The 66233-nt window shown below is 40.8% G+C and overlaps 5 protein-coding genes across 6 annotated transcripts; 2 read left to right on the forward strand and 3 right to left on the reverse strand.

The window, feature by feature from the left end:
• Positions 1-14778: 14778 nt before the first annotated feature.
• On the reverse strand, positions 14779-16962 carry LOC131677314 (zinc finger protein 25-like). Its single transcript, XM_058957052.1, has 5 exons — positions 16938-16962; positions 16740-16758; positions 15171-16669; positions 15046-15107; positions 14779-14989 (listed from the first exon to the last, which is right to left on the reverse strand). Exons 3-5 carry the CDS (start codon positions 16661-16663, stop codon positions 14892-14894), a joined length of 1653 nt encoding a protein of 550 aa, XP_058813035.1. The 5' UTR covers positions 16664-16669; positions 16740-16758; positions 16938-16962; the 3' UTR covers positions 14779-14891.
• A 694-nt stretch (positions 16963-17656) lies between these two features.
• LOC131694784 (uncharacterized) lies at positions 17657-24069 on the reverse strand. Its single transcript, XM_058983291.1, has 2 exons — positions 17797-24069; positions 17657-17730 (listed from the first exon to the last, which is right to left on the reverse strand). Exon 1 carries the CDS (start codon positions 24067-24069, stop codon positions 18010-18012), a length of 6060 nt encoding a protein of 2019 aa, XP_058839274.1. The 3' UTR covers positions 17657-17730; positions 17797-18009.
• A 3064-nt stretch (positions 24070-27133) lies between these two features.
• Positions 27134-30347, forward strand: LOC131677315 (isoleucine--tRNA ligase, mitochondrial). Its single transcript, XM_058957053.1, has 4 exons — positions 27134-27404; positions 27468-29504; positions 29569-29806; positions 29871-30347. The coding sequence occupies exons 1-4, from the start codon at positions 27222-27224 to the stop codon at positions 30290-30292; spliced, it is 2880 nt and encodes a 959-aa protein (XP_058813036.1). The 5' UTR covers positions 27134-27221; the 3' UTR covers positions 30293-30347.
• Positions 30348-36553: 6206 nt separating this feature from the next.
• LOC131677316 (eukaryotic translation initiation factor 3 subunit D) lies at positions 36554-39044 on the reverse strand. Its single transcript, XM_058957054.1, has 4 exons — positions 38835-39044; positions 38626-38745; positions 38415-38562; positions 36554-38360 (listed from the first exon to the last, which is right to left on the reverse strand). Exons 1-4 carry the CDS (start codon positions 38911-38913, stop codon positions 36767-36769), a joined length of 1941 nt encoding a protein of 646 aa, XP_058813037.1. The 5' UTR covers positions 38914-39044; the 3' UTR covers positions 36554-36766.
• Positions 39045-41740: 2696 nt separating this feature from the next.
• Positions 41741-58610, forward strand: LOC131677317 (hamartin). 2 transcript variants are annotated; one of them, XM_058957055.1, is made up of 6 exons: positions 41741-42549; positions 53194-54516; positions 55778-57415; positions 57539-57696; positions 57763-57874; positions 57934-58610. In XM_058957055.1, the coding sequence occupies exons 1-6, from the start codon at positions 42456-42458 to the stop codon at positions 58233-58235; spliced, it is 3627 nt and encodes a 1208-aa protein (XP_058813038.1). In that variant the 5' UTR covers positions 41741-42455; the 3' UTR covers positions 58236-58610. The 2 variants fall into 2 exon arrangements, with proteins under 2 accessions (XP_058813038.1, XP_058813039.1); XM_058957056.1 differs by lacking the exon at positions 41741-42549 and adding an exon at positions 52957-53119.
• The last annotated feature ends 7623 nt before the right edge of the window (positions 58611-66233 follow it).

Genomic DNA, 66233 nt, shown 5'->3' on the forward strand with positions numbered 1-66233 from the left:
TTCCTTCTACAGAATTAACCTTCCCTCGATAACAGGTATTGAAGTTGTCGCTTGTCAAGTAACAACCAAAGGCAAAGATCTTTGCATAGCTTCCATATATATTCCCCCCAACACCGCGATTGGGCATCGCCGGCTACATGACATCATAGAATCCCTGCCTGCACCGCGACTAGTTTTAGGCGACTTTAACTCTCACGGTACGGAATGGGGTTGCCTTTATGATGATAACCGTTCCTCTTTAATTCACAATATTTGCGACAACTTCAACATGACAATTCTAAACACGGGTGAAATGACACGGATTCCTCCCCCACCATCGCGCCCAAGCGCATTAGATTTATCCCTTTGCTCGACCTCGCTAAAGTTAGAATGCGCGTGGAAGGTAATCCCTGATCCCCACGGTAGCGACCATCTGCCGATTGTAGTCTCAATCAATAACGGCTCAAGGCCATTGGAAACAATCAATATTTCGTATGACCTCACACGAAATATCGATTGGAAGAGCTATGCTGCCGCGATATCCGACAACATCGAATCTACTCAAGAACTTCCTCCGGAGGAAGAGTACAGCTTTTTGGCTGGCTTGATTCTCGACAGCGCGAATCAAGCTCAGACTAAGCCAGTACCCGGCGCGAACATACAAAAACGTTCTCCCAATCCCTGGTGGGATAAAGAGTGCTCAGACGTGTACGCAGAGAAGGCCGCCGCGTTTAAGACCTTCCGGAACGACGGGTTACCCGCTAGTTTTCGACAGTACGCGACGTTAGACAAGCGAATGAAGAGTTTGATGAAAGCCAAAAAACGCGGTTATTGGCGCCGGTTCGTCGACGGATTAACAGGGGAAACATCGATGAGCACTCTTTGGGGAACAGCCCGACGTATGCGAAATCGAAACAGTACTAATGAGAGCGTGGAATATTCAAACCGTTGGATATTCGATTTCGCCAAGAAGGTTTGTCCGGATTCCGCCCCGGCACAGAAGATCTACCGCGCCGCGTCCCGTCACGATAACGCGAACGAAACACCTTTTTCGATGGTGGAGTTCTCACTTGCTCTCTTGTCGTGTAACAATAAAGCTCCAGGGCCAGACAGAATCAAATTCAACTTGTTGAAGAATCTGCCAGACTCTGCCAAGAGACGCTTGTTGAACTTATTTAATAAGTTTCTCGAGGCTAACATTGTCCCACTCGATTGGAGACAAGTGAAGGTCATCGCCATCCAAAAACCAGGAAAACCAGCCTCCGACCACAATTCGTACCGTCCGATCGCAATGCTATCCTGTATCCGGAAGTTGTTCGAGAAAATGATCCTATCCCGCCTCGACAATTGGGTCGAAGCAAATGGCTTACTGTCAGATACACAATTTGGCTTTCGCAAAGGCAAAGGGACGAACGATTGTCTTGCGTTGCTCTCAACTGAAATTCAAATGGCCTATGCTAGCAAAGAGCAGATGGCATCAGTGTTCCTAGATATTAAGGGGGCTTTTGATTCAGTTTCGATCAACATTCTTTCAGAGAAGCTGCACCAGCATGGTCTTTCAGCGACTTTAAACAACTTTTTACTAAACTTGTTGTCGGAAAAGCACATGCATTTTTCGCATGGTGACTTATCGACATCACGATTTAGCTACATGGGCCTTCCCCAGGGCTCATGTCTAAGCCCCCTGTTATACAATTTCTATGTCAACGACATTGATGAATGTCTTGACAATTCCTGCACGTTAAGGCAACTTGCAGACGATGGCGTGGTGTCTGTTACGGGACCCAAAGCTGTCGATCTACAAGGACCATTACAGAATACCCTGGACAATTTGTCTGCTTGGGCTATTAAGCTGGGTATCGAATTCTCCACGGAGAAAACTGAGCTAGTTGTATTTTCAAGGAAGCGTGAACCAGCACAACTACAGCTTCTATTAATGGGTCAAACTATAGCTCAGGTCTTAACAGTAAAATATCTAGGGGTCTGGTTCGACTCGAAAAGTACTTGGGGATGCCATATTCGGTATCTGAAACAGAAATGCCAGCAAAGGATCAACTTTCTTCGTACAATAACCGGAACGTGGTGGGGTGCCCACCCAGGAGACCTAATTAGGTTGTATCAAACAACGATACTGTCGGTACTGGAATACGGATGCTTCTGCTTTCGATCCGCCGCGAACATACATTTCATCAAACTCGAAAGAATTCAGTATCGTTGTTTGCGTATCGCCTTAGGGTGCATGCAGTCGACCCATACGATGAGTCTCGAAGTCCTGTCGGGCGTTCTCCCGCTGAAAAATCGATTTTGGGAACTCTCATATCGATTGCTCATTCGATGCGATATCTTGAACCCGTTGGTGATAGAAAATTTCGAAAGGCTTGTTGAGCTCAATTCTCAGACCCGTTTTATGTCCCTGTACTTTGACTACATGGCGCAAAATATTAATCCTTCTTCTTACAATCCCAACCGTGTTCATTTCATAAATACTTCTGAATCTACTGTTTTCTTCGACACATCCATGAAAGATGAGATTATTGGAATTCCGGACCATATACGCCCACAAGTGGTTCCAAATATTTTTTATAATAAATTCCGAGAAGTCGACTGTTCTAAGATGTTTTATACTGACGGATCAAACCTCGAAGGGTCCACTGGCTTCGGTATTTTCAATCAAAAGTTCACCGCCTCCTACAAACTCAGTGACCCTGCTTCAGTTTACGCCGCAGAACTAGCTGCTATTCAGTATACCCTTGGAGTCATTGACACATTACCCGCAGACCATTACTTCATCGTCTCGGATAGTCTGAGTTCTATTGACGCTATTCGCTCGATGAAACATGGAAAGCATTCCTCGTATTTTTTGGGGAAAATACGGGAGCTACTGAGTGCTTTATCTGACAAATCTTTCCAGATTACCTTGGTGTGGGTCCCTTCTCATTGCTCCATTCCGGGCAATGAGAAGGCGGACTCCTTAGCTAAGGTGGGTGCCATTGAAGGTGACGTTTTTGAAAGACCAATTTGCTTCCACGAATTTTTCAGTATTACTCATCAGAGAACTCTCGAAAGTTGGCAAACCTCGTGGAGCAATGGGGAGCTAGGAAGGTGGCTACATTCGATAGTCCCTAAGGTATCGACGAAACCTTGGTTCAAGGGGATGGATGTGGGTCGTGACTTCATTCGTGTGATGTCCCGACTCATGGCGAACCATTACACGCTGGATGCACATCTCCGACGTATTGGGCTCGTGGAGAGTGGTATCTGCGCTTGTGGCGACGGTTATCACGATATAGAGCACATAGTCTGGGCGTGCACCGAGTACAGTTCCGCCAGGTCTCGGCTTATGGACACCCTCCGGGCCCGAGGAAGACCACCCAACGTCCCGGTTCGAGATGTGTTGGCAAGCCGCGATGTCCTCTATATGTCCCTTATATACACCTTCATAAAAACCATCAATATCCAACTTTAACTGCCCCTTTTTCCTTATCATTCTCAGAAACGCTCTCTTCCACCTGTACCATACACCCACGATGGTTTGATGCGACTCCAAGGCGACACAAAACATCCCTGTCGAATGAGGCAACAAACACGGGACCTAAAGCACGAACATCACACGCACAATTCGAAATGTAGCCGATCAACATCTGAGCCGCACTACGAAATCGTCTGGAGAAACCCCTGCCATCTCGAGAACGACCACCCGGCGTCCCAGTACATGATTCTTCCTGATGAAGACCACCCTGATTCTGTAATCCATCCGTTGATCTCCCGAAATCTGAAACTGAAACAATGTTCTCCCCCTGCCATGTTTGTCCACCCTACTTCCCCTGACTCTTATACACAGAAGTAACACCCCTTCCCCCCCCCCCCCCAAATATCTTCATGAAGCATTTAGCTCTTCTTGCCTTTTCTAGTTTTAACTATTATATTATATGATCTCGTTTAAAATGCCCAACTCTACTACCACATAAAATAACTCTAATTAATGTCTCCGAATCTTTACAAAATTTAATCACGCCCTCTAATTATTTCTACTTTTAAGATAGTCGTAAAAATTTTCCCCCTTAGTTAAACATTATTTGCTCCAATAATCTCATTGCTAAAAATGTCAAACCATATTGCCATAAAAACTAAATGACCCCTCTAATCTTACGAAAATTATACTACCCCCTTGTGTATATGTATAGCTATAAATTAGCCTTAGTTTAATTTCAAAAATCAATATGTAAGCCCCTAGTTTTAAGTAATTTAAAATGTGAAACAAAACAAAATTGGCACCTTTAAGCTAACGCAAACCTGCCTTATCAAATAAACGAATTGAAAAAAAAAAAAAAAAATCAGTGATAACCTCGTTCGAAACAGAAAATAACTTATGGACAGATGAAGTTTTCACACAGGATTTTTACGCTACATCCTAGCGACGGAGCATTCTGTTTTTGCCATAATGTCAACAAAAACAGCCACTGGCATACGAGGGTCGAGGCATACGAGGGCATACAGGTCGAGCGAAAAAAAGAAAACTTGCTGTCACTGCTGCTGGACTGGCAAGGACAGGAAAGATTAATTACTGCCTTCGAATCAAATCAGACACGCTGCCGGCTATCGCCCTCGTCGCCATCATTATCGGTTGGCCGGTTGAACTTCCGCCGAGTCATCTTTGGGTATAGCTTCGGCATTGGTTGCGTTGCATGATGTTAATGACTGTACTGTACCTACTGTACTGTAAATATCAAACAAAATCTTGGAGGTTAATCTATGTAGCTATAGTCGCATTTTCGAATTACTCCGGCCGGTATTAACCCAACACAAAATTCACCGATGATTGTCCTCCGACATCAACGTCAACATTATGTCGACCATGTTGTCGTTTGACGCTTTCCGATGGCCCTGTTTCTGACACATGGACTTTCCTGCTGAAAGGAGCTGATGATTGCTACGTCATTATAACTGACCTCCGTTTTTCTCACTTTTTTCCTAGGCCGTAAAATGTTACCCTTCTGTTACAGTGCAAGGCAGAGAAAAAGTCCATCTAACCTAATTCGACACTGTAAATGTCGAATCATGCTGACTAGCCAAACCAAAAAAGAGCTTTTACTACACCCAAACCGAAGGTTGAACATCGTACAACGTACTGCAGCGCTGGTATTTCCAGCATGTTCGACTAAATTCCAGCAAACAGAATCAAATAGCATATAAGTTTCTACAAGGAGTAGGTAGTTCCCAGGAGAAACGGGCTACAACATACTTCCGTTTGCACTATAGAAGCGAAGAAAACGCACTCATCCGTTCCTTCGAATGGAACGAGCCCAAGAACACGATGTTTACAAAACGTTGAAATTATACCACCAACATGCGGAAACAGACGATTAATGGTCCCCACGATAGCAATCGAAGAAATGTATGTACCAGCAGACCAGATTAAGGCAGCATAATACAGAAAGGCTCATGTTTTGAGGGACGCCACGCCAATCATCGATCAGCCGGTTTTGTCAGGGACATCAATCTTCCTAGTAACAAGGGACGGCAAGCTGAGCGTGGTAAAGCATGTTATCTAACGAGAAAGTGCTTACCATGTTCCTTTTTTTCGGAAAAGAGAAAAGCAATACAATCACCAATAAAGCTAGGAGCAGATAGGGCAGCAAATTGTGAATGTTATGAATACACTAGTGAGAGATTAGTGAAAATAAAAATAAAACGGTGGTACCGTGATTTTGTACTTTTCAAGCGACCTCGTATAGGTTCTAGATTTCATCAAATGCAACACAAAATAATATATGAAAAATGTTGTATATCCGCAAAATCTTGATTTATAGTAAAAAAACTATTTTTCTGGACTTTCGGCACTAAAACATTTTCTACGTTGCAATTTTTCAACCAATTTTCATGTTTTTGAGTTTTCAGGAAAGAAGAATAAATGACCTTTCCAACGGTACGCTATGCTATGTTCTTTTGTTAAAAATACTTTGCGGCTTTGGAACAACAATATTAAAACATATTTTGCGATTTTTTTCATGAAATTATAAAAATTGCTGAACATTCTTCTAGAGAAGCGTCTTTGTTTCAATAAAAATTCAGAGAGAGAATTAAACTCCGCATCTAACGACTTCTTTATCATTAAAATCGGTTAAAAATGGCTGAGTTATTAATTTTTTTCCAAATTACAAACATGCTCGCATGGACTCTTAAGGGTTAGTGCGGCATTGTGGCACACTATAATATACTATATTATGGTGCTAGAATTATATCTCCAGCTACTTTTTCCAACTTTAACTTCAAAGTTCACACACATACTTTCGAACGTATGCGTAATCGAGCATATTGCATATGGGACTGATCCCTTAAAAGTTCATACGAGCAAGTTTCCAATTTGAAAAAAATAAGCTCTGCAATTTTTCACTTGATTTTAATGATGAATAGGCCATGGGGTGCGAAATTAAATGTTCTCTCTAAATTTGTACAAAAACAAAAGTTTTAAAAAAATCTTGAGCAATTTTCATATTTTTCATAAAAAAAATCACAAAATAATGGTCAAATTTTTGTCCCAAAACCGCAAAGTATTTTTAACAAAAAATCATAACATATCATAACGTTGAAAAGGCCATTTCTCCTTTCCAGAACCCTCGAAAAATTTTCAAATTACCACATAGACATTTTTTCAACATGAGGTTTTTTTAATATGGAATTTCATAGTGATAAATCTATACCGTTTATTCAAAACGTAATATCTAACAAATGTAAACAAACTGAGTTTATTATGCCAAATAAAAGCTAAGCATTGACTCTTTATCGTCCACAAATAATAGAGAAAAATGATAACTCTTTATATGTTAATTTAATCTTAAGTCAAAATGTCACATATAGTATACCAAAGCTTTGCTAATATTTTGTAGATGTGATGTTTTGCGTTGTGATGTTTCTCCAAGTCGACTGTAGTTAGTATGTTTTTCCAACGCTAAACCTCATATCTATACTCTCGGTTGCAATACAGCACATGAAATATATCACAACTACAAGCCCGTCTCTCTAAACGTCACAGTAAAATGTGCCATCTACAAACGAAGTTGCCAAGACCACATATGTAAAAGAGCATAGGGGAGACTGAGGAGACTTGATCCCCGGGGAGACTTGATCCCATCATTGTAACTCAAAGGCGGATCAGAATACATTAATCGTATATACTAGAAAGTTGCGCAGTTTTATCTAAACATAAGTTTCTTTAACACAAAAAAGTTATTGGACATGTGTTACCGAATTTTTACCGATTCAAAGAAAAAAATCTCAGAAGAACTGAAGAAGATTTATTTTCTAAATTTTCAAACTTTTATACAATTGATAAAGTCACCCACTACATACTATACTTTTGCATACAGAATTACAGGAGAATGTCAATTATATGAATACGTTATGATTGAGCTGATTTTTTTGTTCAACTATACTTGTACTAAAGTTTGCTGAAATAGATGCTATGGGTTCACTTGATCCCTTCAAATTTGTGGAGATTTGATCCCCTTCGCCATGCTTCATACACACCACTGAAAATAACCAAATTCACACCAGAACAATTGAAGTCATTGTTGCCATAAAATAATAAAAAATACTGTCAAAAATGAACGCTTCATCGTACAGAAACTTAACTGTAATTGTTTACTACAGCATACGTAGCAAGCATGCATCCCACATTTGACGTTCCTCAACCATAATAACGACAGCTTTCAAATAATTGCACAGAGATATGGGGAATTCGTAAAAAAATCTTGTGAGAGATGCGTAATATGTAGTAACAAAAATAGTAATATGTAATCACAACAATTTAATCAATACCACAATACATTTATAACATTGAATGGGGTTAGGTACCTATTTTTGTCCTCTTAGGGAGGGTACCACATTATTTCATTATTAATTTTGTTATTTCAGCTTCTTTGATTTGTTAGTATGAGCCATTTTTTATTTTGATTATAGAGGTTTTAGCCTTAAGGTCATTCGCCTCTTATTAAGAGCCAATATAATAAAAAAATTGTCTTGAGAATGGTGAAAATCTTCTGTTTGAGCGCAGCAAAAACTCTAATCGAGTACCCCAATTGCACACCATTGGAGCCAATGCGTTGAGCAAAGATGGCAGACGCTGCTCTAACCAAAGGCTTCAGATGGGTAGGATGATAATAGAAAAGGGTAAAAATAGGCTTATTACCCTACATGCTCTTTTAAACACGTTTTCAAAAAATAATCAAGTGTCCCCAAATTAGGGATCGAGTCTCCACTAGTCAAAGAATTTTCCAGTTTTTTGTTGTTTTCCAAAAATGCTCATAGCTCATGTCCAGTATAATATTTCCATGTAATTTTTTTTATGATTATCAGTCAACCCTAGGAACAATATAAAACTACAAAAAATACATAGTTTTTGTATCATTCCACGGAGTAGGATTGAAAAATAAAAAAGGGGATCAAGTCTCCTCAGTCTCCCCTAATAGCAAAAGTGATCGGAAAAATGTAATAAAATAATAGTTATCAATTATCTCTCTATTATCTTCGCGAAAAACATGTAATATGCTTATACGATCCTGCAATGAGTAAATGCAGAGGTGATAGTAGAATTAATAGCCTTCTGTGTGCTTTAATTGTTAAATAAATTTGAAAGTTGCAAGGAAATGTTTGCACGCGATTTTCTCCGTTTGACGTTTCTGTTAGATATGATTAGAGCTTCCATCCCGGGAATTTATTTCCCGGGAATCCCGGGATTTTTGGATATCCCGGGATTCCCGATTCCCGGGAAATTGTGTTTTCTCATTCCCGGGATTCGGGAATCCCGGGAAAAAAGATTTTTAATTTATTCCAAAAGACTTAGGTTCTGCGAATGAAATTCTGTAGGAAATATCTTTATCGGCAAACATTTGGAGTGAGTAGTGAATTTTTAACAGTTCTTTTTATAATTGTTTCAAAACTTGGGATGGTTTGTAGTGATACCATACTTAACGCAAACGCTATTTAAAATATGGAATGTTTTCTGAACGTCTGCAGAAATATTTGGTCGGTTCATCGAATGCATATTTCGTCTTATTTGTTATACCGTAACTGTAAAATCTGTATGAATGATGTATGAAAAGAAATACATAACGTTGTATCTGTCCAATATCATGCGCATCCAAACTCTTTGAATGTCGCTTTCAAAGATTCAGACAGGATTTTTGAAAGTAATCCATATACTTGCCCCTAACAGAAAATCGATGGTAGGCTTCATCCATCGCTGCACAGTTCGTCCATTATCTGCTTGATTTTGATTCACACCTAATTCGAAATGATGCTGATCCTACTGTTACGGAAATGGATTCCATATACAGTAATGTTTCGATTATATCACTATGCGTTTATATCAATACTCGTTTATATCACCCTCGATTATATCACGGTTTTATCTCGATTATATCACGCTTTTTGAAAAACAGACAAGGCACACTACGTTTTGATCCAATTAAGCCACATGTTGTTTCCTGACACTTTTAGGATTTTTTTACAATTGATTTGCTTATTTGCATGTAGGGTAATGAGCCTATTATTAGGTTTCGGACTATTTCGGTAAGGGTTTATATATGATAAGGTTGGTCAAAAAACTTTTTTATTCCTTTATCTTAAAGTATAGATTCTTTAGAAAGTATCTGAAATTTTTATAGAGTTCTAAGTAGTAGAAGCAAATTTATAGCGCTGTTCATCTTGTTCCTTTAAGTGAATGGAGGGCGTAACGTGAATAATCTCGAAATCATGTTTTACCAATAGGTTGTTGCAATGACTAGGATTGCCGAAATATTTTTCGGCCGATTTCAATTTTAGTTTTAATTTCTTCGTAACATATTTCCCGTTTCCTTAAAGGACCGTCTGGTGTAGCAGGTAAACAAATCGACTTCTTTTTTAACTTGTTAGTTATCCGCAGGAAAATCTAACAAAATAATGAGAAAAACAAAATACGCAAGATATGGTAGGTATGCCAAGATATACATTTTCTCTTGAATCGATGTGAATACTTTTCTTTTGAAAGGATAACATCAACAATCGGAGATGGGACTATTTCCATGGATGTTAAAATAACGATAACTGAATCGTAGTCTCTTAGAATACACTCAGGCTTTTTTACGCGGGGGATACAGGCCGCGTAAATGAAAACCGCGTAAATTTCAAAATCCGCGTAAAAACCCCGTAAAAAATACCGCGCAAAAAAAACCGCATGAAATAACCTGAGTGTACACTGATTTTAATAGTCAAGATATTTGTCCAAAACCATAACGTACCAGATTTCTTCAAGTTTAGTTTTGGATGGTTCAACAATTTTAAGAAACGTAAAGTGAAGCTGTGTGGGGAAAAAATATCTACTGATGCCATACCGTTTCACCCAATGCGTTGAACAAAGATGGCAGACGCTGCTCTAACCAACGGCTTCAAAAGGGTAGTGTGATTATACAAGCATGGCAAAAATAGGCTCATTACCCTACTATGATTTATTCTTTTGACTAACTTTAACTTTTTAATACTTTTTGTTTATAGAAATACAAAAGTTAATGCTTGAATGTAATTTTTTGTTTTGTTTTGAATATATCACGCTTCAAATATATCACGCTAAAATACAGACCGACCGTGATATAATCGAAACATTACTGTATAGCATTTTCTCATTTGATCGGAAGTAACTGCACACTACCCTGAAGCAGCTCAATCTTTTCATTAAAATTACCAAAGAAGGTGCCTTGCATTAAATTGATCACATTCCATCGTACCAGAACAACGAATTCCAATTTTGGACAGTAACTCCAGCAGTTGCGTTTAGTATATCGTCTCAATCGTAATCGTAATTACCAAAATTTAGGTTATACCTTATACATATAGCCGAGAAAAAGTTGATGTGGCGTAAACTTATTGACGAGTTATCAAATGATTGAATGATGTGTAGGCCTCCAAAACATTTTCTGACAACTGCTTTAGGACAGATATACATGCAGTCAAATGGTTTGAAAACTTTTCAAATTATTCTTTTGTTTTGAAGAAAATCATTCACCTTTTGCTTTTTCTTCTGTATTCCCGGGATCCCGGGATTTCCCGGGAAATTTATTATTTATTTCCCGAATCCCGGGAAGCTGAAAACTGTCGAGAAATAGAAGCTCTAGATATGATGTAATGAAAAAATGCTCTAGAAATGTGTTTCGTGCACTCCCACCATACTATGGTCGACATAATCGGCCAACTGCGAGTGCACTATTCACCACACAATCGAAAAGTTAGAGCCACACCACGGGCTAACAGACATAACACTATAAGGAAATTCCTTATCGTGCCACCAATTTTGCCAGAACACTAGCTCCGCATTTTACAGACAGTCCTAACCACTTATTTCCCTTAGGCTAGGGAACAATTTTTCACTAGTGGTATATCCCCTGTATACTTGCACATATATTAAGATTTCTGACAGTTTACAACCACAGATGCAAAGTCAAACCAAAGAAGTTGGGTTTATTTTTGTCACCAAATATCTAACCTCAACCAATACGGAATGCTCTGACGATTTTTCATGGACACATTTTATAACCCAGGTACACCGATAAAGGTACACTGTCAGATTGACAGCATACTTTGATGAAATAGTACCAAACTAGCAACACAGCTTTTGGATGTTTGATAAACCACGGCACGAATTATTTTCAGTATATACCAAACGATATTGAACCACAAATCTTCATAGAAACGTAAACAAATGTCAACAAAAAAAATAAATATAAGAACAGCATTCTCTGACCGAATTCATCAAAATGTGTTGCCCTTTCTTATTAATTTTCAGTGTTTGTTAGTTGTCAAGCAAAATTCATGCATAGGGTTCATTACATCTAGTTTTCGGAGAGCCAAAAAATGAAGAACCTTTTTGTATGGGTCCTTGGCGCATTTAATTTGTATTTACCACAACCGCATTTTGGATTGCAAATTTTCTTGTTTTCCTCGCGAAATAATTCGGCACCATTTCTTTTTTAACGGGAGTAGAAAGATCAATAGTGACGCCATAACACCAGTGGCACGACTCAGAACAAAAGGTGGAGCAAGGTTAAAACTTTGACGTATCGGTTCAAATAGGACGTTTTTATGTAATTTTGGTACGTTGAATTCTTTTTGAAATTAAAACATATTAAAAATGAACATTTACTATTTATTAGGGTGTCTCAAAAATATATATGTATATTAATTTTCGCAGGTGTGTTTTAACCCTGTCAAGCCCAACTTTTATCTATTGCATGTAGGATTTCAGAACTAGTTTTCCTTGAAAAAAGTGGGACCAAGAAACGCCATTTTTCATAAAGATAGGCGCTTCCCTCGCAGTGCTAGAAGCTGCTCAGATTTTACCTTCCAATGCTCAATACAATTCTCCTAGAATATTTACAATAGTCCACTTGCGTGGAAAACGTAGCCAAAGGCACTCTAAATTGATAAGTTTTATCAGTTTTCAATAATATTGTAACATAACGAAGATATATGAAAAATTCATTTTTTGTCGTCAATTTATACTGTCCCTGGCAGCACTGCTCCATTGGAATCCAATCAGGCTAACTGCAAAAACTTCAGCTCTAGAGCCAATCCTTGTAACTGATATTGTGCTTTTCACCGAAGATTAGCATGCGACGGAATCAATTCAAAATAGCGAAAGAATTGAAAATATACCCTGTTGGCTCCATCCGCCCAGTTTAGAACAAACATCTAGCAATATATAGGCCCTGTTGGTCAGGTATCGGACGGTCATGAATTGACAGTTCATGGATTTATTCACCACTTCACTACCTGTTCAGCGAAAATCGGAAATTATTTATTACTATTTTTTGGTACCCATTTAATGAATTGTTTAGTGTGCCTTTTTGATTCCAAACTCGATTCCTTTGCATCCTCCTAAGTTTTTACTTGGTTCATGACTAATAGTCGCTCGAACACTTCATATAAAATCCAATTCAAATTACATTTTTGTAGCCTTGCGGAATTGAAAAGGTTAAATCTTAAAAATGGCGGTTTCGCAATCTTGTCGCTATCTTGTTTTTTCGCTATTTTTGCTAATTTCCAGTGATAACCACAATAGTACTCAAATGAAAGGAAATAGTCACAGTTATAAGCCTAACTTGTTTTTGTGAGCAAATCTTGCCTCAATCAAAAGTTATAGCTGTTTAAAAACGTTGTTGTCCACAAACAACATGGGCATGAATGGGTTAAGTTACTTAGATTGCCTATTTCATATCTTAAATAAACCCAAAACCCTTTTCTCGCGCATTTGGTTCATTTAAAAATAGTCTTATTATATTGGAATGGTATCGCAAATCCTTAAGATATATCAGTGCTGCACAAATTCGGACCAAAATAGCATCACCAAATGACTAGAACTCAACTGTGTTCACTCAATTTGACAGTTACTGCGTAAGTTAGCACGAAATAGTTCCAGAAACATTTTATGACATATTTAAATTGGTTGAAAATATTTACTGATTTTTAAACATTCTTAATTCCTTTACCATCTAAAAAACCATACTTTTCGCTCGGCTCCTTACTCTGTATCACTAGTAAAACCCTTGTAGATCATGATCTCTTTGAAGTTGTGCATGTGTTCGTGTTATTATTCTAGCTATAAACTGACTATTCAAATTCAATATCAGTATTAACCATGCGTTTACATTCACAGTTGTTTTAAATTTTGAGTGAATTTCGCAAGTTTTCGCAAAACTAGCATCTAGCATAGACTCATCACACTCATTCTAAAGAGAAAATTAGAAGCTTTCGATTGAATATACTGTTATAGCGGGCATTAACGGGCGTCGTTGTTGTTATCGTATTAGAAGTTCGAATTCAATAAAAAAAAATCATGACAAATAATTATCTAAACACTAACCAAACCAAGTGATATATTTTTGGCAATTTTACGATGTAGTTTTATCACACAAGATAATTTCAGTGGATTAATGCAATGCATAAAATCAACCGTTTCTTTGAAAAACGAAAATAACCGGGTGTAGTTCCTATGCTCAAAAAATGCAAAAAAAAAAACATTTGAGTTATGCCCTTCAAAAAGCTGTGAAAAATTCATTTTACATTCAAATCACCTAAAATCTCACAAAAAATGTCTCTGATGGCTCAGTTGACATGAGAAAAATGCTAGTGAGAATATCGCATAACCTTCACATACGGGCTCGTCCCACTGTGCATAATCGCATATGCGGCCACAGTCCCCACTAAAATATATACTTAAAATGACCGTTAAAGCGAGTGCAGAATTAATTTCGAGTGTCATGTCTGTTAGTCTGTGACCACAGTTCACGTGATTGGATGATAAGCGACCAAATCGACCACATGCAGTACGCTGTGACGGAAACACAGCGGCGGTGGACGAGAGTGTACGCGATCATTGCGAAGGATCGATATGACACCGTTGTCAACAAATTGACTCATCATAGGCAACAACATAGCGTATTTAAGGGAAGAGTCGTGGTTTAAAAGCACGGTAACAGACTGGCCACTTCCGAGATTCGTTCGTGGATCCATCAGTTGGTCGCCTAGATCGGGCGATATCACACCTATAGACGATTTTCTATGGGCCTATGTAAAGTTAAAAGTCTATATGGGGATAAGCCTGCAACGATGGAAGCATTGGAAGCCAACATTACTCGAGTAATTAAACAGATACCACTTGAAATGCTCGAATGCGTCTTAAAAAATTAACCTCTCGAATGGACCACCTCACGCGCTGCTATGGGTCAACATTTAAAAGAAAAATTTACAAACAATAAATGGCAAAGAATGTTCTTTCGAGCGAAAATATGGATTTCGCGATTTAATTCATTGTTTAATGTTGTTTGCTAGGTAATTTGAAAAAAAATGTAGATACCGATTGGAACCAAGCTACAAAAACGAATTTATCCTTTCCTACATCGGTGTGTAGCCTCATGCTCTGACCGCAAACGCTTTGTGATGAAGGTTTTTTCACAGTTTGAACATTTGTACGGTTTAATACCTGAGGAGCAGAATAAGAGTTAACGATCTGTTCATTGAGATCTTAAAGAAACTCACCCGTATGACTCATCTCATGTCGCTGTCGGTTACTATGATCAGCAAACGATTTGTCACAATATCTGTAAATAATTCAAGAAAGTAATAAAGTAAAACAGATTTAGTTGGCCAATTGCAACCCAAACCTGCACGGATATGGTCTAACCCCCGTATGGCTCCGCTTGTGCTGTTCCAACCTATACTTGACTCGAAAGGATTTTTTGCAGAGCTCACAGGGGTATGGCAACTGGCCCAAGTGTATCAATTCGTGATTCTGCAGATTTACTTTCCGCTGGAACGCCATTCCACAAACAGAACAAACGAACTGCCTGTCATTCGAGTGGACAATCGAGTGAGCCTTGAGCAGGGCAGCACTCGTGAAACGCTTCGGACACAGTTCACATTGGAATGGTTTTTCGTTCCTATGATTTCGTTCGTGAGCTGCCAGTGCCGCACCACCTCGTACTCCACAGCCGCAAATAGAGCACTGTTGGGGTGATTTTTTGTATTTCCGCACCTGATGCAGCCGGAGGGCATTTCTGTTGTCGAAACGTTTAAAACAAATCAGACACTCCAACGGTTTCTTTCTTTTCTCGGGCAGTGACGCTTCATATTTGTTCATCCGATGAGCCTCGTGAGCATGCGCTATCAACAGTTCGTCGGTTGGAAACGACAGACCACACGCTTGGGCGCAGCATATTCGACCTTTTCGGTAGTCCGGCAGTAACACGATCGGAGTGAAAACAGAAGACTGCAGAACTTCCTTCCGGGGGTGATTATGGGCGTGCTGACGTCGCCGCTTGGCATCAACGAAACGAGTAAGACATCGAACACATTCAAATATTTTTGTTGCACCGCTATGCCTTCTATGTAGTTCTAGTCCGTGCGGTGTCTTGTACCTTCGAAAGCAAACTTGACAAACATTAGATTTTGTCAGGTTGACGCTGGTCTTATGTCTCTCACAGTGTATTATCAGCTTTTCTTCAGTGGAAAATATTTGAAAGCAAAAACAGCAAAGAAAATCTCCTTCATTTCTGGCAAGGATTTTGAAAGTTTTCTGCTCCACTTCGTCTAGTTCTTCACTTACATCTTCGTTCAAATCAATCTTTACAGATCGTTCAACTTCATTCTGTCCGAGCGGAGACTCTGCTTGTTCTTCAATATCATCGAAACCGATAAACTCCTGCTCCGAGCAGTTATCAGGTGACGTTTCCAGTTCATCGTCAACCCGATCCTCTGTCCAATTCAAATCATTCTCAAGATACTCTTCTTCTACTACAGCTTCAACCTGTAACATTTCCAGTTTGTGCCGGGAATTTGGTGCTGAATCCTCGTCTTCTACTTTAACTTCAATTATGTTACTTTTAAAAATTTGCCTCAATAAACGGTCAGTTTGCCGAACCATTTTGATAAACTCGACAAAACGTTTAAGCTCTTCCACACAGCTGGCACAAATAAGTTCCGGTAGTCCGTCGTGTTCCTGTATCTGAACGGCAGTTAATTCGTCAATTACGCTTGCAATCGATACATCATCCTCCAGGCTGGAAGCTAGCGACGTTAGAGTATGCGATTCGCTACCGTTGGTCATACACGCACGACACATGGTTGAGAAATTCAGATCTTCAGTTTTTGCTGACATCCTTACCTGCGGGAGAAAAAGTTTTTAAAATAAAGTATTTTTTTCTGCAGGAAATCTGCACAAACAAAACACTAACCGCAAAAGCGTAAACAAGCAATAGGTTTGTTCCAGTACCAGGAGAAACTGGAAGTACTCCGGAGCAAACAGGGAGAAAATCGTTCCTGTATTATCTTCTTTTCTTTTTCATCTTCTGGTAGCAAATCGGAGTGAAAAGGAGCAAGAATTTTTTGCTCCGGAGCAACAGGGAGTGACTTCCGTGTACTGGAACAAACCTAATATTTTCCCCACTTTCCTTTGGCTGAGGCGGCTGGAGCTGATTGTTCTTTAATGTCACTACAGGGGTGTGAACATCAGTGTTGCCATTTTATACAAAGGGAAAATATTACTGAATCTACACGGATAAAAATACTAAAAAGCTTTTATTCAAAACGACATATCAATATTCATTCGTCAAAAGGGCGAAAGTGTTTTTTTGTAAACAAACTTGTTTCGCTCATTAGTCTGCTGCAGAGTGGAATTTCATGAAAAATATGCGTTAATGTAAATTTTTACCCTTCGTAGAAGTAATTTCAATTGTTTTCTGCATTGAAATTATAGTAAATTAAGAGAAACCATCAAAATAAAAGTTTGTTTGTACTGTAAGTTTGTTTGTACTGTAAAATAAGTGAAATATGCTATGGTGATGCCCCGTAAAAAACGAAAGAGAAAGTAAACAAAGAGAGTCGCTCATTGTAGATATAACTTTAAAAAAAAAAACGCTCAAGTTATTAGCGCATTTCCCCAAAATTCCACGCAGTTTTTCCTGATTGAAAGAACGGCCGCACTCCATGAAACGCCACGTGTTCCGGAGAACAAGAAGACGGGGCGCGTGAAGATCCGAAATCTGTTTAGCAGATCGCAAACAACAAATCACAATTTGTGATTTCGATTCAGCTTTTAGCTGCAATTATATTTGTTTAGATAAAGGTAATGCAGTTATACAATAAAGACTTACATAAATCGGTATTCGTTCAATTGCATACGCTATCTCCCGCTTTTAGTGCAAACTAACTCTATCGTACGCGAATCTAGGTTAGGATAAATTTCCAATTAGCTTATATTTTAATTATTGCAATTGAATCAAATTTACTTACAGTAGTGTTTCGCAGTAGTTCTAAGATAGGTTAAGTTTTACACTAGATATTAAGTTTTAACTAGTTAATAAGTTTTACACTAGCCAATAAATTTTAGGGTTTAGGTTTAGAAATAGAAATTCTTCCGCACGCTGTTAATCTTTTCCTTTTTCTCATTCTGACACTTCTTCCTCTCTACACTCTAAATCTTTCCTCTCTCTAAATGTGTAAATCCTACTCGTGTATGTCCGTGCTCCCAGTTCCGACCATGTCCGTACTGCCAGTTCCAACAATGTACGTGCTGCCAGTTCCAACATTGTCCGTGCTGCCAGTTCCAACATCCTCCCCCCCGTAACACTGGCCACCAGGTTCAGTTTTACGATCCACCTCCAAGACAGCCAACCTCGAGACAGGTCTACGCACAACCCCCCTCGCAGTTTGTACAATCGCTTGACGAATCTTCCCATCCGCTCCTTTGATGACTAACTGCACGCGACCTCGTTCCCAGCCGTTTCTTCTGTCTCCGTCCACGATGTACACCAAGTCTCCTTCGGCGACAGGCTTTACATCCCCGAACCACTTCGTGCGCTTCGTGAGGGTCGGAAGATATTCCCGAGTCCACCTTTTCCAGAAGACGTCTAGTTGAAACTGAATCTGATTCCAGGAGGTCCGCAAGGCTGCCGATGAATCCGTTGGTTCAACCGTTGGCTGACGAACACCGCTTGAGCTCCCCAACAGAAAGTGGTTCGGAGTAATGGCTTCACTTTCTTCGGAAGTCAATGGCAAATACGTCAAGGGACGAGTGTTTACGATCGCCTCCGCTTCTACGACTAACGTCTCCAAAGCTTCGTCGTCCAGCTTACGACAGTTGTTGTAGGCCGTCTCCATCGCGGTTTTGATAGAGCGCACCATTCTTTCCCACGATCCACCCATGTGAGGGGTCGCGGGTGGTATGAATAACCATTTTGTGCTCGTATTGGTGAAGGTTGCTGCAAGCTCTCCTTGTATTTCTTGCATTTGTTCCCTCAACAGTCGGCTAGCACCCTGGAAGTTGGTGCCGTTGTCGCTGTGTATCTCTGCCGGCGAACCCCGTCGACAAACGAAACGCCGTACGCACTTCACGCACGAGTCGGTGCTGAGGCTATGCGCTACTTCTACATGAACGGCTCTAATGGTCAGGCATGTAAACACAGCGATCCAACGCTTTGCGTTGCTTCTCCCGATTTTCACGAGTAGCGGTCCGAAGAAATCGAGGCCCACATAAGTGAACGGTTTAGTGAATGCGGCCATGCGTGCTGCCGGTAATGGAGCCATCTGCGGAGTTTGCGGCTTGACCTTATTTATTTTGCACCATTGACAAGCTGTTGCTTGCTGCTTCACTGCTACTCTCAATCTCGGTACATAATACTTTTGGCGTATTTCATTTGTCACGGTTTCGTGGTTACCATGACGAAACTTACGGTGGTAGTCGTCCACCAATAGTGTGGTAAACCTATGATTTCGTGGGAGTATGACCGGAAACTTCGCATCTAGGTCGATATTAGGGGCTTTCCCAATGCGTCCGCCGATCCGGAGCACCCCATAATCATCCACGATCGGAGACAACTGGTAAATTCTGCTGCTCTTGTCCAGAGGTTCCCACTGCTCAGCTGATTTCTGTTGATTTCGCGCTGTTATCGCCATTTCATCGGGAAATGCCTGCCATTGCACCATCCGTATCAATGAGCGTTCTGCCGATTTGAGCTCCTCCGAACTGAATCTTCCATTTACCGCATTCTCGCTGAGTCGCTTCCGTTTCAGGTTCCCCAGAAATCTATGCACGTGGCCGATGGTCCTCACCGCCCGAGAAAGCTTTGAAAATCGATCCAAATCGATTATCAGCGTTGGCAGGATAATTCCGCGGTGCGCATAGCAAGGGCGCAACTCTTCTTCCGTGTCCACGGAACGAATTCTTTGAACAGGCCAACTTGTCTCCGGTTCGCACAAGAATTCTGGACTTTTGAACCACATACTGTCCGTTGTCAATTTTGGGCCTTTACCCCACTTGGTTGCGGCATCAGCAGGGTTAAATTTCGAGGGCACCCATCGCCAGTCACCGGCATCCGTTGTGGTAAGTAACTCTCCAATACGACAGGCCACGAACTGCTTATACCTGCGATGATCCGCTCGAAGCCACGACAGCACAGTAGCCGAATCGGTCCACAAGTACCTTCGCGCTATGGTGAGACTATGAGCTTCTTCCACGAATTTCATCAACCGCGATCCCAAAACAGCTGCTTGCAATTCCATCCTGGGCACTGAGAGGGGCTTCAACGGAGCTACTTTCGCCTTCGCAGCGACCAACGCACATTCGCCTATACCGTGAGGATTCACTACTCGAAAATAAGCAGCTGCGGAGTAAGCTACCTCGCTAGCATCCACAAAAACGTGCAGCTGTAGTCCATCATAGTGTTCTAGGGTCGCTTCGTGGAAGTAACACCTGGGTATGCGCACTACGCTAACTTCGCTGAAGAGTCTTGTCCATTTCAGCCAACGCTCAAAGATACTATCGCTGACCACATCATCCCACTCGATTCCCGATCGCCAGACGTCTTGCAGAAGCATCTTACCATGGATATGGAAGAAACTCATAAGTCCCAGTGGGTCAAAGAAACCCATTAGGCATTTCAGCATCTGTCTTTTAGTTGGACGTTGGTTGCCTTCCACCAAGTTCTGGATCTCGTTCGTCATCGTTGTAGAGAAGTGAAGTTCATCTGCTTCCGTACTCCACAGTAGTCCTAGCACGCGCTCGAATCCACCGCCTTGAACGATGGTCTTCGTTTCAGCTGATTTGGTTTCGCCTAAGCCATTTAGCACTTCTGCACTGTTCGAATGCCAGCTTCTCAGTTCGAAGCCTCCTTCATCGTGTATCATGCGCATTTCTCGACTGACGCGCAAGGCTTCTTCAGCGCTCTCAAAACTCTCCAAGCAGTCGTCCACATAATGGTTTTCAACTATGCCCTCCACGGCGCGAGGATATTGTTCCCGAAACTCTTCAGCGTTTTTGTTTTTCACGAATTGCGCTGATGCGGGTGAGCACGTTGATCCAAACGTCGCCACATCCATCAAGAAGATCTCCGGACGGTGTGAAGGATCCGAACGCCAGAGGAATCGCTGAGAGTGGCGATCTTCTTTGCGTATGGAGATTTGATGGAACATCTCTTTGATGTCTGCGGTAACTCCAACTTTGAACTGGCGGAAACGTAACAGGACCGCTGGTAACGAAGTCAGTTGATCGGGACCTTTCAGAAGCGCCGTATTGAGAGAAATTCCACTGACCTTTGCCGCTGCATCCCAAATTATTCGCACTTTGTCTGGCTTCCGAGGATTCGTCACCAGTCCTAGTGGCAGATACCAGACTCGTTTCAGGTCCGCATTGAGTAGTTCCTCCTTTGAAGCGAGATGGGTGTAGCCTTTTGTTTGGTATGCAGTCAACTGCTCCTGAACGATCTCCTTAAGCTTCGGTTCTCGTGACAGTTTCTTCTCCAGGCATTCCAGTCGGCTTATAGCCATATTGTAGCTATCAGGGAACTCAATATGGTCATACTTCCATAGCAGCCCCGTTTCGAAGCGTTTGCCAATACGAGTTGTCGTTTGTTCTAGGATACGATGGGCACGCTTCTCTTCTTCTGACACAAGCACGGTCACCGCCTTAGCCGCGACATCCTCTAGCGCGAAATAATCTCTCACTGTGTTATGCAGCTCTTGAGTTACAGTGCAACCGCATGAATGACAGTTCACTGTATGTGTTGTTCCCTCACCCATCTTTCCGCCGTAGACGCACCAGCCCAATCTGGTTTTGACAGCAACGGGTTCGTAACGTAGGCCTTCTTTAGTTCGTAGTGGAACAATCAGATTCAAGTTATTTACTCCTATCAACAGTCTGGGTGTAGCATCTTCATAGCTGGCAATCGGAAGTCCTTGGAGATGACGATACTGGTTGACCAAGCGTTCAAATGATACTGTTTGTTTTGGAAGAGACAACTCCTTCACTGTACGTGCATCTTCTACCTCGTACTCCTTATTTCCGTTCACCGCCGAGATCGTCAGAGAAATTTGTTTTGATGCTGATTCCATCCTCGTCACGTTTCCGGTCCACATCAGACACAAAGGCTTCGTAATCCCGTTGGCGCCGAGCTCGTTTGCAAGTTTATCTTCGACAAGCGTCAGTGACGATCCTTCGTCGAGAAAAGCGAACGTGTTAATGGTAGCTTTACTCCCGCGTAACACCACAGGCACAATACGAAACAGGATGACTTGTTCGAGTACTCTATGCGTGAAGTTTCCCGCTGAATGTTGAAGTTGGCCGTTCAAGACTTGATTGTTTCGTGCTGCGTGCAGTAGAGGATGATGACGATACTCGCAACCCTGGATGCCACACGAGCCCTTGCTGCGACAGCTACGTTTCCCGTGGGCATTCAAGCAGTTTCGGCAAAGTCCGTTCGTATTCACGTACCTCCAACGTTCTTCCATAGGCAGCGCTTTGAACATTCCACAATCCTGAATGCGGTGACCAGGTTTTCTACACGAATAGCACAACCTATCCGGAACAACGGCGGCTACTGGATTAGCAGCGTGTGTGTTAATCGATCCTCTAGTTCTTTGATTCGTTTTCTCCGGCGGCTTGTTCACTTTTGTCATTGTCACTCTACCCACAGAAGTCATCACACTGGACATGAAACTGGCGAAAGTTTTCAAATTGACTTCTCGGCAGTTTTTCAGATGTGCACCCCATTCCATTTTAACGTGAGCGGGAAGCTTCCCGATAAGCTCCGTCAACAAGGACGGATTCGATAAATGTTCACGTTGACCGGCAGCTTCCAAGTGGTCGCAAAGAGTTCGTACCACCATACCAAAATCGATAAGGGATTCCAATTTTTCGGATTTCGGTGCAGCGACAGAACGAACCTTTTCAAGAAGTACGTCGATTAAAAGCTCAGGCCTACCAAAGAGAAAATGCAGGTCCTCCAACACGTGGGGAACACACTCAGGTAGAACCAAACGACTCTGGACAGCTTCGTATGCAGTACCTTTCAAGCAGCGTTGTAAACGTGTTAAATTTTCGGCACTCGAATATCCACAAGCAAGCGTAGTTGTCATAAAGCTGCTTATGAATACGGGCCAGTCGGTTGGGTTGCCCGAAAAGGGGGGTAATTCTTTCGTCATCACCTGTCGGGCTGCTAACTGCGAGGGGGTTGGAACAAATGTAGACATATTCAAAAGCCCTTGAGGAACTGGGACTGTTCCAAACGAAGGGTTCGGTTGTACCTGCTCTATACACACATTCCTCGTTAGATTCTTTGGGAATACAGCATCACTCTTTTGGTTCATTAGTAATGCCGAGGGAATTTGAATGTTCCCGAACTGCTCGGTTAATTGAGCAATATTATCCTCGCAACACAGTTGGGCTTTCACTTTATTTTTACTATGTGGTGGCTTACCTGGTACTACGGGGGGTAAAGGGTTACCTGCGGGGTTGTGGGTAACGCTTACTACGGCTTGCTCAACGTTGGTTCCCTTGGGGATTGCACCGGTATCCACCAGTTGGATTTGCTTATAATTACCGGCACCTGGAACGGAGTAGCCGTATTGGCCAGCTGGATTTACTGCTGACAATGACGTACGCTGAAGTACGTTTGGTAACGAAGGATGCCTCAGCGGACTCTGGACTTGTCCTACCTGTGGCATCACTGTCCTACCGGGGTAGCAACTGTCTTTCGTGTTCCCCTCGAACTGGGATGTTTGCTGCGGCATTGACAGCGAGGCTGTTTCTAGATTGGTTGAGAATCTAACGGCACCTTCTGCTTGTTCAGCGCATTCTTCCATCCACTGACGCACCTGGTCGATACTCTGCCGCTTGCTTATCCGGCTGCGGTCCGTGTGTTCTTCCTCACATTCCAGTTGGGCCTTTCTAAGTTGGAACATTTGTGACAGATGTCGTTTTTCCGCTTCCAACATTTGTTTTTCCAAGGCTCGTTTCGCTTCAAGCTCCTCTAGTTGTAGCGCTAATCGAGCGGCTCGAGTGGCTGACGATACCGTACGGATGCTTACGTTATCTGGGGTGCATTTACGACACGACCACGGACGGCCTTCAACCGACTCCGATACACCAGCGCACGACATATGCCACCACGCGTCGCATTTGTCACACTGCACAAAATTATCCGCACTATCCGGACGGTCGCAATTCGCACAGCTCGAAGCAACGCCTCCGGTTGGCGTCTGTGGGGTCTCGTTATTACCACTTGTTGCCATATTATCGATCCGTTGGTCGATTTATCTAAAAGTTTTGTTCCGGAGAACAAGAAGACGGGGCGCGTGAAGATCCGAAATCTGTTTAGCAGATCGCAAACAACAAATCACAATTTGTGATTTCGATTCAGCTTTTAGCTGCAATTATATTTGTTTAGATAAAGGTAATGCAGTTATACAATAAAGACTTACATAAATCGGTATTCGTTCAATTGCATACGCTATCTCCCGCTTTTAGTGCAATGCTAACTCTATCGTACGCGAATCTAGGTTAGGATAAATTTCCAATTAGCTTATATTTTAATTATTGCAATTGAATCAAATTTACTTACGGTAGTGTTTCGCAGTAGTTCTAAGATAGGTTAAGTTTTACACTAGATATTAAGTTTTAACTAGTTAATAAGTTTTACACTAGCCAATAAATTTTAGGGTTTAGGTTTAGAAATAGAAATTCTTCCGCACGCTGTTAATCTTTTCCTTTTTCTCATTCTGACACTTCTTCCTCTCTACACTCTAAATCTTTCCTCTCTCTAAATGTGTAAATCCTACTCGTGTATGTCCGTGCTCCCAGTTCCGACCATGTCCGTACTGCCAGTTCCAACAATGTACGTGCTGCCAGTTCCAACATTGTCCGTGCTGCCAGTTCCAACACCACGCTTAGTCCATCTGTCATTATATCGTGATTTTGCATAGCGAAGGGCTGAATGATAACACATGTTGTTCCAAAAAATAGCCCTGCGTTATGCAACGCTTTGCGCAGGTTGATTATACCAGTTGCAAGTGGTGCCAAATACACCACGTTCAGTATAATTCAAAAATTCTTTTTAGATTACAGAATTGATCAAATTGGTTAAATGGGTTAAACTAATCAATCAAATCCTGTATTAAAAACTGTCCTTACGTTTAAACCAAAATGGGATGGTTTCCACAACATTACTTAATTTGAAGCGCAAATAGCAAATATAAGTGCTAATTGGGTCATTAAATGAGAAAAAAAAGTCGTTTTTTATTACTTACATCGATAAAGCTGATTTTCGTGATTGCAACAATATTTTTTTCCAACTCAGGAAACGTGAAAATAATATTAAAATTTAAAATAAAGAAATATGTTGACAGTCTGGATTTGACACTATAGGAAGGGTTTGACATATCGAATTTCACGACAAATGATGCCCTGTCAGAAAAAAATAAGGCATGTTTTCTCGGTTTTTCCACCGGGTTATTTTTATTTGACATAAACACCATACATTGCATATAGTTTTTTTTCATTTTGGGTGTTGTCCTGATAGGCCAGATGTAAACAACCGCTGTTTTCCTATGTATGGTTGCCAAGTTTACATTAGATTTATTTTAAAAAACAAAAAAAACGTTTTTACGTATTACAACGAAATTTTTTTTGAAATCATGTTATATTATGTATATTGGACCTAAAATTTATCGAATGGAACGGAAAACTATATATAGCTTAATGACCCAATTAAACCAAAAATTTACTGGCAACCTTGCAATGGCATTTAGGAAGCAGTTGGTGCGGCGTGTACGTTTCGGTGAATGTCTCAATATTATATGCATTTTAGCAATCTGTGTTTGATCTTTGAAATGTATAACGATTTAGGTTTTGCCATGCATTCTAGTACATTAATATTTGCTGCGCATAGCTATTCGGTGTTATTGTTTGTTGCCTTGAAAGTTGGATTTTGGCAGCCCAACGTATAACCACAGACTAACAGACATAACACTCAAAAACAAAGCTTCGCCCGCTTTAACGGTCATTTTAAATATATTTGTAGTTGGGACTGTGGCCACATTTGAAATTATGGCGCCACTGGCATATGAACAAGCATATGGGGGATAGACCACTAGTGAAAAATTGTTCCCAAACCTGAGGGGTAACCCACCAGTAAATGAGTGATTGGGACTGTGAATAAAAGGTGGAGCTAGTGTTCTGGAAAAATTGTCGGATCGATGTTTTTTGAGGGAATTCCCTCATAGTGTTATGTCTGTTAGTCCGTGGTATAACCTCTTAAAATCAACCAGTTTTACTCTAATCGGAATCGTAACTAAAAGATAGATAAATTTGAATACCATTGATTTGAATACAGTTTTTTTTAGAATTTCATAATCTATTTCACGTTTAAAGTTCTGCAAAAAAAAATTAAACTGTGGTCCGCCAGCTTTATTATTTTGAGAAAATTCTAATCAACCTCTTCACAAACACAGTAAAATGCAAAAAAAAAATGTTAAATTATAAAAAAATCCAAAATAAAATTTTGGGATTTTGTTCGGCAAGGCGAAACTATGTATCGGTAGGTGTTAATAGTAGAGCACTCTAGTTAGAGTGTGGCCAAGAGGCCATGAAGTATCCAAACGAACATGGAATTTGACGTATACACAATAGAAATTCGTCAAATTTCATGTTCGTTTGGATACATCATGGCCTCTTGGCCACACTCTAACTCCCAGTTAAACTCATTCCGGAACCGGTTCGGATTTCTGAATGGAGTCATTATGGATTCCAAATGAAATGCAACAACCGATTCCGACTCAGAACCGGTTGTTGCATTTGATTTGGAATCCATACTGACTCCATTCAGGATTCCGAATCAAATTCCGAATGGTTTGACCGGGCTAGAGCGCTCTAGTTAATAATGCTTAATATACAGATCATTCTGTATAAATGGCAGCACTGCGAATATACACGGTTAAATAAAACAACCTGCAGAAAAAGTTCTTTTAACTTACTTTTGAGTTGTGCGTCGCTTTCGCACTTATTAGTGTTGTCAAAAACAAAACGAGAGATTCGACTCAGTCGAGGTCTTCCGTGGAGGAACGTACTTTTGAGTTGTTTGGGGTATACTCAAAATTAGGTAAATTCAACTTAAATTTGAGTATAAAAAACCTATCAATGAGTTGTAATTTTTGCCGTGGTTAAATGGAAACTACCTTCAACACGGTTTACCTAATTTTAAGTTCCCCCACGATACCACGAGATTGAGTCAAAGGAACTCAATTTTGGGTAGTTTTTTGTTTCCGTGTAGAAACAGATGTGACATTTCGCACCCCGAGTAAAAAATAATTGAAAAATATCCAAAAATGTTTTGAAATATTTTATAACAGGATAGTGCTGTTTTGAGTTTTGTGGTTTTTTGAGTAGGATGTTACCAACTCGTCCTAGATTAACCACTCGCAAACTACTCCAAGTGTTCCGATGTTTATCAACCAAAAGTATTCCCAAGGATGAAGTCAAATTCACTCACACAATCAATTTGCCGAAGACTAAATTTCCAGCCCGGTTGAGCGCTGAAAAGCGTTTGGAAGTGCAGGATAGGTTGCGAAAGGTATCGACGTGATTAAGTTCAGTGACCTAGGTTTTAGTATAAACTTCGTTCGTATTGTTTTAGACCAGTTTCAGTGAATTGTATCGTTGGCAGCGGGAAAATTTATCAATCGAGCAGGAATTCACACTACACGATGGTCCTCCGTATGCCAACGGGGACCTACACATGGGCCATGCGGTTAATAAAATACTAAAAGATTTGATTCTGAAACATAAAATTGCATCCGGTACAAAGGTCCATTACGTTCCTGGATGGGACTGTCATGGGTTACCGATAGAGCTGAAAGCACTTGATGCCTACCACAAAAAATGTACAGACAAGGTGAAGCAATTGGATCCACTGAAGATTCGCTCATTGGCTAGGACTTTTGCACAGGAAACGATCGGTAAGCAGAGGACCGAATTTGAGCAATGGGGCGTGACGGCTGACTGGACAGAAAAGCGGTCCTGGTATCGAACTTTGGATTCGAGTTACATAACAGCTCAGCTTAAGTTGTTCGCGGAGCTGTTCGAGAAAGGTCTCATTTATAGAGATTTGAAACCGGTTTATTGGTCCCCCTCGTCGAAGTCTGCCCTAGCGGAAGCTGAACTCGAATATGACGAAACTCACAAAAGTCCTTCCCTATATTTGCTGATGAATGTAAATCGGGTGGACGGATGCTCAGAAATTCAAACAAGACTGCAGTCGGGCGAAAAAATTGCTGCAGTTATTTGGACAACGACCCCTTGGACGCTGCCAGCAAATCAAGCAATCTGTTTTAATCCAAATTTGGAGTACAGTTTGGTCGAAGCCGAAGGCATGGAAGAATTGCTGTTGATTGGTTCCGAGTTGGTTTCCTACGTTTCGGCTCAAGCTAGCATTAATTTGAAAAAGGTGTTGGATATTTCGGGGATGCAACTAGAATCGGCAAGGTACGACCATCCAATCAATGGAGAGAGTTTACCCTTCTTAGCAGCAGCACACGTAAAAGCCGAGAAGGGTACGGGTTTGGTGCATACCGCTCCAGCCCACGGACCAGATGACTTTCTGATATTTCTCACACACAAGATTCCTATCAAATCTTTGATTGACGAGTCCGGCTGCTACAACGATCTCAGTCCGGATTTTTTGAAGGGAAAGTTTGCACTTACAGATGGTAACCAATTGGTTTTAAATCGTCTGCAAAGAGTTACATTGGTTTGTGGAAGCATTGAGCATTCCTATCCGATCGATTGGCGTACCAAGGAACCAGTCCTGTTGAGGGCTAGCGAGCAATGGTTTATCAACACCGATCGGCTCAAAGAATCAGCACTGGAAGCTGTTGAAGAGGTGAGCATTTTTCCTCGAACTTCAGCGGAAGTTAGCAAAAAGGTTCTTCGTGGGCAACTGCAGAAACGTGCCTATTGGTGCATATCGAGGCAACGATCTTGGGGTGTACCGATTCCGGTGGTTTACGATCGCCGATCTATGAAACCGATCGTTCACTCGGGAATTATCGAAAATCTTATTTATAAACTAGAACAAACCGGAGGTATTGATTTCTGGTGGACCTCGAAAATGCACGAGCTTGTCCCGCAGCATGTGCTCACCGAACTGAATCTTTCGGCTGAGGATTTAGTTAAAGGCAGTGACATTCTGGATATTTGGTTTGATTCAGGAATCTCGTGGCTTAGTGTGTTGGGTAGAAATCGAACGGCAGATCTCTATCTGGAAGGACTGGATCAGTTCACAGGATGGTTTCAGTCTTCCCTGTTGACGAGTGTAGCTGCCCGCGGTCAGAGTCCCTATCGGGCCATTTTCGTGCATGGGTTTGCTGTTGACGAAAATGGTTCGAAAATGTCCAAATCACTTGGCAACATCATTTCGCCGAAGGAAATCGTTAAACAGTATGGGTGCGACGCGCTTCGATGGTGGGTAGCAGCTCATGCGATCCAAAATACCTCAATTCCAGTGAGCCACAAACTGCTCACTGCTTCTGCAGAGAATGTGCAGAAAATTCGTGGCATCATGAGGTATTTACTGGGGGTTATTTCTACAAGGGGACAGGTCAAATCTGATGCGTCCTGTTTGAACCACATGGATCGGTATTATTTACAACAATTGCAAAAATTGCATGATACGGTAAGTGAAGGTAAATATTAAACACTGCAAGATTTTTTACAAGCGCATTATCGTTTTTTATCAGATTTTCACACTGTACGATTCGTACCAATACAACAAAGCATCCGCCATCATTTTAACATTTTGCACCTCGACACTATCTGGTTTCTATCTGCACCTGATCAAGGATCGCCTTTACTGTGGACTAGATGAGCAGTACCACAGTCTTCAAGCTATTCTCGCTCAAACATTTAACATATTGTGTAAAGTTCTGTGGCCAATTACACCGTTTCTGGTGGAAGAGAGTTGGTCCTACCATAAAGGTAACTCCGAATTTTAATTATCCTTATTCTCCAAAAAAAAACCTTATTCTAAATCTCCCGACAGCTGAGGAACCGTTTTATAAATCATGCCATCAATTGAAACCAGCAATTGAATTCGCCAACTGCGCTACCACACCAGCCATAGTTGAGCAAGCCCTAGATTTGAAACGACACATCTTCCAGCAGCAACACATGGAAATTAATGCGTGGCTTCTAACGGTGGACATCTCGTTACCGAAGAGTTCACTACTACTACTGCAGAAGCTACACCCTACGTTGAATCGACCATGCAGTGATTCTGAGCTTACAGAAATTTTGCAAGTTGGAGCGGTTTGCTTACGAGAATCATCCGACGATGGTATGGCTATCAAAATCGACAAGTTGGACAGTCAGCTATGCCCCCGCTGCAGGCGTTTCGTATTGGATACAGAGCATAGTTCTATTTGCCAACGATGTGAGACGGTACTAAAGGCAAAGTCTTTGTGATAATTAAAAATGTACATAGAAAGGAAATATAATAAATTGTAAGAAGTTAATTTAAGCATCGATAAATTGATATTATGTCCCATGTTATGTAAAGCATTTCCCAAATCGTTGACTACGAATATTCTCGATTTCTCTTCAAAACCCCTCGGCTCCTCCAGTATAATCCATCATTAATGTTCTCTACATACATTAGACCGTTTAGTTCCTCTGCGTACTTAAGTTATTTAGCTCCAAAATTCTCAGATAGTTCCTAGCGGTTATACTCTACTCCGATTGTGAATTCCCGGCGGCGAAGCGATGTTGTACTGGTGGAGCGTAACGTCCCGACTACCGCAACCGATGCAGATACTTTCCGAAGCAGAAACCGTGATGTGATGTGGCGAACGCTCTAGGAATCCTAAACAAAAGTCCTCCGATAATTCATGTGCCCATAAAAAAAGTTCGGGGTTATCATGACAAAATTACAGATATGCCAAGACTCACGCGTTGAAAACGGCCTATGATGGAAACAAAACATGGAATTGAACTGCAAGTCTCTTAGTTTCATGTGAATCAACCTAATCCTGCACGGGTTACAAACTTGACATTTCTAGGTATGCTTTGCGCACTGTAAGAACTTTGATTGGAGGGACAGAATGTGTAGAAAAGCGCGTATCGCGCACCTACATTCTACCAGAGCGACGACACATCAATAAAGCTGGGAGTCGGTGTTACAGTGCGGCACAAAGCTAACGCAAGACCAAGAAGCAGGCGATCAGCGATGGGATGACTGTAGTGAGGATCAATGACCCTTTCTTCAACTACAGCATCATAAACGTACACTGGCCATGAAGCGCAAGGATAAGTTTTTGTTTCACTGCTGGAGCGCGTCTATGATAGCAAATTGACACAAAAACCTGTCATTAGCTCCCGAAAAATTTATTGCAATGGCGTAGTAGCTAGGGGTGTTCGTTAAAATGTACCTAATATTTTAATAGAATTTTCGAAGTTCTTACGGAACAAATTATGTTCTGAGAATATTTTTTAAGACTCTTGTAGTGAAAATTGTCGGCAGTCCTCGGCATCTACCGGTAGGCCCAGTGAGCTAGGCTAGGCCACCACCGGGGACTACATCGAGGTGGTAGCGGGGAAGCGGGTAGCTAAATGGATCACAAAAGCAAGCGTCGATATCGGCAGAATTCACAGTCTCGGAGTAGGGTACACTCACTACCGGAGACTATCCGAGTATATTGTTACAAAGTAGGGCATCGGTGCCGTGAGAAATCCCATCACCGCTCGAAGAAACGAGTTTCGGTAACAGGAGAAATTCCGCCGCCAGGGACCTCTCAGTCGGAGTAAGATAAGTAAACCGCCGGGGACTATCCGAGTAGATCGCGAAAAAGCTGGGAGCTAAATGGCTCACGAAACCGGAGCTAAATGGCTCACAAAATTAGAAGCTAAGTGGCTTGCGGTAATTTACCGATGGGGAACGTCCGAGTTAAGTGGCTAAAGGACTCAAGTACACAGAGCATTTAAATGACGTAATAGATGCAGAGAACGACGAAAAGCAAGAGATAGGACGGGAACTAAATGGATGGATCAGGCGAGCGAGTCAATATGAAAGCATAACAAGCTGCTACAAAGTTCTACTTTTATGTAGTTCCGCTTCCGTGGTGAACAGAAGTAGTAATAATGTGTTAAGTGGTTAAGCACGTAAGTGAATCTCACACAGTGCTAAAACACTACTGGCAGTCGAAGCACAGACTAACAGACATAACAGTATGAGGGAATTCCCTCAAAAAACATCGATCCGACAATTTTTCCAGAACACTAGCTCCACCTTTTATTCACAGTCCCAAACACTTATTTACTGATGGTGGGTTACCCCTCAGTTTTGGGAACAATTTTTCACTAGTGGTCTATCCCCCACATACTTGTTCATATGTCAGTGGCGCCATAATTTCAAATGTGGCCACAGTCCCAACTACAAATATATTTAAAATGACCGTTAAAGCGGGCGAAGCATTGTTTTCGAGTGTTATGTCTGTTAGTCTGTGGTCGAAGTGCGACGTTGCAATTAGTGCACAGCCGTATAGCGTATCGCCCGATAACGGTAACAATGTGGTGGACAGTGCAGGGATTGCGGAAATCCAAGTGATTGACGGTTTCCCTGTCCAAGAGGTGATGGATGTACTTTTGTGCTTCCTCAAGGTGGACACCAGAGCAGCAATGCAATCAGATGCTGGTCGCACGAACCGACTCGTTAGTCGGACGAACGCCGGTTGTTATAGGAGGAAACTTTAACGTTTGAGCCGTGGGAGGGGTAGCAAGCAGACCAACGCAAGAGGTTGCAGTTTGATGAAGGCCCTGACGAAGCTGGATGTAAGGTTGTGCTACGATGACTCCGCTAGCACATTCCGTAAAGACGATCACTGATCCATCATCGATGTAACATTCTGCAGTTTGTCGCTGACGGATTGCTAACTAGTTCACACATAACGACCACCAGGCGATCCACTACGCCATTGGTTGGTGAAACTGTATTGTAACGCGGCAGATTTCGACAAGGACACTTCGTGCAGACAGCACCGCCTAAATTCTTAATGCTATCGGAAGCACTAACGAGGGTATTTGACGTAACAATGCCGAGATACTTGGAACCGAGGAGCATCCAGCGTTTAATGTATTGGGGGAATGAAAGGCTCATCACGCTTTGTGCTGCCTGCCTAAAAGCCAGAAGACGTGTTCAGAGAGCAAGATGAGATGTAGTCAGAGAAGAGTGAATGGTAATATTCCGGCCGACCAGTGCCGCTTTTAACTGTGAGATAGTACTGAGTCGATTGGCTATAAGGAGCTGTACAGAGAAGTAGACGCCAACTCCTGGGGCAATGCTAGCCGTGCCGTGTTGGTCAAGCTCAAGGATCCAACGATGCCAGCTGAAAGGTACGCTAACAAATTGAAGACCATCGTGGAGGATTTCTCACCGAAGCACCACCCAAATGCATGGCAGCTTACACCATATGTGACAATCGGGCCTCCAATAACGGGTTCTTTACGGTGGCAAAAAGACCCGTAGCGAAGTTCCCGGTCCAGACGGTATGTCCAACGTGGCCCTGAAGACCGCGATCCTGGTGTTTCCGGACATGTTCAAGACAGTGCTATAGGAATGTCTGATCGAATCGATGAACGATCCAGAATATGGAAAATCCAGAAGAGAAAACAAGGGAAACCACCAGGAGATCCAGCATTGTATCGGCCAATATGTCTGCTTGATACTCTTGGTGAACTTCTGGAAAGGGTCATCCTAAATAGGCTGGTGAAATACGCTGAAAATGAGTTATAGCAGAGGTAGTTTGGATTCCGAAAAGGGATTTGAACGCTAGATCGATGTGAAGAACGTATTCAAAAGAGCCAGCTGAGCACAGATGCAACTGGCTTACCACAAGAGGGAGTTAGTGCTATAAAGAAATTTAACAATGCGTGCGCTGAAGCCGCTGGGTGCGATGGTAGACGATCGGTTAAATTTTAATAGCCGCGTCGACTATTTGGGTAAGAAAGCAGTGAGGACAATTAACGCATTGGCGAGGATTATGCCGAACATCGAAGGAGCAAGATGTAGCAAGCGGAACCGGACGAATTTAACTAATGACTGTTCGTGTTGAGAGCGACGATACCATTGGAAGCGGTATGCGCCATTGCCGGAATGATCTCCATCTGCATCACTATGATCATGTGGAATAGCGGAGGAATACACGAAATGTAAAGAGATTTGCTTGAGCGGACTTGTCGGGGAACTCTCCGTCGGTGTAATCTAAGTCCATCGCCGGAGAATAAATGAGCAGTGTGATGGGAAGTACTGGTTTCGGATCGTCGGGGCGCCAGCGTATCGGAAGTTACACCCCACCCGGAATCACTGGACCGACCTCGGCATCCTACTAGTTTGTCCGCGGATGAGGAAATTAGCAAGAAAACAGTGGACATCATGCTGCAAGGCCTATAGGTCTACAGGAGACACTCTGAAAACTCCTAGAAAGAATAATCCTTAACAGAGGCTGACCAAATGCACGGAGAGTGAGCGCGGTCTGTGGAAGTTATTTTGGACAGTGCTCGAGAGTGTTGAAGCGAAGAGGAAATCGATACTGTTCTGTGGTAAACGAAATGTGAAGAATGCGGGAAGCCATCGCCGCAGCGCTGCACAGATTGAAAATCTCCGACTATCGATATCACAGCTCGAAAAGTTAGTTCCAGGGCAGAGCGCTGCTGTGCGAGACGAGTGAAGGTCAGAAGTAAATGCATATCACAGCAGGCGTTCCTCAGAGATTCATTCTCGGGTCAACTCTCTGGAACGGGATGTACGATGAAGTATTTACACAGTGGCTTCTCAGAAAAGTAAAAATCGTGGGTTTCGCTCATGACGTGTCACTAACGGTGAAGGGTGAGACACTTGACGGCGTTAATAGACGTGATCGTGAGATGGATGAACGAGGTCAAGCTCTAGATAATTCACCACAAGACGGAGATTGTAATTGGTCAGCAACTGCAAAGTGGTTCAGTGGATGCAGTTCGACGTCAGAGGATACGTGGTTGCATCGAAACATGCACTGAAGCAATCGGGGGTGTTGATCGACGACCGGGAGTGATAATTCATCAACCATGGACCCTATTCTCACAGTCACGTAACTTGGTGACTAGAAGAAAATTTTCCTCTAGTCACTAGGTGACGTGACTGTGAGAATAGGGCCCCATGTCAACTACTCCTGCGAAAAGTTGGCGCATGCAACGCACGCAATAGCGAGAATCATGCCAGTCTTTGGAGACAGCATGCATTATCGTCGGGGTGATCCCCAACTGCATCACGCTGCCGGAGGATATCGAGTGCTACAATCAAAGAAACACCAAAAACGTGAACAAGATGGTGAGAATCGATTCGATTGCAAGATGGCAACAGGCATGTCGACGTGGTTCAACAGAAAGAACGGAAATGTGAACTTCCACCTGACACAGCTTCGGTCAGGCCACGGCTGCTTCAGGAAGTATCTTCATCGGTTCGGACACGCAACGTCACCGTTATGTCAGGAGTGTGAGAAAGTCGAGGAGATACCGGATCACGTGGTCTTCGAATGTCCGAGGTTCGATGCGATACGCAGAGAGATGTCGGACATCAACCCGTATGATGTCTACAGAATAACTAGCGACGCAAGCACGTAGAACCCGGTCTGGTGACAAAATTCATGACTGCCTTACAAAGGACACTACCAATTGCGGGTCGTCGGGCACCAGCGAACCGGACGCCATGCTTCACCGAAATAGCCGGGCGGACCTCGGCACCTGGCTGGTTGGCTCGGTTTCGGGAGAATTTCTCTCGCCGAAAAGTTCTCCGTCGGAGTAGGCTAAATGATACGAGAATCAGGGTTTCTGGTCCCCACTGGGGGGTTACGAGGTCGACGAAGTTGGGGTTATTCGGGACATGGTTTGTGGTGAATTGTGTAAGTATTTCGAAAATTGTGGAATTTGTATAGACAAGCAAGAATGTGTCAGCCTCAGTCGACGCAGGAGAGATTTACATTGCGAAGGGATGACAGTCGATATCTAGGCATTGCGTGAAGCGTAGGTGTGACAACTGCAAAAATACTTTGTGGAAAGTACTATTCTATTTACCACTAGGCGGAATTGAACAAGCGGACTTAGCGCGGAGCGAACACTTTATAGGTTTTCGTAGGAAAAGAAACGCTGGTATAAAATCTTATCTAGATCTAACAAGTACCAATCGACATGGAGTCAATCAAACAGTTTATGCAGCGAAGCGTAATTATAGTGTACTTCATCTAGCGCAGGCGAGCTACAACCTTAACTGCAATCTACAGATTTGAAATTTTCAAAATGGAAGTTTGGGACTGCTGTTCGGGCAATAGTGACAACTGTAAAAGTTGCGTCAAATGTCTCAAGATCAACAGCCAGCACCATTAGCGAGGATGCTACTCCAAAGGACGGAGTGCTCACACGCGTGACCAGTAAGGGCAAGAATGCAAGAAACAACTTCGGGCCTATTCTCAAGGATAGTGCCCACAACTGCGAATATTAAAGGTTACGGACTTTTACAATCGCTAGAGAAAAATAGACAAATCTTGGCGGTCGAAGACACAGTTGGTGAGAAACAAATGTATCCCCGAAAGACGATACCAATTTCATCGTTTTTATTTTTTACAGATTCATTCATTTGTGTTCTCCACAATAATGTTCCCTCATCTTCATGTAAACTGTTGAAATAAAAAACCATTGGCGTGGTGTTCTTCCAGCGGTAAACTCGCTGGTTAAACTTTATTTTTTCCATTGATTAATCTTGCTTCCCCCTACTTCGTACAAACTGTGATCGTCCGTTCACTTGTAATTTAAATATTGTCAGCAAATTTTTTATGAGTGAATAATGAAGAATACAATAAAAACTGTTTCGCTGATTCGCTAATTCACTTTGATAACCTTCATAAAATTGATTTCCTACTTTGCTGGTGCTGCGGCACTAGCCGCGTTCGTGGGAGTTGTAACATCAATTGCAGTAGCCGCAACAGCAGCAGCAGCAGTACTGGGTGTAGCAGAAGTTTCAGTAGTAGTAGCAGCAGTAGCCGCGGCAACAACCGCAGCTATCGTAGTTGTCGTAGTGGGGGCCATAGTTACAGCTGCCGCTGGGCTAGCTGCTGTTGTTACAGGAGCAACTACAGCAGCTACCGAAGCAGGAGCAACCGTACTAACAGGAGCAGGTACAGCAGCCTTAGTTGTCGTACCGTACGAGTATGGCTGGAATGCCTCCCCGTCATCACCCTCTTCCTCCTCGCCGTCGGTTTCGAATGTATTGTCCGGGATGTCATACAGGCGGATCATCGGTTTGTTGGGGTCCTTCATGATCAAATACTTGCCATCCTTTTGCTTCATGCAGATGTCAATGATACAGCGTAAAATACCCCAAGCATTGTCCATGCTAAGGTTGATCTGGTTGGCAAATTCCTGTGGTTTAAACTGTTGCGTTCCGAGAATAACATGTCGGGATGAATCACGAACATGGGCACGAGAAACATAACCGAACTTGATTTGATCAGAACCGGCCAACATTGCCTGTATAGTCCATTTCGCCAACTTGCATGAATTGTTGCGCAACTCATTGGCCAGTACTGCTCCGCGCTGTGTATCAAGCTTCTGACGCCACTCAACCCCGTTGGCAAGCTTCGAATCCCACTCATTTAGAGCCTTTATCGTCAGGAATTGAGTGTCCCCTTGTGGAGTCTGCAGAACAGCATCGTGCTCACAACGGGCGACCAGTTCGATTCCGTTATTCAAATCCCATTTGCGATAGCGGTAGGCAACGCTCGCCACTTCGCCATCTTCATCATCTCCAATAAAGGGATTCGGATCGTCGAACTTGAACTTGGCTTCCTTCGCACCACTCTTCAGAACTTGCTGGCTGAAATTATGATTGATGAATGTTGCCTCAATAGCTAGATTCCTTGGTGAATTTAGCGAATTACCATCCTCCTGTGGAGGTTCAATAGCCGTTTCGTTAACAGTCAACAGATCGAACTCGGTGTTATCTCGTTTATCCATGAACAATTTCTCTCCAATCTTTTCGATTACTATGTCCCAAGAGTAGTAAGAACGTGTGCAGCACATAATAGTTGCCAAAATCGCATCAGTAGCATACACATTTCCGTGCGTCTTCGACAACTGCCGAATGATCGGATCGTCGGTGGTTGTGACGGTGTGGAAGATTCTATCCACACGCTGCAACGGTCGTTCATTCTTGACATTGACACGATCGTAGACCTTATCGTAGTATTCCAGCGTACCGCAAGTGCTGATATCTTCTCCTTCTTTCACGCTTGGCAACGAAAGTTTGGACAATCGAGGGAAATCCATCTCCTCGATTGTCACCCAATCCGGACGGACGGTAACCGATGCATCGCGAATCTTCGGCGGAGGACCACGATTGCCCCATTTGCGAGTAGTTCCGCGTCTCTGATCTCGACCCTTGTTGGAATTCTTGGAAAGTGCAGTCATTCCGCCGGCTTGCATTCCACCACGCCCTCCACGACCGCGACCACTAGAAAACAGTTGATTTTACTTGAAAACCATTATGAATTAACTCAGATCTTACCGCTGGTTTCTCAGATTTCCACGGAAACGACCGCGTTGATGTGGCGGCTTCTGAATTCGAGCACTATCCACCAGATGGAATGTTGTTTCATCTTCTTCGTGGTAGTAAGCATACTGACTGCCACCTCCAAACTGCGAATTGTATTTATCTGAAATTAATGTTTTGTTATAGTTTATAGATTTTGAGTACTATTTTGAGGTTAATGTATTACTCGGATATTTCTTATCGGTTTGAGCCGTTCCCGCCCAATCCGAAATCTTGCCCAAGCGATCGCTCTTGCTAAACGGCTGATACGGAATATCCTTAAACGCATCCGGAAGTTCGCAGGGACCTGTAATGACATTCGAAATCGCCGGTAGCGAAAAGTTACAACTCGACACTGAAAGCTGCTTACGAGGTGCGACCTAGCTTCGTACTTACCCCAACCTTCCTCGTTGAATTGAAGCTGTGGAGCTTCGAAGATAGCCGATTCCGGCGTACAGGTGATGGTCTCACTCATCTTAGGATGTGGTGGACCGTTTCGGTTTCAATATAAACGGATTAAACGAGAATTTTTGATTTTTATCCCTTTGCAGACACGAGAAAAATTGCCGAACGTGGCTGAGTTGATGAAAGGAGCGATTTGACAAATGGTTGTCAAAATACGAAAATGCACAACTTGGTGCTATCATGTTGGTAGCGGATTTTTGTGCAACCGTGAAATATTTCAGTCAATGTCAAAATGCAGCCATTTCACGAGTAGTTATTCAGAAGGTCCTAATTGGTACGTCATTTCTTTACCAAATTAGGTCGTTTGATGATTTTTGTATTGACTTCTCGACAAACATATCAACGCTTTTTCTTGAAAAGGGCGATACTAGCAGTGATACCATTCAAAGAAAATCAACAGTGAATATTTCCATGGTTTATTTTCTATTTAAGAACTATTGTGTTTTTTACATCCTAGATTGCATGATTCAGTGATCGAAACCCAAAACTTCATAAAGTATTTGAAATTATTAAATTAAAATTTGTTTTTGCTATTGAAATTGACAAAATGATAGTATCGCCCCTTTGGCGATTGTTTACTTTTTCGGTAACACTTATCAGCATTGAAGTATCGCCCTTACGTTTTTTTACAATAACTACCGTTTTACACCACCGATTTCGACCGGGTTTTTTCAATAGCGATCATTGTTACTATTTACAGCTGGTATCAGCTTGATAATCCTAAAAAATACGAAAATAACAGTTTCGCCTCTAAACTGCCAGCAAAAAAGTATCGTCCTGTTTGGTTGCATGGAGCGTGGAGGGCGAAACTTTAAATAAACAAACAAAAATACAGTTTCGTTGTATTTTTTGCTGTAGTTTAAGAAAGCAGTATCGTAGAATCCAAATTTTTAGGTTAATTTGTTGCGTTTCAAAGCCCTCATTCGCATGTATGAAAAAAAGCCTTATGTTTATATTTGTAAGTATCGCCCTTTTCACAAAAAAGCGTTGATATGATTACGGCCTAAAAGCCAACTGTCAAAATCCACTTTGAATGGAAATTCCGGACAAACCGTTACGCGCCAATCACAGATGTTTATAGTAACCGAAAGAGAAAAGTTTTCTTTTTCATAAACTGTTGTGAACTGTGCTCGGCTAGTAACAGTTTGTCCGGAATTTCCATTCAAAGTGGATTTTGACAGTTGGCTTTTAGGCCGTAATCATATGTTTGTCGAGACTTGTACTAACAATTTCATATATTTATGAAAAAACCGTTGAAAACGGCACATTTAAAATTATTCATTTTCCATCATCCATTTGTTTACATGAACTTCACGCACACAAGCTGTCAAACTCAGCTTAGTAGTCGCGAATTGCAAAAATCTATGTGTAAAATTACATTACACATTATGTTCACATTTTTATCAGAGTGCGCAGCTGGCGTTAAACATACGCACTGCTACACACAGGAAAAAAACATGTTGACAAAAATGAGAGTTTTTCACTCTTAGAAAAAAAAAACAACCAACACATACTCTAAGTTTGAAAATAAAACTTTTATTTTAATTACTATTCTTCATTAGCTTACCCTAATAAACATCTTATGATCCAAGAGCCTAACGACCTGTTCAGGGTATAATTCCAACAATATGTGGAATCGTTGGATTATATGGGTTAAAGCTCGTGTATATTTTTTTTTATTAGGGTAAAGGGAAAACTTTAATTTTGATTATTATTCTTGATTAATTTAAAAGTTTTACTTTCAACCCAATAGTAGGCATTGGTTGTTTTTTGCTAAGAGCGGAACACTCTTACTTTTACCAATATGTTTTTCTGTGTGTAGTCATATTTGCCATATAGTCTCACGTCGTGTGGTTTGTTTATAGTAGATACACTCAAGGTAAACATAAGAAATCTTAGAAAAAGTGTCTACTGTGCACAACCTCCCGGTCAAACAACCCATCAAAGCATAACCAATATAAATTCCCTTTTGGCAAACATTTGCTTTCATTTCAAACATACACAACTTCGTTCGAAATGGTTTGATGCCGGTTCATAACGAAAAAAGGAAAGCAGTTTTCTTTTACTTTACTTTGTGTTTTTTTATACAGTTATGGCCAATTTTCATGAAAAATGTAAAAATTTCGTAAGCTTTTCAACATTTTTTACCAATTTGATAATTCATCCGCAAAACATCCCCGAATAGAAATGTACAGTAACAAAACCGTGATTTTCACTGTGACAGTACAGTAATTTTACAATAATTTACAGTAAGTTTTAGTGTTATGCTACAATACAAAAACAATAAACTTTAACGTTGTTACAGTAAATTTCAATGTAAAATAGATTTTTACAGTGAAAAAGGGGGGTGGTTATGTATCTTAACATTAAAAAAATCAATTTTTCTCCATACATTTTTTTCTCGAAAACAGTAAAATTTAATGTGAATGCACTGTATCAGTTTTTTGCTGAACAGTGAAATTTATTGTTACATAAAATTTTATTGTAAATCTACTGTGAGAACTTGGCATCGAACAATGTTGAAACAGTAATAACTATAATATTTACTGTTTTATGATTGTTTGTAGGGTAAATGCTATTGTAAAATTCTATTCGGGTCCACCTCAAGCGTGTAGCGCCCACTATATATATTCTGCGTAAAGATGCCAATACTGTCACAATGGAAATTGTGGTTTTGTTTCTGTACACTTTTCTACTCGGGATGACACACAATCGTGCTACTCAAAAGGGCTAATGCTGCATCCGTCACCGTCACAATATTTTACCAATATTTTCCGCTAGGGCTGTGCGATGTTCTGACAAACTGGCAACTGTGCACATCAGACCCGCACTGTCAGTCTTCGATCGGATCACGCACAGTAAAGAAGGGCGAGTCGTAGATTCGTTAGCTGGTGGTTTAGGCTGATGTTGGTTGGCAAGGAAGTGGTTGAAGAAAGGGAAAAAGTGATTTTATTTTTTTCATAAGCGGCCATCAATGTCCGCAAAGTGTTTATCGTGCAAGTGCTTTCATGCGTCACGGGAAATTGTGTTTTCTTCGACTGTCGATTGCGATTGGTAAAGAAACTTCCGGTGGAACAGCGTCACAAAGGGTTGAAAGAATAGTCAAAGTTTAAGGGGGTGGCGGAGGTGCCGAGGAGTAAGATTTGTTTTCTTTATTCACCCAGAGGAGCAAATTTTTCGATATATTGCAACGTTGTTCGACCAGTCCGCCCTACCAGCCTAAGTAGACGAGAAAAGGAGCATGTTCTGCTCTGGAAGTGCAAGGGGGATCAGTTTCACGTTCGTGAAATCGATGTGAGCTATCGGCAAAGTGTCAGCGGTCGGCTGTGCAGACCAGCGGGAGAAGCAGCAGCATTGAGGAAAAGTATGATAATACGAATCGAGCGAGGAAGAGCGAAACGCCGAAGACGAAGACCATCCTACGCAGCAGCAAAACGGGCGGACTTTCCGGGAGTACAGGAAGCGGTCCTAGCCGACACCTTGGTGGTATATTCAATACAGCACTAGAAGAACGTTTTGAAGGAAGAACAAAGCAGAGGCATCCTAAGCAAGATGGATGTGGCCAAATTGTTCTCCGATCTGGAGTCGAATAATCTGCTTCTGGCGGAGGACTCTAAGAAGCGATTCTCGGAGTTGTTTGCGGCCTGTAAGTATTCGTCGAGTGTACCGCTTGTATTGGGGATGGAAAATTCGTGGTTGATTAGATTTTCCTGCGAGGAAAAATAATGTAAAATTTTTATATTTCGTTAAGATTAAATGTTAATGGGTCTCAGAAATGTCGATCGTTAATATGGACTAGTACATGTAGACTTTTTTCGGTACACTAGGTTTTAAAATGTTATTTTTGGGACCAATAATAAATGTCACGCTTTTAGGGGGCAGGGTGCATGAGAAATTGCAACATTTGCCAGATATTTTTACTGGAGATTATATGTTATACTCTTACGAATTATCTCACATTCGTGAAAAAAGTGGGATCTTGACGTCACAGGTTGTGCCTTCCGATAACAGTGGGTATTTTTAAGGCACGGGCAGATATTACTGGATCAGGGCCTACTGAAATGGGACTCATCAGAGGATGAATTTAAGCTTTTGGTGGATTGAATCATGTTGAAGCATATTTAATGTAGACTTGTTTTTTAAAAAAATGCAAAAGCCATGCCAAAGCGATCTTAGGTATAGTCAACCAACAATTTTATGTTGTTGTTTATGTTTATGATGTTTATGTTTATTACAAATGTGGAAGCATATCCCGTGGGCTTGGCGGTGGACTCCTGGCTACAATTTTTTATGCTTAGAGATTTGTAGCTTGGAGACCTTGGATTGAGTTGGCCCCTAGAATCTAATAGCAACACAGCGTGTGCTTCAGGTGGTGTATAGAAGCGAAGGGATATCCTGACGACTGGCAGATTGAATTATTTTTGCTGCCAATTCAACTAGACCCAGACCGATGCAGTATCCTATGGTTGTTGGTTTATTACACATAATGGAAATTGAATATTCAATTTGCACAATGTTTTAAAACTTAAGTGAATTAGCCAAAGTGTTGAGCTCATACCAATTCAAACCCAAATCTAAAGTAAAAATCATTCAATTCCACAATGCATTAAATTTAAAATTTAAGTGAGCCTTCCAAAATATTGGGACCTTAAGCATCATCCACGCGGACCAAACCGTCAAATAAAGTCGCTATGTTCCCAAGTATAAGCAACCTTAAATACATCCTTCCCGTTCTTTTCTTCTACTTCATTGGTCTATTTTTGTTTTACTTCAATTCGATTACTCTTCTACTACTCATGTATACCAGATTATGAGTCAATTTATACACTTCTACTTAATCTCTTTTCATATATATTTTTTTAATTCGGCATGTTAGTTTTCCTTTTATTACTATATCTTAAGTTAGATTCATACTAACACCCACTAGCACAATCAATTGCATATTCTCTCATATACACTTACAATCTCATCCAAAATGCCCCTAGCCTTCGCGATAACACAAACCTGGTCACAAGCGCGAACTTACATTACAGTTTCAATCATCCACACATACTTACGCTAACAATTTCGCCAAACATTTAAGTACCCCGGTAATTAAGTGAACGTTTCACCTATATCTTTACAACCGCGGTCCCAAGCATTAATCTATCGCTCGCGAGATAATGAATCGGTTAGGTCCGGAAGTCTCTCCTCTCGATCAGCCTAGATTCATGCCTTCAGTTGGACCAATCAAAAATGACGCTCATATTCACTAGACAACACGTTCCTCTACAATATACTAAAAAAGTAATTATCAGATTCACAGTCCGCGCTCGATTATAAAATCGAATTTATGCACCCGAAGTTAAATACACGCTAGCATTCAAACGCTAAAGCCCTTCGCGATCACACTATTACGCAATTAGTAAACACCTACGCCAACCCAGTCAGATATGCACCCCTGGACTCGAACGCTAAAAAGCACACCTTTCACGCATACACCACCCAGGACTCAACATTAGATTCATAATACAAAGTAACAAGCAATAATTACAGGTATTCTTCAGCAACCACCCTCGGCCCTAGCTGCCCATAATGCGATAAAAAATGTGTGGAAGCATATTTTATATTGATCAAATCCTATGTTAATTGTTTAAAGTTCATTTTTGCATATTCTTGGTCTTTATCGCGACTACGATTAATTTTTCAGATATTGTTTACTTTAGGTACTTCTTCCTCTGCAAGCGGAAACAATATGCTAGTTTAGTAATGTGGATTTAAAAAAAAAAAGCGTCGGATTTAACGTCGATACATACCTTCAATTGGATCACCCAGAAAATCAAATTGTATATTAGAATCCTGGTCACGTAAGCATTAAAAGGCCCATGCGAATATGCAAACGACAACACGGCTATACAAAAAAATACACGTAAAATTACATACACGCTGTCACACACGGTAAAACATGCGGTAGTCTTGGGCTGAATGCCAACCGGTGTCCGGTGTCCCTCAAGGAACTCACCTAGGCCCAATCTCTGCTCCCGCATCAAATCTGGGAAATAACTCTACGTTAATGATCTGAACATCTCTCGTTGAATTGCTTCGAAACTGATTCAGCTGTGCTCCAATAGGATATACACTAAACAGTAAAATTCCGTTTTTATCAGCCCCATGGCGTATTTTTGGCTGACAAATTGTGGAGATTGATAAAATCAGGACATATTTTTTCGTTCTTTTTAATAAACCAAAGCAGTTAAAATATTATCCTTTTGTCTCTGGATATAGTCTCCTATTTAGTGTAAATTTCCCGTTAAGGGGGTCTTCCAGATAACTTTTTTTTTGGAAAGTTGATTTGTATTTTTGCATATTTCGCATTGTTAAGGTAAGGAAAATATGCCTAAGAAAAGATTTACTCGAATTCAGCCTGGTTCGGCTGCTAGAGCACATCGAACGTATTTTCACATGAGGTAGACAAAATCGGGGCCTAAAAAATTTGGTCTTAAAAAAATCGTGTCTCACAGATGCCCACCATTTTATTTATGATTTTATGTTGGAAAAAGGATGGGCCATGGAGCTAAATTATGCTGCAAAGTAATGTCTGATTTTTACAAATAATCGAATATCCGAGTAATTTTCGAGAGCTTGATTAATTGATTCGACTAATCAACATGTCTGTAAATCTGGCATCTCTGGTGTAGACCAAAGTTAAAAATAATCGAAGATCTTTTTGGACTACTGAAAATGTAAAAATTTGCATTCACAAAACCATGTTATTCATTCAGTTGAATATCGAACAATAATATTCATTTCACTAATTATCTAGGCAAATGCTTTCAAATGCCGGTAAAGCATATAAAACAACAATTATCATCGCTTGTATTATGCCAGAGCCTTCTTCAATGCGTTTGATTCGTTGTTGCACGTTTTCTTCGTGTAATAATCGGAGATGAATGAAAACCCTGCACGGATGAATGGGCAGTTTGTTTGTTTAACGTTTTCAGCTGCGTCACTGAATATTGAAAATGAATGAGGCTGAATATGATCAATTTATTTAAATATTTGTAACTCTGGTGTAGACAAAGCGACAAACAGGTAGATTTAATAGCTGATAGCGGTGGAGTAGTTTTTAACTTTTGTTATAAGTAAGATGAGAAGGTAGCAGGCACAACTTGTAATTGTCATTCAAAAATATAAAATTAAGAAGATTTTTGGTTTATATAAGCTTATCTCATATTGAATTCAAGGAACTAACAACAATAAAGACGCAGTATAAAGAATCAGCCGCAAATGAAAAATAAAATGCCATAAATAACAATTTTAATTACCTGTTAATTAAGGCCAGTCTACCTTCCCATCTCGCTCAGAGTAGAAGCAGAATTTTCCGCCCATTTTCCGTCCATTCAGTTTTACTTTTAGGTAACAACGAGGGCCCGCTATAGGACACGGGCCTCCTGAGCAATCCCCTCGGCTGACCACCCCTCACGTCGGGTCCTTACGAGTACACTTATATTATTTTTAAACCTTAATTATTCTTGTCTTTTAATTAAAAAAAACCATATTAAATTCAGCCAACAAACTGACAGTTGTCCTACTAAGTGACGTATCTGCAAATATCTCGTTCGCCTCATTGTTATCCAGGACAGCACCACACACAGCATGATCTAGTACTTTTGCAATCCGCTAGCAGCTTGCAATCCCAAGTTTCATCTGCAAATCACGGCTCACCGAAACGAGGTTTGCTACTCCGCAAATTGACAGGCTTCGGTAACGTCAGAGAAATCGTTCAGATAAACAAACGGATTTCTCAAAAGTTGATAATGGGCAATTTTTAAGCTCTTAAGGTGCAAAAAATAATGTACTACGGATTCTTGACGTAAATTACGCTATAATTACACTAGATACTGTGGATAATCAGTGCAACTATGTGATTATTAGCGTAAATTGGGAATTTGGCTGTATGCCATAGAACACATATCTATTCGTAATTTCCTGTTCCCAGCAAAGGTTTTGGACATCGGCATAGCTTCCTTATGATCTATCAGGTGCCGATCATTCGTTAGCAGCAAACAATATATGAATTCCATGTAATTGTTTTCGCAGACTATTTCTATGGCGTCGGTTCGTCAAATGTTTACACTCTAACGAGCTAGCTTAGTATCTGTAAGCCGTGCTGCAAACTGTGGTAGATCTGATGAGGCAACCTATGGAGTCGTGCAAGTCGCATGGGTTGGAATGTGTTATTGTGCTAAAAGGGGATAAACTAAAAAAAGTTACAATGGTTTCAGGCTTAAAAATAGAAAAAGAATTGAGATATTAACTCACAGTACTAATCTGCACCAAAAAATGCCTTAACCCCTAGGGGCATTTTTAAAAATCAGCTTAATTAAATGCATTTCTTTCCATCAAAATAGAAATTCTTAATGTATTTTGCATTGCGTGTAAGACGTCAAAACCCTACAAAAACTAGTCCTACATTCAACAAAACGTCGAACAAAGTGAATCAGCGTAGGACGTTTGTTAAACTTTTCTGCGAGGGAGTGCAAAGTTGATGCAAAAATGGAAATTAAATGCATTTTTTCTAATTTGAGGCAAATTTGTTACACATTTCTAGAGTGATCTGCCCCTAGCTTAACCCGCACATCCCTAAAGATCCTTATTGTGGTGTCGATTGATTAATAGCAGCTTATCAATTTACTCGATTTTACTGAAAGCGTATAATTGATTTTTTTCGATTATTTTAGAGATTTATCGATTATTTGCTTTAATCGAGTAAAAAATACATACACTACAGAGCATTCTCGAATTTTTCATTTCCGATAAACATGCGATCGCATTGGTATCGCATTTTTAACTTGGCATATTCAAAGAGCCGGAGGGGAGTGGCGAAGAAATTTTCGAATGCAGCTAAAAGTTGCTAATCTAGGCTAAAATGTGCTTTGTAATATGCAAAAAACCTCATTCCATTTTGCCTTCAAGCTTTCGAGAAACAAAATTTCAAAAATGTATGCGGAAACGGTAAAAAACTCCTATATCCCCTTAATTGTGTTTCATGCAGAAATGTTACGAAAAAATAATTTAGGTTTAACACGCAGAATAGAGTGACGCGCCTATTATGGCGGTAGAGCCTAGGGATGTCCGATTTTTCCAATTAATCGATTAGTAGCTAATCGATTATTTTTTACATTTCTATTAATCGTAATCGATTAAAACCAAGAAATAATCGATTAATCGAAGTAATCGATTAGTTTAAAAGTTTTCCTGAGAGCAGTAACAGAAAATACAAAACGTCCATCTCAATCTGATTATGATGATCGTTCACTTCGGTATACAGTAGAATTTCGGCGAATGGCTAATACTGGCTTCACAATCTTCTACACAGGGCCGTCTTTAGACTACTCGGGGCACCTTGGCACTATTGAGCTAAGGGCCCCTTTAATTGAATTGGTATAAACAGCTGTCGAGAATGAGCATGATCCAAAACTGATTCCCAGCATCAAAGAATCACTTCTACCTCATGCCATGCTGAGACACTCTTTCATATTTGAGCCAAATCAGTCAACCGTGTCGAACATATTCAACAAAATATAAAGTGGGATTCAAAGTTTATGGAGAACAAAGACTATTCCAGATTTTCACAACCTGATGTCCAAATATTGTCGAAAAAGAAAGATAATCTGAGTGCATCTTAAAAAGTTATTTGTTTTCCTGACCGATCTGACCTGTAGTAGCAAACGGCCTAACACACTATTTGCGGCGGTGGGAGTTCGAACTCAGGTGAGCTGCGTACAGTGTAGCTGACCTACCAACTACGCTATAGTCTTCCCAGATGGTGTAATCTGACCACCCAACCAGTATTCCACTTTGCTTACAGATGGCCGAATTTAATATAATAATAACAGAATCCCTATTGAACAAACTGTTGTGTCGAAGACAGCCATAACACGATCTTTATATACGTGGTGTACCAAACGTTGCACTGTTATTAAAAATAAATTAAAACTTGAATGGAAATGTTGGATTGACGTTTGAATTGGTTCAATAGTGATGAAATGCTTCGTTTCCTGCCGCTCTGATGCTTTTTAAAAATTTTGATCACACGGGATACGGTGCAATGCGTGATTTCGAGCTGCTACTGATCTGAGTGAAGCAGTTTTTAAAAATATAGTCTTTAGAATTATTTTATATTCATGCTAAATTTGGGCCCCCAAAATCTCGGGGCCCCTGGCCTTGGCCCAGTCTTCCCATGCATAAAGACGGAATTGCTTCTACCAAGTTTAATTTAAAGGATCCTTTATCAGAATTCATAGAACTTCTCATGGATCTAGTATCTGTTGGAGAGACGCATATAGTGTACCTAAACCTCTCCTCTTCAGACAGTTTGTGGCCGGTACTGTTTTAAGCCTTTTCTTGCTTGAACTCAAGACAATCTAAAAGTATTTATAGAGCGAATCCGGCACGAATGACAACGTTCAATTCGTAATCCCGCGGTTGATCTAATCTTTCCAACTGATCTGTTCAAATTATTCAAAGATATGATCGTGAATGTAAGACTTCCAAAAACGTAAGTTAATGGTGTTTCAACACCCCCTAGAAGTGAATTTCAAAGTTACAATTGGCAGCACAATATATTGTTGCTCTTTGACCTATGAATTTCAATGCTAATTAGTATTTTTGGTTAAGTTGTAGTTTGAAGCCGCTTGTCGCCAAAATGGAATAAATAAATTAAAATTAAAATTTTACGCGCATTAAAAAAATTAATCGACCAATAATCGACGCTATCTAATCGATTATCCGATAATCGTTAAATTCGTTAATCGATTAAAAATTAATCGATTAGTTTCCATAATAATCGATTAGTTCGATTAATCGAGAACTAATCGGACATCCCTAGTAGAACCTATTATGGCCCTATTTCGCATCTCTTGGTTAAGAAACTAGCATATGGGCTAATGACAATTGGCTAAAACAGAAGTGCAAAGATAAGATCAAGTTATATTCTTTATTTGTTGTGTACATATATGTATTTGGAACTATCCTATAAATCCAACATTTATTTAAAATAAAATCACCTTCTTCAAATATCTGCTAATTCGACTCATTCAGTGAACCGAAACAGGACGCAACGGCGCTTAGCAAAACTACGTGCTATGTTAGCACACAGGAAAGATTTAGAAGTGCGGTCAAATTAAAACATAAATTTGAATATCTATTGTTATGCAATTTCAGGTATAAATAATCAATAATTTAAAACTATTCAACTGATTGTTGATTGCAGAAATTTTATTTTCAGCTGAACATAAAATTCGGCTCGGTACAATGCAATGTTTCATGTGAAACTAGAGTTGTTTGCCTTCGGATATTTATTTCCTGTGAGTGCATTACTGGGCATTTCCCGGAATACCTTTTCCCGGAAAATAAATTAAACCACGTACCTTGTCACCACTCATTTTGATTACACTTGCTACGCAGCAAATGTCAAACAAGCTACGAAATTCTCTCTACTTTAGAACATAAAAAGTAGTTTGGAATTTTATTGATTTTAAAAGTAAGTTAGAATAACATATCAACAATGCTTCAAATATATTTATTTTGGGATTTTTATGGATTATGCATCCAAAAAATCCGGGTTTTCTTTCTTATACATGCATGCTTCCTTGTCGTTATTTTTGGCATGTTTTTGATTTATATGTACTTTCTATTTCTATGCAGTTTCACATTTTTTTAAGTACTCTTTCAAAATATTCTTGGTGTTTTATTGGATTTAAGTACTAGTGGTCCTAACATACCTTCCCCATAGAAAATTTGACAGCTCATAAATTTCACAGTCGACCGACGAAAACGGGTGCTTCGAGGTCGACAGATTAATTAAACGACCAAGTTGGGTTTCGTCGGTGGACAATTTTCGTCACTATATTAATCGCCAGATTTAATCTGTGTGATTCTGGTTCCAGTTTTAAACTATCAACTAATCGACCGATTTAATTGGTTGAAATAGACCGATTTCAACAGATTTCGTCTGTCATATTTAATCGGTTGTCGTGTCGGCTGACGTCCATGTTAAACCCCCATAAGAGTCGGTGCAACAATCGACCGATTAATTGATGGCATAGTCGGCCGATTGTGCCGACGCAAGCCGATTTAGTCGGTGGGAAAATCGGGAGGATTTTCTGTGGGGTTATAACTTTTTGAATTATAATTGTTATTCTATGAGCTTATTCGCCTTCTTTTGAAGATGAGCAAATCATGAAAAATATTTTTGAATTTGTCTTCTTTAAAATTTGAGTACTTTTTTTTGGAAATTAATAATTCATAACAATCTTCTTTGAGACTTTGCCTTTTTTTAAGCATAATTTGTTTTCTGGTACTATATTGGTTTATGAGAGCTTGTTTTTTATTAATATGATCAGAGAGCAAAGATAAGGTGTCAAGCGAACCAAACAAAAACTTGGAATGCAGAAGAATGTCATCATGTTTTATTCCAGCACAGTCAATCAATATCTATAAAGCTTATCATATCTTGATTGTAAATTTTATTTGTCGCGAAATAATGTGAAATAAAGAATAGAGGAGAATAGATTAGTTTAGTTTAAAAGTTGGTAGCTCTCTCGGTGTTCCGTCTAAATATACGTAAATGGAATGACTCATACAAAAGGAAAAATATTTCTTTTTCACGGATTCCTTGTTCAAATAATTGAACAAATCCAAGATTACTCTTCTGTAACGGCGAAAATGAAATCCTTTGATTTCGAAGATAAATTTAACCCATTCCTCTGGATCTCGAAGACCATTCACGAAAAAAAAGTGGTTAATTGTAAACGCTCGTCATAATTAAATTAAAGTTTTTAGAAACCAGAATTCTCTCTATGTAACCAGGCCACGTGTATGCAGGTCCACAAACATCTTGGAAGGTAAAAAACACATGATTCGTTGGGCTGTTTCTATAAACTCGGCTCAAAATCTCTAGTGGATTGTTCATGATATTGCCTTCTATAAAATGATAAGAATTTGAATGCTATTGAATACCATATATGTAAGTCAACGTAGCTCTGGATTTGTTCTTAAAGTTCAAATTACATGTTTACTTTAGATTTCAATAGTATAAATAATTACCGAGAAAAAGTACATTCCGGGTAATGGCATTCCGGGAAATGGTACATTCCGGGAAATAGTATTCCGGGAAATGGAACATTCCGGGAAATGATATTCTGGGAGATGGTACATTCCGGGAAATGGTTTTCCGGGAAATGGTACATTCCGGGAAATGGTTTTCTGGGAAATGACATTCCGGAAAATGGTTTTCCGGGGAATGGTAAACCGGGAATCGACGTACAATCTTTCAGAATATAATAAATCCAATACAATAATACAAAATATAAAAACACGTTTTCTACATCAATGAAATTTTGTACTGAATATTTCACGAATACTTTAACTTCCTACCGGGGTTTGACAGCAAAACAGCTGTATGACGGGTATGATGAGAAAATTGTTTTGCACATACGCAACATGGAACCTGAGCGGGTGCGGAAGCGAGATGCACCGAGAGTTGTTTGTTCGGTATAGCCAAGCTACGATTGGCTGCTGAGCGGAGGCATGCTTGGATGGAGCTATGGGTGAGATAGGATTGCGGAACGCGGGAGCGAAGAACGCAAAGCAGATGGAGTTGGTATAAACGCTGGGCGTACCTTACACTAGCGGAACTTTCCGATAGTTGCGTTAGGAAATTTGAACTGTTTTTGGTAAACAATCTTGTTTACTACGACGATTGTGGTTGGTTCTCACACGATAAAAATTAATTCTTCCTTATTATCTTACAATCCATGTTAAGGAGGGACTATTTGCTTCGAATGCGATAGTAGTAGTGCTTCGAACAGGGAAGCAATTTGCGGCGAATTGAGCAACCAACTTCAGTCCCTCTTACTGGCTGACGAAACGAATGAGTAATTCTAAAAATAAGACTTATTGAAAACAACAACAACCGACCCGTTCCTGCTTCCTTAGAACTCTGGGCGCCCCTGCCCCTAATAGACGGGCGAGGATTGTTTTGCACATAGTATTTAATTATCTATCGTACGAAACGTGTGCGCGCCGGTACCATTTCTAGCCGGTGCCCTGGGTGATAATGGTAAAAGGTGGTGGGGTAATGTCACGATTAATATGAATGGTAAAAGCTGATGAAAGTGAATGAAATTCTAACTCAGACGTTGGATTATCAGCAATCAGTGCACCGCGTGGGGGTGATAATGCGCTACTATTTGCAAAAAAATTGAACTGGAATTATTATATAGAAGTTTTTTTTTTCTATTTGCAGCCCGAGAATCCTGGCTACCACATAGCATGATGGACTACTTTGGCCAGACATCGTCGGTTCGAATCGTCGATATTCTTGTTAAGGTACAGCATCCGCATGACAAGTTCATCCTGGACAAATTGGCCGAATGGATAAGGAGTGGCGCGAATAAGATGCTTGCGTTGACTCTGTTTGGGCACATCATTCAAAAGCGACCGTCGTGGCTGTGCAAGGTTGGTAGCCATCAGCTGGTTAAGGAAATGCTCAAACTATCCAAGATGGAGAAGGAAATCATTCCACTGATCAACGCAGTGCTGTGCATTATTAATCTGCTGCCGGTCATTCCACTAGTTATGGGGGGCTACGTGCAGGATTTGTTTGAGATATTCAACTACCTTGCCACGTTCGATAGAAACACTTCGGTCAACCTGCCAGAGGATCAACTAATCCATCTGCAGTTTGGGTTGTATGAGCTTTTCAACAGATTGTACGGAATGTATCCCTGTAATTTTATCACCTTCCTGAAACGTGAATATCGCGGTGAGAAGCAAGCTATTTTCCAGCATACAATCAAACCATTACTGGACACAGTGAAGATCCATCCACGATTAGTTTCTTCGGATCAGGACAGCGAAATCAACCAACTCCGTTGGAAGAACATGGAACCGCACGATGTGGTTAATGAATGTGCTCGAATGTCTCTGGATTATCTGGATAAACCACAAGAGACCCAGCCAGCAATAGGTAATGAGTGTCCATGTTATGCCACTCCCATCAAACCGATCGAATTCAGTGCCGTCACGGCAACTATTGATTTCCAGTGGAGAGCAAGTGTGAACTACTTCAACACCATCTCCACCGATCAAAAACTGAGCACCATTGCTGCGCAGAACTCATTCTGGTCCCCGAGCAACATGATGCAGCCAACACCTCCGCCCGGACCATCTACGGTTCCCCATACTCCGAATCCAACCCCCAGCTACACAATTCCTTCAATATCGGGTCCTCAGCTACCCGCTGCTGACGGTGCTTCCCCACCGGAAGCAGCCGTGGAAGCAACACCGGAAACCACACCGATGAAGGACATCATCAAGCCCGTCAGACCCTATCCCGTCAACTCGTCGGCGGTTCGGGCCATGTGGAACACCAGCCAGCCGTCGTCGCCAGTCAAAAAGGAAGCCAGCCATTTCAGCTACGAGAAAAGTGTGATCACATCGCAAAAGTTGCTGCGGATGGTTAACGATCGGAACCATTCGGTCATGCAGTTGTCCAACACGACGACAGCGACCTCTACCAGCAACAGTGTCCCGTCGAGTCCGCTACCGATCGATCAGCCGGCGTTTGGTGAGTATAGAGAGTTTGGATTGCTAATATTGGAAAATTTTCCGCTTTCAGTTCTTCACTTGATGGTTAAAATTGTTAAATAGGTTTAAAATATTCTCAATGGCGTTCGGAACCTTGGAAGTATCGGGACGAACTCCTCGGTAAGAAGCCTTTCCTGCATTTCTATGTCAGTGATGCAGTGAACTGTTCACTCTACACACCGAACTTTTTTCGGTTTGGCAGAACGTTGCTGGGTTTTTAACAATTGGAGGTTTGCTAAGGTTTTCAGCTGATGGAAGTTTGTTGAAGTTTTGCTGGGTTTCTGTCTTCAAATTTCGGTGTGAATGGACGAACTTGTCGTTTGGCTGTGATCCACTAGGAGGCTGATAAGTTTGTTAGCTTTCTCTGAAAAAATCTGCCTATAGACCGTGTGGCATGGGTTGAAATATCTCAGCCAAAAATGCATCCACTGGGTTCTTGCTCCCACGTCGTAAGAGGCGACTGAAAGCAGAAATCACTTAAGTCAAGATGTATCTGCGTGTCGAGGACTGATTGGTCGGCGGGGATAATATATGTCAGTCGCGAACGGATTATCATGGGCCTTGCCCTTACTGTATTAAGCGAATCTCTGACACTGTGGACGTTTTGTTTCTTCGCAAGTCGTGGAACTCGAACACAAAACTAAGAAAATTATCCAGGTGAATCTGCATCATGCGAAAGGAGCAACTGGAATCCTTTGCCGCAGGTTCACAAAAGAAAATATAGACGTGGCTTTAATTCAAGCACCATGGGCTTTGAAAAACAATATTCTAGGAATATCTACAGAAACGGGTAGTATAATATTTGACAACTCGGTGAATATATCTGGTAAGTGCATACGTTAACTATACACCAATAATCGCATTTATAAAAAGAGACGTAGGGGCAATACAGTTAAATATGCCAACAACGAAAGGGAGGACTGATATTTTAGTCGCTTCTGCTTACTTCCCAGGGAAATTAGATGAAGCCCCTCCACAGGAAAAAAAATCGACTTTGTTGGCTACTGTAACAGTAGTAAATAAAGCCTAAATTAAAAATCCAGGGACTGATATGACTGCCATTCACTAAAGACGCACTCTACTGGGTGACGTACGCCATCCGGTTTCCTGGATTGTTGATATAGTTTGCAAAAGTACTCCTCTGAATTGCCGCAGTACTCTCTCCGGAAAAGTGAAACCGCTATTTAACAACTAGTACCAACAAATCTTGTCTAACGTTTAATTTGTATGTCTCTCTGCAGAAATCAACCGGGTAGCGCAGCTGGTATCGAACTTGAAGCTTACCCCAGGTGGCACCTCGGTTGCGCTAGTGGGTGCGCGTTACGATTTGCCGCTGAACGTCGGCCAAACAGATTGCACTCAGGAGGACCAGGAAGTAATCGACATCAATAGTCACCTGCTGCAGGAGCAGTTGCCGCTACAGCTACCAACCCAGCTCCAGTCCCACCAACATCAGCAGCTGCAGTCCCATTCGCTGCCGGTACATCCGATGAAGGAAGCTTTCGATGTGGAAGATTTCGAGCAAGAAGAAGGATCGCCCTGTTCGGCTGGCGGGTTGCATTTCAAGAACTCACAGTCGATGATCAACTTCACCCGGCACCGCTACAGGATGCATAGCCAATGTGTGGTGGATTCGGACCCAAGTTACAGCACGGGTACCTCGCCTGCTGACACTAGTAGCTATATGATAAAGAATGGAACGGGGATTAGTGTGACTAGGAGTAGTGCTGGCGAAACGCGCAGGAAGCACCAACGCCGGCATTCACTACCGGATTTGAAGAAGTACAGTTTGAGAGTGGATCCTAAAACGCTGGTTGGAGAAAGGCAGGATTTAACGCTCGTAGAGGCCAATGGGGACAGCAGCAGTGGAAGCAGTCCTTCCGAGGAAGAAGCCATATCGGCTGCAACTCATTTCAACAAAAAGCAAGAGCAGAAAAATATACGGAGGAATCAAGCACTTTTTCAGGAGATTCGTAAGAATCTTACCAGTGTGATAGGTATTCACCGAGGGGGACAAAATGGAGTCCCATCTTCTTCCCAGCTGGTGAGCAGTGGGACTCAGACTATTGAGAGCTATCCGCAGCCGTACGAGCAAATTGTGTATGGAATTTTGCAGGAGGAAATGAAGTATAAATCAGATATTGCTATGAAACGGCTGCAGGAGCGGAGTGATAGTGAGAATAAGCCTGACCCGAATTTGATGCTGGATAAATATATTGAGCTGTGCGTGAAAAAACGACTGGCAAGTGGGGATGCCAGGCGGACGGAGGAACTGTACCGAGATCATATCACTCTGCTAAATTTGCAGCTGCAGTACGAGAAACATCGGCGAGAGATTCATGCAGAGCGTAACCGTAGATTGTTAGGAAAAAGTAGAGTGATACGAGGGCTGGAGCAGAACAATGAAACACTGAAGGATCAGGTTTCACGACTGACCAAAGAGATTAGCTCGCTGAACACGGAATTGGCGGCATTGAGGAGAAAGACAAATTCAGACTGGACCAAAAGCTCGACAGAGGTAATCGAACTGAAAGAAAGGCACACAGCCGAGATACAGAAAAATCAAGATCTACAGAAAAAGATCAAAGAGCTTGAGGTATCATTAACGGATGAATCTCGAGCTCGTAAAGAACAAACAGTTGCCATCGAACAGGCACGCGGCGAGTTGTTTGATTTACGCAACGAAATGCAACAGGCCTTATTCAAGGCAGACCTAGGACAGCAGTATAGGGATGAATTGACTAGACTGCAATGTGAACTTATTTTGATGGGCGAAATTCAGCTTAAATGCAAAGAGCATCTGGCAAAGCTAGACAACATGAAGGCAAGGGATGCGGAGATTGCCATGATTCAAGAAACCTATCAAGATGAAGTCAAAGGTAAGTACTATTATTTACATGAACATACAATCGTTCAACGCTCTTTCGGAAAGGACTGATTCAAAGCCAGGCGCAGTTGCTTCGGTTCTGTTATGAGCGTATCTTATCCAATTTCATCTACAGATCTGAGGTTCAGTTTGGAGATGAAATCTGCTCAGCTGGATTCAACTAAGGAGCGTTTGGCAGAACTCGAACAGCAGTTGTTAAAACGGGACGAAACGATCACCCTGCAGAAGCGTATGCTCAAAACGGTCAAAGAAGAGCATAAGGAGCAATTCAATGTAAGTTCTATTGTTCCGGTTCGTACTGGAATTCACAATGAACGAATTGTTCTCTTTTCGTGAAAGGCTCTCGAGCGCAAATATCACGCACAAAAAGCGATCGTGGTCAAAATGGAGGAAGCTATTTTGGAACTTCGTGTTAATGCCGCTGCCCGGTCTCCCGACTCGGACCGAACTGGTATGTTAGAGAAGTGTTACCTTTTGCTTTCAAATAATATACTTTGTTTTGTTTGATAGACGCTGTCGGTTCCCTGGATCATACTTCTCCGTTGTCGATTTCGCTTGCATCGAGCGAAGGCCTATCGGAAATCAAAAACTTAGCACTGGTAGTGCAATCTGGTAGTGGTGGTGTTGGTAATCAAAACAACTTGGAACAGGATTCCAGTCTGCCGACGCCGACAGGCGTCCTTCCTCATATATCAATGGACAATAATAGCACTTCAGCCGGACTGGTGGTTGCCGGCAGACCGCCGTTGGCCTCTGGGAACCACTCAGATGAAGCCGGTACTGCCATTCCTGGGCCAAGTCAACGACTATGAACGGTATTACTGCTTTCTTTGTTTCGGTATACTATGTTTCGCTTTCTCTTTCTCATGGAACATGCCTTCCGTCGTTGATTCCGCGGACAAGTTTATTCCTTTTACACACTAATGCAGTGCCCTGCAAATTTCGTTCCTAGAGCGACCCTCACATTCACCCACCCACACACACACACACACACTTACGCATACCGATCGTTGAACACAATTTTCTATCGTTTGTTAGGCTGTTAATTGATTATTGCGTTCAAACGAAAAAATAAAGTAAAGGAATAGATACGTTGAAGCCAGAGCGGCGTTCAGAGCAAACATTTGGAACCTATGTATGGAGATTTACTAAGAAAAAAGAGAAGAAAATATTATGTTAAAGAATTACGACGCTATTTGCATTGATTTCAAATATCCGAAAAGAATTCCTTTCGCGTTTTATCAGAGAAATTCGTAATATTTGGGTAGCTGATTGCTACAGAAATGTTGACTAGAAGATGTTTCCTAGCCAAAAGACGAGAGATCATTTTTGCTTTCTCGTTAGCAAACCAGAGCTTCTGTATGTGCTTTTCGGGACATCACTCTGGACAAACCAGTTCCTTTAGGCGTTCACATGTGTCGTGAAGTTTGGATTTTTTTTGTGTCTAACTAGTGCTAATTCGGGTACTAGTTGAGATACCGTCTTACTACAGACACTTTATACACAGACTAGCGAAGTGTCAAAATTTGCAGCCAAACGGACTGTCAAAAAGTGCAGCCAAACGAGCATGAGTGTTTTGAGAGGGGAAGTATAAGAGGAAGCCCATGCAAAGCTTATGGGAGCTTCCGTGATGCCAGTTTACATTCATGGTTGCTAGTTTTACTGTTTTTCTCTCCGCTAGTCTGTTATATAAAGTGTCTGTAGTCTTACTAGACAACCAGTTGCTAGTGTTAGTTGCTGGAGTTAGTTCGAAACACAAAAATCAAACTTAATTTAATAACATTTGCTGTCTTTGACAGATGGCTGTCAGTTGAAAGAAGTATTTGGAGCTGCTATTGAATGGAAAAATAAGTGCAGAATAAGTGTGACATATGCTTGAACATGACTTTGAAGCTGATTCGTATAACACAGGATGGATCAAAATAGTCGACTCGTTTATGACAGATGAATTGAACAAGAGCCATGGCAGTCGCGCTAGTGCACTGAGTGCACGCTGCTCTGAAAAGCTAGCGAAATCGTCTTAGAGCATCAGCGGCTGCTCGTTCAGTGGGCCATATGTGCTACTTCAGGAGGGTTATTATTCAATATAGCGCACGAAGGTTGAAAGGAATGGAACCAGCATCACGAGATCCACGTGCTTCTTGGTTGTACTCGGACGACATCGACATCATTGGAGTAGATCGCAAAGCAGTGGAAAAGGTATTTGGTTTTTTTAAAGGTTTACTGCGGGAATCAAACTTGCTATAAACTTTGACGAAGCAGGCATTCTCAACAGTTTTGGTTTCGAGGTGAAAATCCAATGCGGAATATATAGGTGTGGCAAAATACACGGTTTGCTAGTATTGGCAACCAACAATATGTAAACAATTCAGAAGCACATCGGGTCGACGTCATAGCGTTCACACGATTCAATAGGAGCGGAACGAACGGTATGACGAAAGCAAGTCGATTTATTCTGTGATCACTCACACCACTCATGTAAGATTCATCTTACGAATACTAAAGTGCCCTCTTCGCCATACCTGTATATATTACATTGGTGAAAATCAATTCAGTACGATAGGAGGTTGTTGACCAATTCTTATATCTTGGAACACTAGTCACATGTGATACAGTCGTGATTCGCTGGCCTCTCTCTCTCTGTCCAACTAACAAATTTGATTCGTTAGTGGGACTGAAGATGCATCTGCTCACATCTCTAATTAATGTCAGTTTGATTGTCAAAGTGAATTTGACATGAGCTTTTGACACGTGCAAAATTCCACGTGCTGAATAAGGCGCGACAAATTCCAGGTGCAAAATTACACGTGCAACATTGAACAAGCAAAATCACACGTGCAAGATTGGACGAGCAAAATTACCAGTTCAAAATTCCAGGTGCAAAATTGGACGTGCGAAATTCCAGGTGCGAAATTGCACATGAAAAATTTGAAGAGCAAAACTATTCAAAATTACCAATTTTGCACGTGCGATTTTGAACTTGAATTTTGCTCGTACAATTTTGCACCTGGAGCTTCGCACGTCCAATTTCGCACGCCCAATTTTGCACCTGGAATTTTGCTCGCCCAATTTTGCACCTGGAATTTTGAACTTGTAATTTTACTCGTCCAGTTTTGCACGTGCAATTTTGCACCTAGACTTCTGAACTTGTAATTTTTCACCTGGAATTTTGAACTTGTAATTTTGCTCGTCCAATTTTGCACGTGCAATTTTGCACCTGGAATTTTGCCCGTTCAATTTTGCACGTACAATTTGCACCTGGAATTTCGCGCGTGTAAAATTTCACATCCAATTTGGCACGTGCCATCTTGCACCTGGAATTTGGAACTTGTAGTTTTGCTGAAACATTTTGAAACATCTTCATTCAAATACTAAGGTTATTTCCTTTAAAAAAATATGGACCATAATTTTCCGAGTGTTATAGCATTTAATGTATTTTTTCCTCATATTTGTCACAATATGAAGTTAGAATGGTGGTGGGGGGAAGTGGTAGACTTTGAGAAATGATTGTTTTTCCTAACATTTCGTGCAAACTTCGATACCATGGTGACACACGCAAGCGATCCTGTATGCGATGGTGATTTGAAACGGATTTGCAGTAAAATATTTACTCAGATTTTTCGAGAAAGTTTGTGCTACATTGAAAATAATCCACACGTTTTATCGTGTGCATACACAACATCACTTTCATGTTCGTTTTCAAAATAAAAAGTGAAATAAATAATTTTCCTTAGAATTTCGCATGGAAATCCATTAAAACGCATTTTATGTGGTATTTCAAATTAAATTCAAACTCATTACACGTCAATATTTTTCCATTCAATGTTAATTACTATGCTATTGAGTCATAACCCAGTAAACTAAAAGACGGGTAGGCGGGTTAAACTAGATGCTGGCGATCGGTAGGCTATTGAAGCTTTATTCTAAGCTATCCGCCGTAACTTGTCGTTTACTGTAAAAGTAGCGTGGAAAAGTTTTGCACACTTCCCACAAACACTCCGTAATTTCAAAGTGTGAGTGATCATCTCGAAACTGCGAGATGTCAAAACACATGTATTTCAAGTGATAGAGACGATAGAGATGGTACTTTCATATACAGACCAGTCGAACTAACCAGTCTATGACAAGAATTTATAAGGAGAATGGTAAGTGCGCAGTGCGGTTAGAATCCAGTTTTTAGTGCAACAAGCAGTAAAAATTCTCCACTTGACTTTCGCGTGAAAACGTGTACAGTCGTGATTCGCTGGTTGGACACTTTTTAACTGTACCGCTTTTTAGTTGGACCTCCGCTAGTTGGACCATTATCCAACTAAAAAGCATCTGAACGTCAAAATCTCGTGTCAAATTTACTTTGACAATCAATCTGACAATATTTAGAGATATGAACAGATGCATTTACACTGCCAACATCTCCATTGGAGAGTTTTTGACATTTGTCAGTCGGTCCAACTAGAAAAACTCTAGAAAGAGAACTGCGGAGACTCCATTTTGGATCGATTGGATTCGCGTTTAGCTGTCAAAAAACGAATCCAATCGAACATTGCCTATCCTTATAACATTGGGCGTGTTGCCATACAATGCCGGGGCATACGTTGCCAAAAATGCTGTTTTTCTCTCCGCAGTTCTCTTACTAGAGTTTTTCTAGGTCCAACTAGTGAATCAAATTCGTTAGTTGGACAAGGCTGTGGCCCAACCAGCGAATCACGACTGTAGTGTATTATATAAAGCTATTGATTTCACCGTTATTTCTACCGATTAAATCTATAACAAAGTGACACGTCTACCTAATTTATTTGTAAATTTTAGTCAGGGGTATTTCTTATGATGTTCATGTGCTTTTCCCAAAATGTTCGCATGAATTCCATTTGAAAAACATATTTCCCACACTCGATTAGATATTGAAATGGCAACTGTGGGTGTTTCATGTGTTTGAGGATTAAATCTATTTGATAATTTTCCATATAATGTTCACGTGTTTAGTTGTTTTCAGTGTAGCTACAACAGATATGTGTTTTTTGTTGGAAACGAACTACTACGACCAGTTATAAGATCTATTGTGGTATGTGGTTTTAGTTCATAAAATATTTTGAGCAAAATACGGAGCTTTCTAGAACGAATAAAATGTGTTCATCTTGAAAAATTATAACACCTCAAAATTAAATAAAATTGTAGTCGCAACTTATTAGACCTAGTAGCATCGATTGAACAGATTTAATTGAAAACTAACTGCTAGACAAATTTTAGGACCCTGATGCATCCTTAGCGATGTGTACCAATAGTGTTATAATTTATCGGTGTTATAATGTACAGCGACCTCCGCTAGTTGGACCATTCTCCAACTAAGAAGCAAGCAATTTGTTAAACTTTCATGTTAAAATACGAATCATACAGACAATACTTCTCCACAAACTTGTGGTTAGGGCGTATAAGCCAGCTGCCTAACTAAAAAAACGATTTACTTGAAATTTACTCTTAAAGTGTATTTTGGAAGTTGGTTTTTTACGCCCTCATCATAAGTTTGTCGAGAGTCACAGAGGTGAACAGATACGTATCATACTACTAGCACAATTTTTGTCCAGTTTTTCATATATCTCAGTAATTAGTTAGTTGCATAAGAGTAGTGCCGTAACCAACAAATCACGATTGTATTATTTGCTTTCAATTACCAGCTGTTTGATAGATTCACGGTGTTTGTATGAACCCTAAATTTGTTAAGTGCTTTTTATGGCGAAACGCGATAGTACTATAAACACAATGTGACAATCGACTAGACTAATTAAATGTTGATACACTCGCTGAAATAGGAGGAAAAGACAATTTGTTCCGAGGCGCCATCTGGTGGGTAGATAATTCCAAACCAATAGCCCACAAACACGCTCCAGAACGAATGCATATCTATCTATCTATCTATCTATCTATATATATATATATATATATATATATATATATATATATATATATATATATATATATATATATATATATATATATATATATACATATATATATATATATATATATATATATATATATATATATATATATATATATATATATATATATATATATATATATATATATATATATATATATATAATATATATATATATATATATATATATATATATATATATATATATATATATATATATAAATATATATATATATATAAGTCAAAGTTTGTATGTATATGATTTATAGACTTCCAAACGGCTTAACCGATTTCCGTAAAAATTTGCACACAGTAGGTATTTGGTATGGGGATTATCTGCCCGTCAGATGGCGCTTTGGAATAAATTGTGCAAAATTCCGAAGTGGGAAAAATTTTGGACAAGACCAATTTCTTTGTGCATGAGGGCACATGCCTTACATGAAGTATGGTTTTTTTTTGTTTTAGTGTTTCGGAATAAATTGTGTTTTCCTCCTATTTCGCAGAGTGTCGCAGCAACGCGCGATGGGTATTAGCTAGTCATGTATAAATTTTGACGGCAATCGATTAAGCCGTTTGCGAGTCCATAAATCATATGCATACAAACATTGACTTTTATATATTTAGATAGATTAATAATAATAGAGATTATTCACTACGGTATGCGCGGAACCTGAAATTGAGCCACAATAATATAACGAAAATGACACGGAGAGTTATATATTAGTTTTATTCCACATGCACGTGCTTAGAATGCTGATTCTAAGCAACTAATTCTAGGCGCTATTTAATTGTTATTTTAACTACTCTAACGGTGATATAAATAGGGGTAGACAGCTGGCAATACTACAGTTCTGAATAAAGACATTACGATATTTTAGCTTGTTAAATGTCATAATGGCGACATTCAACATCCTGTTCGTAGCACGTTATAACCCTTATTATGACAAATGGATCGTTAAACGCGGTTATCGTGGATTCTGTTCCATATGCTATTGTTGTGTGTTTTCCGATGCAGCTGACGTTAAAGATACATAGTCAAACATTTATTTAACTTTTTTGTACGAAAACTTAATTTATAAAATTTAATGAAAATGACCACATCTTCCACTAAACTACTTTGATTCCTATTCTTTTGCTGGGGTAGCTGTCAAAAATGCCAACCTATGTGGCCAAATTCGCTGTCAAGGAAGACTGATAGTGTCAAACGACCTCAAAAACAAAAACCTTGCTGGTGTTTCAAGAGTTGAACATATATTTTGCTGTATTTAGAAAATTGAGCTCTGTCGGTTTAGGTAATTAACGAAGATTTTTTTTATTTATTGACCCAATTGTCGATTACGCTTTCTCTCCAGTAAGAGGAAATTATCCTACGTTAGTTTAATGCGTTAAGCGTTTGTCCAACGACTAAGTAACGAGATGTCAAAGCCGTAAGACTTAGAACAAAGCATATTTCACAGGGTCCGGCACTCGAAGTGTAACCAAGTAATAAGGTCATAAATCCGGTTGGGATTTTTAAAATTTATTTTAAAGTACAGAATGTGTGAAAATAATAAAAAAAACTCAGGAATAATTCCTTTTTGATCAATATGACCACCTTTTACCTTGATTATGGCCTTGAGACGGCCAGCTAAACGAATCGCAAGCTACCTGGATGTGACTTGCCGCTGTTCTGTCCCACTCACGGACAATGGCTTTCTTTAGCGTCTCGAGGCTGGTATATTTTTTAGCTTCGGACCTTTCTCTCTCTCTGGTGAATTCGAGAGCCAATATGTGGCCGAAATGCAGTTCGGAGATTCTCATTTGCGTTATGCCATTTTCACATGTTTGACTGTTATATCGACTGGAACTGGAATTTATGTGAATGTTTACGGCTTTCTCAGTCAATGTAACTTTAGCAAACGAAATGTTTTAAAAACTGCGTGACGTTTCGACTGTGTTTGGCAGCCTTTTTCAAGGGAAATTTAATCGTGTCGTTTTTGTCGTAGTCGCTGATTGCCAACGGTGGGAGGTTGAGTGTTTTTGCACTGGCCGAAATGGTTGTGGAGATGACGATTTTGTGCTGAAAGTAATCTGGAAAAATCTTTGGTACGGAGCTCTATGTGTGCACGAAGTGGTGACCAACTTTGATTAAATTTCTCTTGAAAAAGGCCGCCAAACACGGTCGAAACGTCGGACAGTTTTTAAAACATTTCGTTTGCTCAAGCTACATTTACTGAGAAAGCCGTAAACATTCACAGAAATTTTCACATGTTTCTCTAAAATGTGGTTCACACATCCGATTTATTTGGATTTTCAGTTGTGGGTACTCACGCACATTTCGAATCGGGCCTAAACGTCTGTGGAGTTATCATGCATAAAACAGGATTGTGTAGAGCTCATCTTTTGTGTAATTATATTGTACATTTCACAACAAATTGAACTATCACGCAAATATATACAATCCTTACGTCGAATCGTAGGAATCTTTGGCGCACCTATGTTTTATAAGGAAACATTTTTCCGAGGTCTCCGAAGCTATTCAACGTAGAAGTGCATTTTCATCATTTTTTGAATGAATGTACATATTTTTCCGATAGTCCCATTCGGTGTGAAATGTCTAATATTTACCGACCAAAATAGTTTAAATCATAATATCATTATTAAACCCTTCTGGTTAAATTTTGGGCAAGATGAGTTTGACACATCAAATGTAGATACGTCACAGAGCACTGCTCTCGTTTGGATACATCGGATTCATCTTCTCTAAATTTAAACTAGAGGACCGTAATCATCATACCCGTTCGCTCAAATTCGACGTTATTTTCGGCAACGTTCCCAGCGAATTCCTCCGGTTCTCACTGCAAAAGATCGCGCAATTTTTGCCAAAAACTGAATTCTC

The sequence above is a fragment of the Topomyia yanbarensis genome, chromosome 1 (assembly GCF_030247195.1).
Source record: "Topomyia yanbarensis strain Yona2022 chromosome 1, ASM3024719v1, whole genome shotgun sequence".
NCBI classification, from domain to species: domain Eukaryota; kingdom Metazoa; phylum Arthropoda; class Insecta; order Diptera; family Culicidae; genus Topomyia; species Topomyia yanbarensis.

Bases quoted from the DNA above. Each gene is read 5' to 3' on its own strand.
- LOC131677314 (XM_058957052.1), bottom strand. From the start codon at position 16,663: ATGTCAGCAAAAACTGAAGATCTGAATTTCTCAACCATGTGTCGTGCG. The intron at 15,108-15,170 runs GTTTGGGTTGCA...AATTATTTACAG, and splicing joins GTTAGACCATATCCGTGCAG to ATATTGTGACAAATCGTTTG. The intron at 14,990-15,045 runs GTGAGTTTCTTT...TCTGCTCCTCAG, and splicing joins ACATGAGATGAGTCATACGG to GTATTAAACCGTACAAATGT.
- LOC131694784 (XM_058983291.1), bottom strand. From the start codon at position 24,069: ATGGCAACAAGTGGTAATAACGAGACCCCACAGACGCCAACCGGAGGC.
- LOC131677315 (XM_058957053.1), top strand. From the start codon at position 27,222: ATGTTACCAACTCGTCCTAGATTAACCACTCGCAAACTACTCCAAGTG. The intron at 29,505-29,568 runs GTAAGTGAAGGT...GTTTTTTATCAG, and splicing joins TGCAAAAATTGCATGATACG to ATTTTCACACTGTACGATTC. The intron at 29,807-29,870 runs GTAACTCCGAAT...ATCTCCCGACAG, and splicing joins GAGTTGGTCCTACCATAAAG to CTGAGGAACCGTTTTATAAA.
- LOC131677316 (XM_058957054.1), bottom strand. From the start codon at position 38,913: ATGAGTGAGACCATCACCTGTACGCCGGAATCGGCTATCTTCGAAGCT. The intron at 38,746-38,834 runs GTAAGTACGAAG...ATGTCATTACAG, and splicing joins ATTCAACGAGGAAGGTTGGG to GTCCCTGCGAACTTCCGGAT. The intron at 38,563-38,625 runs GTAATACATTAA...CATTAATTTCAG, and splicing joins AACCGATAAGAAATATCCGA to ATAAATACAATTCGCAGTTT.
- LOC131677317 (XM_058957055.1), top strand. From the start codon at position 42,456: ATGGATGTGGCCAAATTGTTCTCCGATCTGGAGTCGAATAATCTGCTT. The intron at 57,416-57,538 runs GTAAGTACTATT...TTTCATCTACAG, and splicing joins CTATCAAGATGAAGTCAAAG to ATCTGAGGTTCAGTTTGGAG. The intron at 57,875-57,933 runs GTATGTTAGAGA...TTTGTTTGATAG, and splicing joins TCCCGACTCGGACCGAACTG to ACGCTGTCGGTTCCCTGGAT.